The sequence below is a fragment of the Eucalyptus grandis genome, chromosome 8 (assembly GCF_016545825.1).
Source record: "Eucalyptus grandis isolate ANBG69807.140 chromosome 8, ASM1654582v1, whole genome shotgun sequence".
NCBI classification, from domain to species: Eukaryota; Viridiplantae; Streptophyta; class Magnoliopsida; order Myrtales; family Myrtaceae; genus Eucalyptus; species Eucalyptus grandis.
The window spans coordinates 24515839-24587220 of NC_052619.1; the positions used below are offsets into that span (position 1 = coordinate 24515839).

The window sequence follows — 71382 nt, forward strand, 5'->3', positions numbered from 1 at the left end:
TACATTCATTTTCACCTCTCGATTTTTCGGGGGTTCCAACGCACTGGTAAGATCTGATCTTGACTTTTGTTCTTCTAGTTTTTCATCTCCCGCGTCATAGTAATACTCTGGTTCTGTGCGAGCTCGATGATTTCTGGAGGCTATGGGTGTTTTCCTCTAAAGATCCATGAGTTCCTAGCCTTCCAGATCTGCCAAAGAACCAGCCCGATGAACACCCATACAGGTACCCCCATTTTTTCTTGAAAAACCTCCACCAGCCATTGATCTATTCGCTTTATGTTTCTTTGGAGATTTATGCCATGCAACCTCTGATCCTCCCAGATCTGTTTTGTCCATCGACAGAATAAGAAAATATGTTATGTGGTTTCGATCTGTGTGTGACAAATCTGGCATAAAGGATCTGGGATGACTTTTCTTTTGTATAGATTCTCCCTTGTTGGAATCGTGTTTTGATAGATACTCCAGAGGAAGGTTCTAATCTTCGGTAGTACTGTGAGACTCCAAATCTGCGTCCATAGGTTGCGTGGAGGCAGGTACGAACAAGAGGCCTGGTGTTGATTTTTCCTTGTAGCTGATAAATATGCCTTACTATATCCACTTTTTACAGAGAATGATCCTACTCTTTTTCTTATCCATAGTATGTGATCAGGTTTAGGGTTTGTGCTCAGGGGGATGGCTAAAATTTCGTTGGCTATATTTTCCTCAAACAACTGTTCTATCAGAGGCTGATTCCATTCTCGCATAGCATCGTTGATCAAATCAGCTACCATGGTAGGTTCTTGTTGTTCTGGTTGGCCCTCAATGATCCCTTGTAACCATTTATCCTGTCTGATTTTAATGGATTTCCCATCCCCAACTGCCCATCTTATATCATCTTTGATTGTGTCTCGACCCTTCAGGAGGCTCCGCCAGCCCCATGATGCTCTCTGGCCATTCTGAGCAGTCCAGACATCGCCATATGGGAAATAGATGCCCTTGAAGACTTTGGCCCACAAAGCGTTTGGGGAGTGGTGTAATTGCATCATTGTAAGTAATCAGGTCTTTAAAACCCAACCCTCCTTCATCCTTCCTTCTTTTTAGAGCATCCCAATTTTTCCAGTGCACCCCTCGTTTACTATCTCCTTTCTGCCACCAGAATGACGCTATTCTCCTTTCTGCCACCAGAATGACGCTATTCTCCTTTCAATTGCTCTGCATATGGACACTGGCAGTTTAAAAATCACCATTGCATAGGATGGGATGGCTTGCACTACACTCTTGATCAACACTTCCTTTCCTGCTTTAGTAAGTAGTTTTTCCTTCCATCCCTCCAATTTTGAATTTACTCGAGTTAATATCCATGCAAATATATCCTTTTTCAATTGCCCCCATTATGTAGGAATCCCTAAATATTTACCTGTCTTTTCGATAACAGGTACTCGCAGTTCTTGAGCCAAGTTCCTTCGTAAGGTTACAAGACAATGCTTGCTGAAAGACACCCTTGACTTATTTAAGTTTATAGCTTGCCCTGTTGCATGACAATATTGATTCAGTGTAAGTGTTAGGTTCTGACACTCCATTAGAGTACCTTCTAAGAAGAAGATAGCATCATCTGTGAATAACAGGTGAGATAGTCTGGGACATGTTCTAGTCAGCTGTATTCCTTGAAGGCTGCCATCTGCTACTGCTTTTTGCATCATCCATGATAACACATTTGAAATTAGTATGAACAGATAGGGTGACAGAGGATCACCTTGTCTCAGTCCTCTAGAAGGGGTGAAAAAAGGGGTAGGTACACCATTAAACTTCACACATAAATGTCACTCTTGTTATGCATTGCATTATAAGAGCAACCCATTTCCTTGAAAAACCCATTTTTAGCATACAATCTCTAACAAAATCCCATTTTACCCTGTCGTATGCCTTCTGCATATCTAGCTTTAAAACTACTTGATGTTTTCTCCTTCGCTTGGTGATGCGCATCTAATGTAAAACTTCTTGCACGATTAGGATATTATCTTGGATCTGTCTATCCTGTACAAATGCACTTTGCTTTGGTTCTATTATCTCTGGCAGCCACTTCTTCAATCCGTTTGCTAGTATTTTGGAAATAATTTTATAGCTGAAGTTACATAAACTGATTGGTCTAAGCTGACTGATGGATTCTGGATTTTTCACTTTAGGAATCAATGCTATATGAGTTCGATTAAGCATTGGGTCCATAATACCTGTGCTGAAGAAATTCTGCACTAGCTAGAACAGGTCAGATTTTAATACTTCCTATGAATTCTGGTAAAATAGGCCATTGAACCCGTTTGGGCCTAGGGCATTCAAAGCACCCAGCTGAAACACTGCTGCTTGCACCTCCTCCATCATGGGGTTTGCCTCCAGCTTTGCATTAATTCTTTCATTAATAGGAGAATGACATTGGTTTAGGACTGGCTGGTAATGTCTGTGTCCTTCTGTTTTGTATAGATTGCTATAGAAAGCTTGAATGTGAGTTTTGAGTACTTCTGGATCACGACACCATCTGTTGTCTTCCAGTTGCAGCATTGTTATATCACGGCACCATCTGGAGAATGACATTGGTTCAGGACTGGCTGGTAATGTCTGTGTCCTTCTGTTTTGTATAGATTGCTGTAGAAAGCTTGAATGTGAGTTTTGAGTACTTCTGGATCACGGCACCATCTGTTGTCTTCCAATTGCAGCATTGTTATATTATTTCTGCATCTCTTCTGGACTGTAGTCGCATGAAAGAAGCGAGTGTTTTTATCTCCCCATTGTAGCCACTTCACTAGAAGGTTAGATTAAGCAAAATTGTTAATATACTCAATACTTGCATGGCTTGTGAATTGCTTAGGCAAGATGGTTGAATGGAGTTGGTTGAGCCCAAAATTTAGCCTAAAACAAGCGTACTCTAGCTAGTCAATGACAAAGTTATTTCTTGAGACATTGCTAATAATAAAACAACCATTGACAAAAGCGCCTCTATTCTTGTGGTTGTAATAGTCACATGACATGTAGGTCAGGGAAGATTTGGCTAGCTAGCGAGTTTGAGTTAAGGGTGATTGGTTCCTGATTCGATTTGGGCTATTTTGCACACTTCTAGTTTGAGTCTATATTTGAGACTAATTTGGCGACTGTAGCCTTTTATTTGAGACAAATTCCACTTTAGGTCATATTTTGAGAAAATGGTCTTATTTCAAGCTCTTATTTGAAATTTTCCAAATAATAATTAGGTTTTTTAATTAAAAACAATCTATATTAGAATATGAAAAATTATAAAAGTTAATGAAAGATCAAAGTTCTCATTAAAAAAACATAATGATAATTGGGCATGTCCTTGTTATCTCTATCATCATGTTGATTAAGAAGAATCATTGTATTGTATAAGTGAAGTCCATGGTCTATGGGTTTGCCTCTTAGGTTTTAAAAAACACTAAAAAATAGGAGAACTATGAACAGGTGGACAACATAAGCATAGACGTAACGCTGGATCCATCATATCGATAATTATAATGGTGTCTATCTATAGAGATTGAGTCTGTAATAACTTTTTAGTGAAGGTAAAATTTTACGTCGACTCAATATATGTGCACCGACAACAATATTAATCACTAGATGTGGGGTTCCAACAGCGAGACTCAGGTTATTAATGACTATTCACAATTCAAATCTGTGCAATAATTTCTCCATGGCTCATCACACGTAGAGACCACGTGCCGTCCACTTTACTCTCCTGATTCCCACAAAACGGAACTCCAACAGGACCGCTGACTCCTGACCCACGCTCTCGGTCGGTCTCACCCTCGGACAGGCGTTTGTAAGAAATGCTGCAAAATGAGTTAGGGCGCGTTTGGTTGTGTTGTTGTTTAAAAATTGTTGAGAAGCAGAAATAGAAAAAAGTGTTTTGTTAGGGGAACAATTTTTGAACAAAACAACGCGTTTGGTAAACTTGTTCGGGAATAAAAAATAAACGAAACATGTTTGGTAAATTTGGATAATTTTTTTATTTCTTTTATTTTTTCTATTTTTTTCTTATTTTTCCTTTTTTTCTTTTTTTCTTTTTCATTTTTTTTTTCTTCTTTTGGCCGGCGAGGGTCGGCCTCGCCTTGATCCGCGAGGCCGAGCTCGCCGGCCCGGCGGCGAGGCGCGGCCTCGCCGGGCCACCGCCGGCGACGCCGACTTGCCCAGATCCCGGCGAGGCCGAGGCTCACCGGCCCCGGGCGAGCTCGGCCTCGCCGGATCCGGGCGAGATCGAGCTCACCGAGCCGGCGTGAGGTCGGCCTCGCCTTGATCCGGCGAGGCCGAGCTCGTCCGTGTGGCGGGCGAGGCGCGGCCTCGCCGGGCCACCGCCGGCGACGCCGACTCGCCCCGAGATCCGGCGCGAGGCCGACCCTCGCCCATCTACGGCGAGCCTCGGCCTCGGGGGACGGCGAGCCTCGGGCGGGCCGGCGAGTCGCCGTGGCCGGGCGAGGCCGCCGTCCCTCGTCGGCCGGTCGCCGACCATGGGCGAGGCGGCGACCGGCCAAAAAAGAAAAAAAGAACAAGAAAATAAGAGAAAAAAGAAAAAGAAAAATAAGTGTTTCTCAAAAGTGTTTTTGAAACAAAGAAACACAAAATTTGTGTTTCTTGTTTTATTTCTTTTTTTGTTCTGGGAACAAAAGAACAAAAAAGGAACAGAAACGCACCCAAACGCGTTTGTTCTTTTTTAAAAACAACAAAAAAACAGAAAAAGTGTTTAAAAACAAAAAAAAAAAAATGAACACAACCAAACGCAAAGCCTTAGCTGCTAGTAATAACGCATTATTAGGAGAATTAGAATATATGGCTAATTCACGTTGCATGCGGCAATGCGCTCAGAAAATTTTTAAATGGTTGACAAAAGAGAAAATATAAAGTCCAGACCCTAAACGAGTGCTGGACGAAGAGGATTGAAATGGCTATATGATCCAAAGGAAAAATTGTGAAAATTCCCCATATAAAGACTAGGATGATAAAAATGAATTGGAACCTGAAATTTCGTGATGGGTACTCTATAGAAATTATGTTGAAACATCTCACTGATGCTCAAATGCTGAGTACGCTCATCTTTTTTTATGGTAACAAGGATGAGCGCACGATGGGATTTGAAGAGGACGTAAGTAACCCAAAAGAGATTATAGCTCGAAGTAGATCGGACTAGACTACTTAAATTGCCTTTGAATCTCATAGAAATTACTCTTCTTTATTTGTTATGCTATTTTGTAAATTAAGATTTATTAGAATATATTAAAAAGCACGCCCAAATTATTCATAAATAAACATCCGAATCATAGACTCTCGTTGAAAATGAATATGCCAGTCACCTCAAATTTGAAAAAAGATAAGCTACTAGATATTTGAATGACAAAAATAATAAATGGTATTCGTGATTCAATTTGGTTTTGCAGCTTAGTTCATTTTATGATTTGAAAGTGCCTTTAAATCCTACTTCAAGTCTCGATTCAAGTCATGGTGAAAAGCTAACTTTAATGCACTAATTTGTGCATTGCGTCTAATTAGCCAACAATTAGTCGGATTAAGTTGATCAAAGACAGCATAGGTACTTAAAAGCTAATTTTAATGAACTAAAGTTATAAAGAAAGGAACAAAGAAAATCAACGTTATATTCAGTTAAATTTAAATTCAACCGTTAAAAGAACGCCCCTCTTTTTTTTTTTTTTTTTTTTCAGGTCGTCCCCGTAAAAATAGATCTTTAGACAAAATCTTAACCAAAATCGAAGTCAAAAGCAGCTGAAGAGCATCTCTGCTGCCCGCTAGGAAGGAACCGAGCAAGGTGGACGATTCGCTTTCGTTCCCCTGCTCCGGATCAAACGGACGATGGCGGCAGGTCAGGTCAAGACGGAAATGCAGGACGAAGGCCCCCAGGCCACGGCGCCGGCGCCGGCGCCGGAGGAGCTCAGGAACCTCAAGCTCCCCGCCGAAGGCGGCGTCACCCTGGCCCTGCTCTCCCCCACCTCCGCGTCGAGGGCCAAGGCCGACGCCGGATCTTCGTCCATGGTCCTCCCTCCGTCTCTCTCTGCCGAAATGAAAGGAGAAAATGAATGTTCTCTTTTCTGGGTCGTCGTTCTTGTTTCTTTCCCTGTTTTTAGCTTGTTGGGTTTTTGATTGAGCCAGGACTTGGGTTTTGGTGGAAATTTTTTTTGGGTTGCCAGGTCAGAGTGAGGAGGAGGAAAGGCACGATTCTCAAGATCAAGATGAAGGACTCGGGATCTCAGGTTGGTTTTGTGTTGCCTAGGAGAATGCTGGTTCTGTCTTGAAATTGTTGAGGCTCTTCGTTGCATTCGGTTGCTATTGAAGTGGTTGTTAGGTGCCAATTTAAGAATCCATTCTCTTTTTTAGTGTGTTTCTGGTCCGGCTTACAACATATGGCTTGAGGTTATTTACTTGGACTTTGAAATGATTGTCCTGTGATAATGAGATTTACTCATTGTTTGCTTTGTTGGAATGATTAATGTTTTGATTTGGATCCTCCGTGTGGTTCCAACATGTTGTTCAACTGAGCTAAAGCAATACTCATTGTTTTCCCTGCTAAGTAAACAGGAGCGAATTTTTGGTACTAAAGAGTGGAGAGATCGAGTTTATAGATTAGTTCCTGCAGTTTCTTTCTTTTGGGCTTGTGAGTGGAGTGCCTGTGTCTTGTTTAGGGATTGAATATCACCTAAATTGATCTAGCTACGCTTCCGGCTCGCATCTATCTGATCTAGGACAGGGTTTCTAAATGTCTGTAAGTCATCTGAAGAAGAATTGAGCATGTTAGGATTAATGTCTGGGCTACTGGTTCTTCAGCTCCCGACCTAAGTGTAAGAACTGTGCTCCATACAAAGTGGAATTTGAAATTTTTGCCTTTATCTATCTACAGCCTAACCTTCAGCACTTTTAGGCAGTTGCGCATTTCACTGTTACTTTGCCCTTTATGTTTTTAAGCCCCAGTTGCTTCTTTGCTTTTGGGTTGTCTGATGTTATTGACAACCTCCATTTTACTTCAAATATGTGATTGCAAGAATGTGTAATCATGCTCTTTATCATATAGTAGACTTCAAGTTGCTTGGATTGAGTCATGCTGTTTACGAGTTTGCTGTTCTTACTTATAGGTGGTGTCTGATCGTTCTCGCAAATCTCTAAGGTCAGTAAAGCATCTTAATTTTTTACAAAATTTCTCCTAATTTCTGGTTGTATCTTGTAAATTACCAAGTGACAAATGTGGACTCGGATTGATTTGAAGCTTTAAGAAAAGTAAGACTGCACTTGATGGGACGCTTGATCCTGGTGAAGTTAAGTCTGGTGCAATGGTTCGGGCGGAAGAAGTTCAGTCAAACTTAGAACCCACATATCCTAGCTTCATCAAAGCTTTGGTCCGATCCCATGTGGGCAGTTGCTTTTGGATGGTACTGTAAAAAATGCTGAAGATTTGACTTGCATTTAATTTTGTGAAACTAAAACTTGAAACACTGAAATTTCTTCTCTGTGGAAAAGGGGCTTCCTGGGGTATTCTGCAGGGCTCACTTGCCAAATAAAGACACTACCATCGTTCTTGAAGATGAATATGGGAAGCAGTACGAAATGAAGTACATTGCTCATAAGACCGGGCTGAGTGCTGGTTGGAGGCAGTTCTCTGTTGGACACAATTTGCTTGAGGGAGATGTTCTGGTTTTCCAGCTAGTTGAGCCTAACAAATTTAAGGTAATCACTTAATTGATCTCAACTGTTTTCTTGATCGTATTAATTGAATTTAATTAAATCCGTATAGGAGTAGTGCCAAACGGTGTTTCCTTAAGCAGCGATGCAGAGTGAACTTTGTTCATGCATCTGAGTTTATGCAGCATGTATCTTCTGTTGAAAGATCCATTAGCATGAGGATCAAAATAAGTTTACTCTTTAGGTGAGTTAAATATGAAATATTGTATCCTTGCATTGATGACATCGCATTGGGTTGTCACTTCCTTCTAAGTTCATTGAGGGTGAAGGATTAAGTAATTGGATAAAACTGCCTACCTGAGGATGCACCTTGGTACCCAAACTATGAATGGACGACTTAAGATTTTAGCATGATATCATTCTATCTGATATAATGCTTTCTCAAGTTTAGGCTGATTTTACCCGGACACAATTACCACTTGTCTCACATGATGTATTACGCGCACATAATAAGATTCACATGTGGTAAATAGGGGATTACATGAAGCTGAAGTGGAGTTGGATAGTAGCATTTTGTGGTACGGAATCAACATTAAAAGAAATTATGAGGATATCTAGATCCAACTAAACATAAACTAACGATCTGTAGTATAACATGGTTTATTGTGGAACTAGTCACAATTCATGTGAAATATGTTGGTGAAGCAAACATCAACTAAAAGCAGCATTTCTCTCTGTTTCTTGTTAGTCGCAGTTTTTGGCTTCTGAGTTCAAGGGAAATAGAAGTTGGTAGCTAAAACATTTTCTAGGGGCAAAATAGAAAGTTACACCACATAAAAAAAGTCATGTTTTTGAGTTTTCTAAACTTTTTCATGCAAAGATGAATAAACTAGTGGTAGCTTCAGTTGACTCATCATTCTGTTAGAGAGACCAAAGAGTATGCTGTCCCAAGATTACAAGTCCTAAAGAGGTAGTGTCTTGATGAAGCCTAGCAAAAAGCAGTTGATAGAAGAGCAGAAAATTGTACAATCAAACAGTGACTCTGTTAAAATGTGCAACCTAAAAGTATAAGCCAATAGGTGGAGGAAGTCAGCATAAATATAAGGCCCATATAGACCTTGTAGACAAGCAATGTGTGATACTTTAACACCTAAATAACTAGTGGTTCATTATGGCATTAAGATTTCCAAGGTTTAGCCAAGGCTTAGCTCAGGACCTCAGGTCAAAAGACATATTGTCTTAATGTCACCACCAAAATAAGAATGAGTGCTCTCACCTAGTCGAAAAAGGAGGGAAAAAAATGATGACAATATGTCTCGTTGATTAGACTGGCAATAATTTGGTGCTACCGAGTATTGTGTATGGCGGTAAAGGCTAAGAGTTTCTCCAGCTTGGTGTAAATTTGCCTGGAATTTAACTATGACTTGGTATGCATCTAGGTTGCTTATAACTAACTACTTGGAAGCAATTGACACAGAGGATAACTACTGAGTTGGAAATTATAAACTAGTCCTAATAAGAGAATGATGACTATAGGATTTGATGTACAAAAAGGTAATCAGTTTGTTGAAAGGAGTTTTGGTTAGATAACTGATGGAGACAGAAATTGTAGAGATTATAATCTGATCGTTGATGGCTAAATGATGGCAGTTTATGCTATGATTTGGTAAGTTTTGAACAAAGTCTCAGATCACAAGGAAAGGAGGAGATATTTTATAATTAGGCTGCACCTAGCACCTTAAAGTTTTAGACCATACTGTTGTTTGAAACTTGATTTATCGAACCTGGGCAAGTTCAACCTATAAACTGGTGGAAAGGCATAATTTAGGAGCAATCCCTGTATTATTGCAACTGGGAGAGTGGAATTCAATTCTTTAACCTTCCAGGTTAGCGCTGTTCTTGCACTCAAAAGGACAGAGCATACTCAAAGAGTGGTTTATCCATCTCTGATTCACTAGACTATAGTGCAGAATTGAGTTCCTAAAGGATAAGTTTATACTGCTGGAATCTGAATGAAGCTTCCTTTTTTCCCCTCTTCTTTCCCGGTGAATTTGAAAGGATTTTGGATAGACAAGGGTTGCTTATAATGACTTTAAGCATTAAATTAAGTAGAATTATGATTGAGTTGCAATTTTGTGCGAGGAATTTATGCTACACGCTATGTCAGTTCTTCATTTGTTGCTTTTTGTTTCTTAAATTTTCGAAAACATAATCTGAAAACTTCCAGCTATGCTAATCTTGTAAACATAATAGAAGATGGGATGGCAATAGCAGAAACTGACATTGGTCGGGAAGAGCAGTAGTTATCCAGTTCTGGAGGATACACTTCTTAAGAAAAGTTACACTTAGAATCTCAGAAAGGTTTTCTCTTGACACAACAGATAGATGGAATATATTGGAGAAAATAGTGACCAGATCACTTAAGGCTGCTTTTGTGGTAAAGACTACCATTTTGAAAGCTTACTGCATTTTGAAAGCTTGAGCCTGTAGATGGCTTCTACCTCAGTTGGGCAGGGTGAATTAACTGCCCCTAACTCATGCTGTCATCTAGTATACAATTATATAACATTGAAAGTAGTTATTGTCTTTGTTTGAATGATAAAATTGAGATCAATAGATGATGTTACGCTATCATTTATGATAAGCTTAGCATAATCTGCTTCTCCTATTGGATGAACTTATATAAACAAATTTGAGTGCTTGAATGGAAACTCATTTATCATCTGCGTATCTGTTTGCCACCCTAATTTCATTATGGTTCTGCAGGTTTACATAATAAAGGCAGGCAATCTTGCTGAAGTTGACGGCGCACTTGGCCTTCTAAATCTGGATGCTCCTTCCAAAAAGGCTGAAGCAGGCAAGCATTTTCCTCTATTTGTTCCTTCATCCGTCTGCGACTTTTGGAAGTCTTTGCTTATTTCTTTTGTTTCCTAAGCATACTTTGCTGTTGCTACTATGAATGTACAGAAGATGGCACCAACCATGAAGCATCAGCTAGACAACCAAGAAGGAGGCGCGGAAGTTCGCTGCCGTTAGCCATTGTGCAGAAAAGAAGAAAGAAGTCGGACCAGCAAAATTCAACTCCTAACCCAGAATGTTTAGTGGAGCAATCGGAAAATGATAGTGAAGGCGTTAATTCAGAAGTCTTAGAGGGTTTCAAGTTGTCTCTGCCAGATGTCCAGTTTAAGGATGTTGACAGTTTCTCCAACTTCCACATTGTGATAGACGGGATGGTTGTCAATTCAGAGCTCTCTGAAGACATCCTGAGGAAGTACTATGAGCTCTGCCGCAGTCAGAATGTGTTTCTCCACGAGAATCTCCTCAAGGGCATGAACTATAAACTTATTGTGGGCATTATATGCGAAACCGTCCATGTGGCTGATGCAGTGAGGGCTTGCAAGATCACTACCACTCGAGAAGAGTTCGAGACTTGGGACAAGACCTTGAAGGCCTTCAAAATCCTGGGCATGAATGTTGGGTTCGTGCGTGCTCGGCTGAAACAGCTTGTGGGGCTCGCTTTCGAGTCAGAGATGGCTATGGAGACGCAAAAGTACGTTGAATCCAAGAGAAATCGGGACTGTGCGGATGAAGAGATTAGCAATCTAGAGGCAAGGCTCCTGGAATTGAAGGAAGATAATCGAAGAGTCAGTGCAGAAATTGAGTGCCTGAAGCCAAAAGTCGAGAGCTATGAACTGAAATTCCAGGAAGAAGTGACTGCCCCATGGTAAGACTCCCATGTCTCGTCCTGTGTTTCTTGTTCTCTGTGGTTCTGTCTTATGTACCATGCTTGTACATCCACCGATTAAAAATGTAGGTGTAGGCCTTCATTATCAATCTAGGAAACATATTTGAGTGAATGTCTAGGGAACTCTTGTTAATTTAGTTTAGACTCTCTCTCTCTCTCTCTCTCTCTCTCTCTCTCTCTCTGAGGCTTTCTAAGCTGGATTAACAGAAAAATAGTAGCTAAAACGTGCTATCGACATGAATATGCTCCGTTCACTCAATCAACCAGCTCGGCTCTCATGCTGGCCCAAACATGATGTGGTCATTGTCGGCTAGGTAAAGACGACAAGCGTGGGAGGTCCGAGCGCTTGCAGAATCTGAACCTGACATGTCAATTTCAGAAAGCCTGGATAACTTTTAGAACTATCGAACCATGTTGCGGTGCAAACTCCTCAAAGCTGTCCATGTGACATGACCATTGACTTCAGCGGCTCATGTACCACTTGCAGAGGGATATCAATGTAAACCATCTACAAAGATTTCTTCAGGGCCGCGACGCATTGAATTCCAAGGTTGGCTCGTGAGGCGGTGGGCTGTCAAATGGACATGCTTGCGCATCTGCAATGCAAACAATCTGGGCTCGTCAAATACAACATTTAATCTTATACAATCATGGCCCTCTTACTAAGCAACTTTTATTGCGAAGAGGAGATTCTCGCACACGTTATCTTGTTAGTTCTTTTATGTGTGACGTGCATAATACACACTACTTACGCATGTAAAGTGCTCATCAAAATGCATGCATAAGATCAGCGTTCTTGAGTAAGACATGACTATCCTACATATTAGTGCTGGGAATGATCTGTTCCAAGGTGGGCCAGTTCTCATTCTAAAACCAGGAATTGGAGCAGGCCAGGTCGGTTCATGAATCATGGAATGGGAACCAATCCTATCTATTTAGGAATTGGACTAGACTTGGTTGGCTTGTGGCTCATGAAATTGGGAACCAATCCTATCCACTGGGGAATTGGGTCAGTTGGCTGTAATTTTTTCTTTTTTATTGTTTATTCTCTAATACATGCACAAATTTTTGTAACTCTGACCAGTCACACGTGACCATAAGTTACTAGAGGCCATCAAACAGAGCCCCTTTGTTGGTCAACAAAGCAAGCACTTATGCAGATAGCAGTCATCTATCCTTTAGTTAATTGTTAACTTGTGTAAACTGTATCTCTTGACTTTGACAATGTATTCAACTTGGGAAAAATTAGAATCCAACAAAAGAAGTATAGATAAATCTGAACCAGTGAGAAAGACTAAACCAAGGTTAATATTGTTCCATCGGTGCGGTTCTCACTGGTTTCAAATTTTGGAAACCGGGAACTGCCTAAAAGCGATCGGTCTGATTTGGTTTTTTATTGAACTGGGGTGTGCTCACCCCTAGTTGATGCATGCATAGATGCAGCTCGTTACAACATTTTGCTTTATTCAGTTTTTTATTTTTATTTTTTTAATATAACTTGCAAAAAATAACTAATATTTCTGCTTTTTGGTGCTTACTTCCTGGGTGGCATTAGGCGGATAAGGGTAATGGTTATTGCAAGGCCTAACCTAGCTCGGTGGACATATATTTTGGGTAAATGGGTTCAAACGTCATAGTAGATTCGTTAGCAACATCCCAATGCAGGCAACCCCCTTAACCTTTTCTAGTGGGCTAGATATTAACCCATGTCCTTATGACATGGCTACTTATCTGACTCGCATCATCTTCACATGTAATGAACTATCATAATTTGATTCATATACCGATATGTAGAAACACAATGATCACCATGTGGAAAAATCTCGTTCTATAGTCATTTCATGTAATATCTCAAGTTCCACATTGGATGGGAAATACCTGATTGTGTGATTCCAAGCAAACCCAAACCTAAATGGTGATTACCTTGTATGGCTATTGAAAGTGCTCATTTTAGGAGCTTGACCACTTGAAACATGTTGGAAATTGAATTGTTATATGTCCCCATCATCCATGACACACCGTATCGCGCTTGTAACTAATGTCGCCTTCAAATTTGCATCTAACATCAGGGCACACCGGCGTATTCGCTCCTGAAATCTTGGAGCATGAGAACGTTTTCGTTCCCGTCCTGCCTATCTGCACCGGAACACAACCAAGCTTGAACAAGCTCCCCCGAAACGTTTTTCCACGACAGCGCTTTTGATTATTAGTGATGGTACGATGTAAACATTAACTTTTATCACATTGGATACTTTTAGACCAATAAAAACGACGTGGCACCTCTTGCATCTTTGAATGCACTAAATCTACATCATGCCTTCATAATGGAAACAGTCTTTTTTAATATGCATTTCTCCCTCCATCCGTATTGAACTGTACTACACTCGAAGCATCCTAGTAGCAGCGACCCGCGACAATAAATGGCCGTTTCCCCCCCACATTTTAATATTGAGAACACTTGCATTTGACCATGCAAGCCTGGTCTCTCTGACCGCTCTGACCAACCCCACCCCAATTTTATGCTTAGCTGTCTTTATTGATTGTCTGGAAAATAGGGGAAAAAACACAAAGAAAGAAGAAGAAAATCAAGTCGAATCGAATTCTCTCGCGATATCTGATCTTCTCCTCCATCAATTCACCAATTTTTCCCATTCCAATGCTTCTTTTCTTCCTTGGTTTTATCTTTTCTTGAAATTTCATTGTAGGCAAAAATATGTAAAAAAGAAGAAGAAGAAAATTTTGGAAAGCCAGCTTGCAGTGAGCAGATTCTTACGTAAAAAGAGACGGCCACGAACCCGGACCTGAACCATCGAAGTCTTCTTGCAATTTTACGTAAAAAGTTCACTTTACGCTACTAAAAAAGAAAAGGTGAAAAGGGCGATTTCTTGGAAATGTGATCGAGGGCATGCAATAAATTATCTTCTTAGAGATGCTGGATGCTACTACACTTTCTGTAAAAAATATTATACCGAGGACAAGACGTGGACACTGTTCGGTTGCGCGTGCGCGTGGTTTGATTCTCTCTACTTCTTTATGGGTGGTCTGGTCTGCGAGCTGCTTGCTATTGAATATTTCATCCAACATTATGTCTGTGCTTTATACATATGTCTTTCGTTACTAATTTTCCCACAAGAATGTATCCGGGTCAAACATATAAAGACGGGTCAAGACCTCCAAACTATAAGATAATATTATACAAAGAACAGCCAGACCGAAGCAGAAATAAGAAAACAGCAAGATGCCAAGAAAAGGACAACATAATATCAAGATTCGACTAGAAGCAGCTGAAACGGAAACCAACCCCACTGAACACACAAGTCTGTTTGTCTCTAAATCTTGGATGTGACCACCCGTAATGTTCATCCGCCAAAAAAAAAAAAAAAAGAAAAAAAAAAGAAGGAAATATAAAAGAAAAAAATTTAGCAAGAATCCAATCCTCCCCTCGTTGCTCTACAAATTCAAGAAACTTCAAGCGAATTTCCCTACTTTAAGCTACATCTCCATCTCCTCGTCCATGCAACCATTCGACCCTCCCTCGCTCGTCATTTCCTGCAAGAGATCCATAAGGCAATGTCAAAAGGGGGAAAAGATGAAAAACGAAATGAACAGAACCAGTTTTTTGTCTACATTGAATGCTCGGTGAAAAACGTCATATCAATCTCAAGGTATCGATTTTATAAACCTAGCTTGGACTTCTTGATATCTTTACCTGTGAAGTCTTGCCGTGATAATGCATGCTATCAGGAACTACTCCGAAACCAGCAGTCCTCTTACTACCATCGCAAGAAGCCTCGCACGACTTATCAGCTTTCCTGGACCCGATGTGGCTCTTCCTCAAACCCAAGAACCCCTTCCATCTCCCTGACCCCTTTGGAGGCCTACGGGATGCGCTGCAGCCACTGTCGTCATCGCCCGCGAGGAGCTCTTCCCTCAGTGTGGTGGTGCCCTTCCCCGCGGTTGGTTTCTCCTTGAACGGCAGAAGCTTGCCCTTGCTGAAGAGCTCGTCGGCGCTCATCATCGAGTAGCTCGAGACGGAGAATTCGAAGTCGGACGAGGCCGGGGCCTCGCCAGCGGCGGCAGACCTCCGCTCCTGCCTCGCCGCGCACTGCGACTCAACGAAGTCATTGGAGAAGGAGATCCTAGGGCCTACTAGGTGGTGGTGGTGGTGGTGGTGGTGGTGGTTATTGTTGTGCGGATCGGAGTTGTGCATGACTCTTCGTGCATGCCAATGCCATATGATGTGGGGGGACAGCCTCAGTGGAACATGGGGTGGAATGCGAACGAGAGGATAATGATTGACAAAAACAACATATGGAATTGAAGGCAGACAGAGCACCCTCCCAAACACAATTACTTTCCAAGGGACCCTCTCGAACTGTTGCAACCTACCGAAGTAGATGTCTATATTTATATCGGAGGGAGAGTGTGGGGGAAGGAGAAGGTTTTGCTTTTGGAGTGGTGCTCGATGTAACCTTTTCCCCCCTTCATTCTTTATATTCTTTAACTTATATTTTCGATTTTTTTTTTTTGGGAGGTCTGGGGGAGGAACGGGCTTGTGTACGTGGGTTAGGGTACGATCGCATCGAGAACAGACGATTGTGTTTATTGGTCGTCACGGACTCAGGCTATGGTCCGAATAACGCGTGCCCAATGCGGTTAGTGAGATATTTATGTGCTCTGAGTTTATTCGGTTATTTAAATTGGACAAGATGGGGCATGCATCGCATGCAGGCATGTCATGCGAGATGTGATGTTTTGTCATGACATGGGTTTTTATGTTCAAAGGGTGGTCAATGGGCATTCAAACACTATCCCAAAAGAATCAACATTTTTGTTCTGTTGCTTTTGTGTTTGTATCCGGGCTACTTGGGAGTATCCGGCTGCCCTTTTGCACAGCAAGAAAGCATCTTCGTCGGAAGACCCTGGATTATATATATATATATATATTTCCATAGGTCATTTTCCTTTTTCAATTTCACAATGTACTGTACTCCTCTAAATATAAGGGATGAATTTACATATTGATTTTATCCCTTTAGATGATTGATACATCAAAAAAAAAAAAAAAAAAAACTAGCATTACGCTTTTCAATTTCAATTATGGTTGATGGACTCTTTATATTTAAGTTAAGCGTTCCGATAGGAATCTCAATTGCTTCATGTACATTTTCAACATCTAAAATTCTTATTGCATTTCCTTCCGCTTTTTGTACCACTAATTTCTCCATTTTATCGTACTAAACACTTTCTTTATAATCGAATTAAGATTCCTAGCATTTCCATTTCTATCTTAAGTTCTACAACTTGTCCAGTCAGAGATACATATGTTTTCTGTCTGTCCCGTATTAGGTCTCGTCTTTTGATGTAATAATTAATATAACTAAGATGCGGTTGAGGATCCGCCTGAGAAATTCGCTGTCTATCTTGAGTTTTGTGTTTGACATTTGAATACTACCTCTGGGTTGCTTTAGGTATTATATACACAAAGGTCATTATATGCATATATAAATACAGTTCACGTGAGATGGGATGGCGCATCTACAAAGTAAGTAGATATGCACGGCACCAGTTGATAGTGGCCTTTCACTTATTGCAACCAAAATGTCGAGGTTTGAACACGAGGTGTACTGCTTAGAAGTTGTTGTAATTGGAGAAAGAAGTTAACTCGTAACAGTACTGAGCTGCTTGTTCAAATGGTACTTTTGTACGTTGAGCCAACTCAAGGATTGAGTTTGAATCTCCATACAAGAGGAAATTTGCCGCACTAAGTCTTAAACCTTTTGTGTGGTTTAATTAAGTCCTTAATTTGTATAAAAATGCAATTAAGTAATGAATTACATAGAAAATGAAATTTGAGGACGACATTTAAGGACTTTTCAAGAGACATATCGGCAAATTTAGGTACTATTCATAAAAAGGATTTTATTGCACTTTTTTCAAAAAAGGTTTAGGGTTTTATTAAACGAATTGAAAAGTTTAGGACTTGATGGCATCTCACACACAAGACCTAGGACTTCCTGTACAATTCCCCCCTCTATCCTGACACAATCTTGAAAAGTCTCATACACTTAATTGTTAGGATGATAATTAATTCTTGAGACACATGCGTGCTTTTCGTAGAGTTGCATGGTTAAACTGCAAATCCAAACAAAGATTTGTCCTATTTATTACATTGTAGGGGAAAATGCTTCATGAGAATGTTCCAAGAAAAAAACTACTGGTTTCCAATAACATCAAAGAAATATGTGATGTAGATTTGCGATATTGACATTTATAGAAGGTAGAAAGGTTGGTGACAATGTATTGCTTACCCATGAAGTTGCTAAGGGTTATCACGTGAAAAATGTCACTGCTAGATGGTCTAGCAAGGTTGATATCACAAGGGCATTCGACTCTGTCAAATGGAAGCTCCTGCTTAATCTTCTTACGGCTATAAATATTCCTCCTCAGTTCTTGAAGTGGGTAGAGCAGCGTATTACTACTCCTTGATTCTCTGTAATATGAATGGGGAGCTTGCTGGTTATTTCAAGAGGCAAAGAGGTCTCAGACTAGTGGATCCTTTATCTGTCTTACCTATTTGTAATGACAATGGAGGTTCTTAATAGGTTTCTAAATGTGGCTGCAGATAAAGGTATCTAAAAAATCATCCAATGTGTAAGAGGATTTAGCTCCACATCTTTGTTTTGGGGACGATCTTACGATCTTTCTAAATGGTGATAGGCACTCCTTTGCAACAGTTCTCTCTATCTTCGAGCAGTTTTATTGTTTGCCGAGTTGAAGCTAAATCCACAAAAGACTGAACTCATTTCATTTGGGATTTGCGGTGACATCCATTTCAAGCTTGATTTTCTCCCAGTCAGGTACTTGGGGCTAACCTTGATCCCTGGTTGGCTTTAAAATGGTGATTCTAGGCCTTTATATGACTAAATTCTGCACAGGCTGGCATTGGACAACAAAGAAGCATTTATATGCGGGGAGATTGCACCTTATCAGTACCAGTGTCCTTAGCTTTGTTAACTACTGATGTTGTATCTACATATTGCCCAAGACAGTGATCAAACATATTGAGCAAAGGTATGCTGCAATTTTATGGAAGGGCTTTGTTGATGCTGCAAGAGGGCCAAATTCCTTGGAGTGAAGTTTGCTTCCCAAAGAAAGAGGGGGTGGGTTTCAGGAAAATTTTGGTATGGAATATTCTGTGACGTTGAGGAATAAATGGAATTTCTTAAAGCTGGTTTTTATGGGTTGCTTAGATTGACAAAAAAAAAACCCAAAGGAAGGAGTTTCTAGTCTCTCTCTCTCTCTAACTGGAGACTCTTCCTATTGCTGGAAGAGTTTCTGAGAATGAGGGAGAGTGATAGAAACGTTCACAATTGTACAAGATTCTCTGGATGTTGAGTACTGTCTCTGGCTATATTATTAACGATATGAGATTGAGTTTCAGTGGTGGCAAAGCTGTCAAGGCAAAGATCCAGCTCTGTTATAGGCAGCTGTGTGATACCTGGGGCTCAGTTTTGTAGTGTTTTTCCTGCTGAATTGCTGTGCTGGGTCAGAAGTTATAAGTTGGTACCTCATGGTCTAGCATGAGGACATGCCATCTACTTCTCCTAACAAGAGGGTTGGCTACTACTCTTTTATTAGAATGCTTCCTCATTCACACAAACTCATATTTATTAAATGAAGAAAGTTGATGGCTGAATGTAATAAGTCAAGACGTTTATTTATTTTGATTTGTTTGTGTTAGGAGGTCGGACGCAATAAATGGAGATTTTATAGGACTGCATGCTCAGGGCAAATTGTAGTAGATTCCCACCCTGGAAACAAAAACCCTACTTAGCTTCGAAGAAAATGTAAAGGACTTTCATTGTGCATGCATTGCATGTAACATTCTCATTTACACAAACTCTTTGAATTATTGCAGAGTATGTACTTGATTCTAAAGAAATTGATTCCTATCCTATAATAACCTTTAAAAAAATCCACGGAATTCATTCAGACTCAACGTGTACAAAATAAAACGATAGTCATAGCCGAGAGAGACTTGAAAATCTACTCTCCATCGTTTTCTTTTGGTTCTTTTGCAAAACGGGGTGGCACAATCTGCCCAGAAACAAGGAAAGAAAGTTCACAACTCTTTGTTTTTTCCCCTTCGGCGAGACACAAGTGCTTTGTTTTCTAGCTGTAATTTTCCAGAGAGAGAGAGAGAGAGAGAGAGAGGAAGAGTGGCAGAATCCAGAGAGGATGGGGCATGCATTAGAGTTTCGTTGACCGGGAAAAAAGTTTGACTTGTAAGTAATTGGCAGAGAAGTGAGCTGGCGATGCAGGGCCATAAAGTCACGTGATCACGCAGGAGATTACTGCAGTTGTAAGAAATGAGAATTTCCAAATTACTGCAACCGCACGCTTCCGCTACTGATGAATTGCTACCCTCCCTGTAATAATAAAACGTTCACGTTTGTTAAAACACACCTAAACATTAGTGTTGCCTCAGTCAGATCTCCATGATCATCTGCAAACTATAGCAATAACTTTCATGACTGCTCGCATTGCCTCCCTCCCTTATTAAGTTCCTAAGTAGCTCTTGACGTCTTTGATCAATCCGACAATGTTTCACTCCTCGATCAACCCCGTGATGTTCACCATGCAAATTCATCAACGTTCTACTACATTTTTCTTCTTCCTTGCAGCGCCATATTTGGGCTGTGCTTGGCTGGCCATCATGAAGGCTCTAGAGAAGAACCCCCCGGCCAAAAGACTAAGTTATTACTAGCTACTAGCTAGCGCTTTCCTTGTCTTCCCTATAATGGTCAAAATTCATATAAACATATATGTATTCACACATACACACACACATATAATTATCTGTTTTAGGGTCAGAAAGGCAGGATAAGAGATTGCAAGATCCAAATTCTTGCCTCTTCCTAAAATGGGAACTTGTATTAATTGTCTTTGTCGGGTGGAAAGTACCTCATATAAAATACTCATTTGTATTCGTTACCTGTATTTCATTTTAGTGCCTTACTAGCCTAAGAGCATCTAAGCTGTCAAGAAAATAAAAAATAAAAAAAGTGAAATTTAATACTTGATAATAATTTATTTGCAGACTTAAATTGTACGTTTTAGGAAATGAATTTAGATATATGTAGTAGGATGAAAGAGTTATTATTTTTAATTTTAAATATGAGGAATTTTTGCAATACCATGAAGTTTATATTGGCGATTTTAAAGTTTGTCTGTTGCATAAGAAGAAAGTACTATTGAGAAAGCGATAGAGATATGGCGTTCGATGGAAAATCTCTGAAGCCATGTGAAGCATGCTGACACTGCTCACATGGTCAAAACTTTTTTTTCTATTGGTCAACCAAATGGGGACGCGAAACGTGGTAACGCCTCGTAATTTGGCCGTATATCATGGACGTGGACCGGTCGAAAGGACTGAGCTTTTCCTTTCTTAATACATTTCTTCTATATATTGATTTTTTTTCTTTTAATTAATAAGCTCGTGCGGTTATCAATAGAGCCATAAAACACTCCGCAGTCTCCATGGATCAATTATATTAAGCTCTCTGACATATTTAAATTGTTAGATATAATTAAGATAATTCTCTAAAATATTTTCCTATATTAGAGTTAATAACAATACTTCTATCTTTGTATTTTTCAAGATTGCATGTATATATTCTTTTGATTGTACATATATTGATTGATGTATGTTAGTTTAGATAATCATCTCTTTTTTCTTTTTCTTTTTTTGGTAAAAGGTAAGAGGTACATAGAGAAAGCACAAAAAGCTATACAGTTGTACAGCAAGGGGGCCCTGGCACCAGCTTACACTCAGAAAGACAGGAAATCCAAACGAGTGGAAGGGGGCCGAGGGGGAGAAAAGGGGAGGGGAGAGTTGCGAGAGAGATAAAAAGCAAATAAAAAAAAAACAGCAAAAGAAGGCCAAAACAGCGGCCAACAAAAGAGATGAGGGCGAAGAGCACACAACATTGTGCCCCACACAAGGAAAAGATTAAAAGAGGACAAGAGCAGGAGGTACACCAAGATGAAAACACAAGCCACAACTTCAAGAAAGATGCGGGAGAGTTCCATCAGAAGCATCAACCATAAACAACGAGGTGGGCAACAAAGAAGCAAAGGAGGCAGTTTCACCAACCATTAGGCCGAGGAATATAAACAACAGTAGACAAAATCAATCAAAGATGGAGGGGTGGATGCCCCAGCTATGTTGGAGTCTTTTATTACGGGGGTTGTTCGAGACCTTGAGAAAGGTTAAAGCCTTATCATTGACGGCTTTACGAAGGTGGTCCTTTAAAGCCGGGAGGTAAAATCTTTCATTGCGAAAGATAATATTATTCCTCACTTTCCAAATGAGATAACATAAGGCACCAAAGGCAAAGCGAGCCAAAGATTGGTGGAAGGTTGCATCAGAAAGGTGTTCAATAACCCACAAAAGATTGTCCTTCCAAGCATGATTCCTCCAAGGTAGATTACACTTAGCCGCCCAAAAGGATGCAAGGTGATTAGTGATAGAACATCCAAAGAATAGGTGATCAACCAAGTCAGGCATAGAAGAGTAGAAAGCATAAGAAACATCAGGGATTCTCTCATAAGCAAGCAATAATACCTGGGTTGGCAGTCGATTGCGGGAGATTAACCATAAATGGGTCTGATATCGAGGAGGTAAGGAGGGGTTCCATATAAATCTCGACCATGGGACCACGGCACCTCTCGGTCTTAGAAGGCTCTAAGCTAAGGAAGTAGAAAACACCCCCCGAGGAATGACCAAGCCATAGAAGACAGTCACTAGCCTCATTGAGGTTTGAAAGGGGATCATCCCAACACACTATGGAGGTCGCAACAACATAAGGGAGGGTTAAGGCATATAAGGCAGAAGCTATCGAAGCGAGCCTTGGTATACCAGAGTAGTAGATTTCACAGTCAGAGAACAGCTTGTAGAGCAGACCACGTGGGTGCTAGTGACCAAATCAGAAAGAGACAGATAGCTCATTACCAACACGTCACTTAAAATGATGTTGGATCAAATCACAGAGGCCAAGCAACTTCTTCCAAGCCCAAGAGCAATAGGTAGGTCTCGAGACAATCCAGAAGTTTTTGTGATTTAAGAAGATGGAATGAATCCATTTAGACCAAAATGACTCCTTATCGATGAAAAGGAGCCATAGGTGTTTGATCACGACAGCAATATTGTTCATTCGAAGGGACCTGATACCCAAACCACATTCCTCCTTAGATAAACAGACATCCACCCATGCAACCTTTGCACCCCTAGGCCCTAAGGTCGGGCCTCTCAAAGAAATTGCCTAAAAATCTGTTCAATTCGGTTAGTGACTGAGGCGGGAAGGATAAACACACTAGACCAATAAACCTGAATAGAATGAATGACCGATTTGATTAGCTGCAATATGCTTGTTAAAGAAAGAAACCGGTTAGTCCAAGATTGAACTCGAGAAGTAATTGTATTCACCAGGGAAACACAAGCCTCCTTACCTAATCTTGAGGAAATAATAGGCACATCGAGGTACTTAAAATTAAGAGAGCCCAGTTGAAATTTGAAGGTACTTACTAGAGCATTCCTTAGAGAATCAAAGCCACCTGAAAGGAAGATTTCACTTTTGTTGAGGTTAGTATTGAGCCCGGACCAACTTGCAAAGGAATGAATTCCATCCAAGAGAAGACGCAAAGATGTCATATTAGCTTCCGAGAAGACGCGGATGTCATATTTGCAAAGAAGAGGTGGGAGAGTCTGGATGCTTTACACCTCCAAAAGAAATCAAAACCTAGCTTGTTAGTTTGGGTGTTGAGAATCCTAGTAAAAACTTCCATAACGAGAGTGAATAAATATGGGGACATAGGGTCACCCTGTCAAATCCCCCATCTGCTCGAAAAGAAGCCGTGTAGCACCATTAAGGGAGATAGAAAACTTAGGGGACCGAATGCAAGCCATCATTCAATGGACAAAATCAAGAGAAAACTCGAAGGCTAATAAGGTTAATTCAATAATATTCCAGTCTACTGAATCAAAGGCTTTGCATAAGTCAACTTTAATGATGCATTTAGGCCGGTAAGGTTCATGATGGAAATCAACAAACAATTCCTGGGCTAACATAATGTTATCGCTAATGTGTCTACCTTTAACAAAAGCATTCTGAGGTAAAATGATGATAGCAAGCAACACAATGGCTAACCTATTAGCCATAATCTTGGTAATGCACTTGTAGATTGTGTTACAACAAGCTATAGGTCGGAAGTTGTTAACAGACGAAGCATTGGGGATCTTTGGGACTAAGGTTAGGATGGTTGCATTAATCTCTTTAAGAAGCTGACCAGAAGCGAAGAAGTCCCAAACCTCCAATATGACTGAAGGGCCAACAATCTGCCAAGACTGCTTGAAGAAGTCCACATTAAAACCATCCGGGCCTGGTGCTTTACCATTCCCAAGAGAGAAGAGGGTATCTTGGATTTCTTTATTAGAGATAGGCTAAGAGAGATTCAAATTTGATCATCATCAAGTGTATGATTTAGTTTTGACCGGATCTCCTTAATTGTAGGCACATAGGAAGGGGGGGAAGCCGCTAAGAGGGCTTGAAAATGAGAGACAAAGAGCTATTGAACCTCAGCAGGACTAGAAACCAGATTGTCCCCATTATAGATTAAAAGGATTATGTTTCAGAGGTGGCTTCTCTTGACTGAGTGATGAAAAAACTTAGTATTTAGATATCCTTCTTTAAGCCAACAAACCTTGGATTTATGCCTAAAAAAGGATTCCTCTTGAAGGCGCAACTCAGAGAAAACCTGTATGTGTTCCTGTTCCGCATCCGCCAGCTCCTGATTGTGTGGGTCTAGTTGAATGGCATCTTGAGCCAGCGAGAGCAATCTCCTAGCATCAACTATCTTAGCTAAAATATCCACATAAGCCTCCTTATTCAAGAGTTTAAGCCTATATTTAAGAGCCCGCAACTTATAACAGAGAATGTACATCGGCAAGCCAAAGAAAGGGGAGTCTCACGCCTGAGCCACAAGATCAAAAAAGGAAGGATGCGTCATCCAAAAATTGAAGAATTTAAAGGGCTTACGGGTGTTGGGGATAGGCAAGATCCTAACAACCATAGGAGAATAATCCGAGACTCCAGGAAGAAGAAACGAAGCCTCATAAAAGGAGCATATAGAGTTTCAGGTCGCGTTAGTCAACACCCTGTCAATTCTTCTTTGTTTGCGAGAAGGACCCAAGGATGCTGCCCATGTAAATTTGTTCCCCACATATCTGAGATCATCGAGGCCAACTTGATTAAGACAATCACCAAAGTCGTTAAATGCCGAGACCCGATAGTTGGATCTATAAGCTCTATTGGAAGTAGACTGAATGGCATTGAAATCCCCTACAATAATCTAGGGTGAGCCTACAACTTCGAGACTAGACTGATTAAATTAACCCAAATGGGTCTTCTTAAGACAAAAGAGTGCTCTGCGTACACTACAGTGAGGATAAAAGAAATACCGCTGTTCAGACAGACCAAACGGCCATGGATAGCTTGAGACAAGCAAGAAGATAAAGCAAAAGAGGCTGTCTCGGGGTTCCAACTCACCCAAATTCTTCCTCTAGGTGAGTGGACATTATTAATGCTCCAACACCAACCCGGAATGAGAGCACCCGAGACCGAGGGGAACACTGCAGGGGAAATCTTAGTCTCCAAAATACCAACACAGCTCAGGTGATTAGTTCTAACAAAATTTCTAATCTTGGCTTGCTTGAGGGGGGCATCGAGGCCTCTAATATTCCAAACTCCAAAAAACATAATGGGAAGGAAGAAAGGCATTACCGTTTCTTGCCACCTCGTTTCTTACCGAGGAAGTCACCGGCTTTGGGCTCGGAAGGTATATACGCATTAGCAGAAACAGAGTGAAGATTAGCTTTCCTGCGGCCAGGAATAGCCATTATAGGTTCAAGAGGGAGTTGGGGAGAGAGTGACTCCTCTAGGATGGAAGAAGCAACCACAAGGGGGGTGTCAAAATCACTTCCACCAGAATTGATGTCATCCACAACTTCATCCTCCGAGGACGATGATAACTCTGGCATTGAGATTTCAGGCACTTGAAAATGACCGGGATGAGAGGGAGCCAATGAGGTACTAGGAATGAGTTCAGGTGGAGGGGGGAGGCCTTCTTCCCTGACTTTTATTAGAGGAATCGCATTAGGCATCACCATCTAAGGAGCAGATAGATGAACTTCAAGTCTACAGGGTGAGGGTGTAGTAGTACGGGAGGGGGTGGAGCTACAACAGAAGCAGGGGTTCTGTTATTTAGCTTTCCACACACTTCACGCCATTCATTGGAGGGATGAGCTGAAGGGGCCTTAGTAGTTGAAGAACCAGCTTTAGGGGGGGCCAGGTGCTTTAGGGTCAGCACATTTATGGCCAAATGAACAACAACTTGGACACAGAGTTGGCAACCATTCATAATAGACATCCATTGAACGAGGCTCACCATTCAACATGAATTCAATGAGTTCGAAGCATCAATCTCAATGCAGATACGGGCAAAAGCAACCATGGCCATCTGTTCGGTGCGGTTATCAACAAAGAGAGGCCTATCGATTGCACTTGTGAGGGCACTAATGCCCGAAGCAGACCACAAGTTGACGAGAATATTCCTTATGCGAACCCAAATAGGAACTGATTTGTGGCAATCCTTCTTGAGCTCCATCATTGGGTACCATTGTTGGAGGATAAGGGGTATTTTGGCAACTGTGATTGGCCCCCCTTCTAGCACTTTCCTTCTAAAATCTTTATCAGGAATGTGGAAATAGTAAAAGCCCAAGTTAGCCGTAATAACTTGAACCAGGTGATTACCCCAGGCATGCTTGAGCACATCCTTAGTCAATTGAAAAGGGAGTCTCTTCCCAATATAATAGCTAACTAAGCAATCATCCCATTTAAGGTGGGCAGCTTACAAGATCTCTTTTGAGGTTTGAACAACAACTTTGTTGTCAACTATAGAAGGCGAAATGAAGGAGAGGCTATAACCCTTAGTAGCCAAGCGAGTAACAGCAGCCCACAACCGAGCAGGGGGCTGAGCATCAACGGAGGAAGGGACCTTCTGGGTCAAAGATGACTTACCCGCCATAGATGGGGGCACAAAATGCCCTGTCTCACGTTGAGCAAGAGTCATATGAGAGGGGACAGCAGGGAAATCACTACTAGCAATTCCTTTATCCTTAAAAAAACGAACCGAAGATGAAATAGAGCCATCAATAGCTGAAGGAGGGGGAGGAACAGCACCCAAGAGAGCGCGAGCCCTTCAAGCTCTGTTGTGTCCTCTGCTTCGAGAACGACCTCGGGTATCCCAAGCAACTAAAGAGTAATGAGCAGGGGGGACGAGAGGGGGGTAGAACAGCACCATCTTTAGGCTCCTCTTGAGGGCCTTTGCCCAATATGCCAACCGGCGTAGAAGAGGAAGATGCCATTCAAAACAGAGGCGACTCGTAGAGCCCAAACCCTAAAATTATAGATCGTGATTCCCAACAACATGAGACATATCGGGAAAAATCAGTCAGAGGAAGCGTAGATCGAGTCGGGATGGAGGTTAACTTCGAAGAAGAGTCCCAACAGACAGCAGGAGTGGCTGGAACCAGCAACAGCCACTCCCGATGAACAGTAAACGTAAGAATAGCCTTGGGAGCACTAGGGTGAACAATAAACCGAGAGGGTGAAAAGCGCTTTTATCGATAATCATCTCTTTTTCTTTTTCTTTTGTATTTTTTTAAATGAACAAGGGAATGTTATAAATATTTCTCGATTCTCCAATCTTGCTTCTTGTCATTTTTTTTCCCAATAAATCATAATATACTCTAATCAATGTTAGATTGTACTGTTGTGCATAGTTTGCAGAGCCCTGTCATCTAGAGAAGCGCCATCGAGTTACTATTTCATCAATAAAGCCAGCCGCATTAGCCGCTTGATGTTTCCCTCTGATTCTTAGCTTGGTTAATACAACACTAGCTGCATAAGCGGGGTCATTAGTAATTGTTTTGAAAGCAAAGCCAACCATATCGACTATTTACTATTAGGATGACAAATGCATTAGTTGTGTACATCCACTTACTGTTTTAGTCAACAATGCCAACCACTATTTTTCCTCTGATTCATGACTTCCGTTGCTCATATCGAAGAATAGACAAACTTGTTGCCCACAGATGAGCCAAATCTTGAAATTTGTAGTCTAGACATTTTCCCAGATCTCATTTTATCCAAAATTAGGCTAATTAAATTACATTAAATTTGAGAGAGGATGTTAGAGATAATTAGAATATTTCTAGAATATTTTCCCATATTATAAATTATTTGAATATTTCTATTGAGTTCCTATATCTCTCAAAATAGGTAATTTTGACCTTTGTACATTACTGACAGAGAAAATCTTTTGTAATACAATCAAGGCTTTCGTATTTATATAGAGCAAATGATTGAAAAGATGCATAACAAAGGATTGGAAATAAAATTTGGGGTAGAGGGGTTAGGAGGCGGAGAAGGCTTAATAAGGGTTCTCTTTTTTCTTTTTTCTTTTTTATTATTTTTTCCTTGACCCGATTAATGATAAAATTTTAAATATGGACTCAAAGTACCATCATTTTCTCAAATAAGAATTTGAAGTAGAACGTATTCTAAATATAGGCTTAAAGTACCATAATTTTCTTAAATAAGAGCTTGAAGTAAATATTATTTTAAATAAAGATTTGAAGTGGCCATGTCAATCTCAAGGAATGGTTTGACTTGAATCAAAGGCATTTTAGTCCTTTACTCTTTTTTTCCTTTCATTTTCTGCTTTTTCTTTACAAAAACTCAAAAAAAAAAAAAGACTAAAATTTAAAAAGAAAAAAAAATCCAAATGGGAGGGATGGCAACCCTTCCTTGCTTGTGGCTGCCACCCCATCGTTGGTGGGGCGTTGGCCATGATCAGCAAGTTTGCCACCATGACCCCTCCCTCGGTTTAGGTGAGGGTCGTTGACCCTTGCCAGAATCGAGAGAGGGCTGATGACCCTTGCCCAAATCAAGGAGAGGGTTGTGGCCCTCGCCTCTGGTTGGTGACCTACCATACTGATAGGGCGGTGGCCATATGTAGGAGTATTGGCTTTTTTTTTTTTTTTTTTTAGAAAAATATATTGAAAGTCCTAAAATTTATTATAAAAGTATAGTCAAGTTTTAAAACTTTCAAAAAGTTCAATGAAGTCATAAAATTTGTGACAAAGTATAATTGAGTCCTAAAACTTTAAAAAAATATAACGAAATCTTAAAACTTGTCAATTTGGTTCAATCAAGTATTTTTGTTGATTGCACATTTTGAAAGTTTTAGGAGTTTATTATAATGACAAGTTTAATAATTTGATTAAAATTTTTGAAATTTTTAAGACTTATTTTACTTTTGTGACAAGTTTGATTTAATTATTATTTTTCAAAGTTTTAGGACTTAATTGTATTTTGTAACAAGTTTTAGGACTTGTCACAAAAGTAAAATAAGTCCTAAAACGCACATTTTGAAAGTTTTAGGAGTTTATTATACTTTCATGACAAGTTTAATAATTTGATTAAAATTTTTGAAATTTTTAAGACTTATTTTACTTTTGTGACAAGTTTCCGATTTAATTATTATTTTTCAAAGTTTTAGGACTTAATTGTATTTTGTAACAAGTTTTAGGACTTTTGATGCACTTATCCCTTTTATATTTTTGTATGTGTGTTTTATTTATTTATTTATTTTAGTCTTTTTCTTAGTTTATCATTTTCATTAAAAAAACAAAAAAAGGAAAAATAAAGAAAAATAAAATAAAATAAAGAAAAATAGAGGATGAAAATGCCATTGACCAACTAGCGAGGTCAAGCTCTTTTTGGGACAAACATAACCACTTCAGGCCCTTATTCAAAATAAAATCCACTTTAGGTCTTTATTTGAAAAAATAATGACACTCTAAGCCCTTATGTGAAAGAAAGTTTATTTCAAGCCCTTATTTGAGAAATTGATGACATTTTAGATTCTTATTTAGAATTTTACGCTAGATTAATTGTGGGGTTGAGATAGATTGTGACACAGTGAAAAAAATCAAAATTAGAAAAAGCTTTAATTTAAGAAATTGCTATAGAGTATTCGCCACGATGCAACCACTCTTATTACAAATAATTTCAACAACTTTAGGAGAAAAAGAGGCATTTATCTATTATAGATTTAATTGTTTTTTAAGGGCGTGCATGGTTATGTTATTTTTTTCTATTTATGAACAAAAATTCTGTTTTTTTTGTTCCCAGGAACAAAAAAAGAACATAAACGTATTTATTTGCGTTTTTGTTCAAATCTATTTTTTTGTTCCCGGAATAAAATTGGAACAGAAATAAGAAACAAAAAAAAGTTGTTTTTTTGTTTCAGAAACACTTTTTGAAAGCCCAAAAAGAACAAAAACACAAAAAACTTGTTTCTTTTTTGTTTCTTGCTTTCGTGCCCTCTGTTGTTCACCTGCGCTCTCTCTGTCTCAAGTCCCTCCCTTTTCCGACGTCTCTCACAGGTTCTCTATTGTCATCCTCTCCGGCGCCTCCCAACTCGTCATTCTCTCCGGCGCCGATAGCTGCTACTCCTTCACCGGCTGAAGCTTCTGATTCGAGGTAAGTTTCATCCTTCACCGGCTGTTGCTCCTCCTTCACCGTTTGACGAGGGCTTCGGCAAGAGCCACCCCTCGCAAATCTGGGCGACGATTGCTCGGGGCTTGAGCGTGACGGCTCGCTCGAGCCAGCGCTTGCCCAGATCTGCGAGACGCTTGCTCAAGCGAGCCCTCGCGCTCGAGCCCCAAGTGAGCGTCTCGCAAACGCTCGCCCAGATCTGCGGCAACGTCTGCTCGCTTGAGTGAGTGTCGCTACTTTGCTCGCTCGAGCGAGCATTGCGAGCAGATCAGCGACGCTTATAATCGATTACCTGGTTACAATGTAAGAACTTGTGCTTGGCTAGCGAGCATGGCAAGCAAAGCAGCGACGGTTATAATCGATTACCTGGTTACAATGTAAGAACTTGTGCTTGGCTGGGATATTACATAGGAATTTTTGGTTTTATATCGAAGGTGGAACTTTGTGGGATGATACATGTTTTGGCATTCAACTACCGTAGTTTAATTAAGCATCATCTATGCTTTCCGTAACATAAGTTTCAGACACTGTTGTTTTCATTATTTATCAATTTATTTCTTCAGTATTTGCGTCTTCTTACATTCTGTAGTGACAATGCTCACCCCATAACCTCGTTGACCTTGCCATGCTCTGTTTCCATGAGTTCATGAAACTTTATTTCTGTAAATATATTTATAGGGTGTCAAGGATGAAGTAGAAAGGCGAAAGATGCATTGTCCGCATAGTATGGTCCAAATTACACAAGATTTACTTCTGTTTTTAAGCTCAAGGCAACACAAAAAACACTATACTCATATTTTAGTGAAATGACACAGGTGGTCCATCTATTTTTGCCATAAATTCTAAGCCTTCTCTTTACTTCTTTGTTTTTTGTTTTTTGTTTTTTATACCAAAATCTTTCATTTAGTTTATTGTAAGTGTCATACTTGATTGCTGGAATGCCGAGTTCAAGCAGAGCGTCGCTGCTGTGCTTGCTCGAGCGAGCCTCGCGAGCAGAGCAGCGACACTTGGCTCGCTTGAGCGAGTGTCGCTGCTCTGCTTTGCTCGCTCGAGCGAGCGTCGGTGCTGTGCTCACTTGAGCGAGCATCGCGAGCAGAGCAGTAACGCTCGGCTCGAGCATCGCTGCTCTGCTTTGCTCACTCGAGCGAGCAGAGCTGCTGTGATTGCGTCGCTGCTATGCTCATCCTCCATCACTGATGATATCAATATTGATCGACTAATCTGTGCCCACTCTTGAATAATGACCCAAAAATATTTCCAGGCGATAATTTATTCATGCATATTTCGGGCACAAGCGAAAAAGTTTCAGAGCTTCAAAAGGCCATCTTAGATTTCTGTTCAAACATGATTCTTGATTTTTATGCTAAATGTTTAATTCCATGATTTGTTTGATGTGAACAACAAAAGTAGTTGTTTCATATTTGAGCTAGTTCTTCATTTGGTGAAGATAATGATGCTCTGGAAATAAAGAGGATTCAATTTTTCTGTATCTTTTGTTTATCTTGCTTGCTCAAATGTCTTGTTACTATTTTGTGGAATCAATTTGCTTTCTACCTCCTCAAATTTTACTAAAATTGGTGGCGCTCTACTCACTTGAGCGAGCGATTCGGCGGTAAATTTCTTTGGACTATGCTGAAGAATTATGAGCTCATCCAAAATCACCATGAGAGCTATCTCTTTTTACAGAGAGGGACTATAGTTGAGAAACTTAGAAAGGAAACACTAAAGGACTGGAGCCACTTTCAAGAACTTTTTTTTCTGTGTGTGAAGGTAAGAAGCAATCTTGGAATTGCTATACTTGTGGTAAGACCTGCCATAAAAAAATTGTCTTGAATATGTTCGAGAACCGCATAACTTGCTGAGCGCAGGAAAACCGCGGTACCAAACTCAATCTGATTTGAGCTGCAACTTACCTATGTTGTCCTCAAGTGGTTCATAAAGCAAGCAACCACTTTATCAGCCTCAAGACATCCCGCAGGAAGATATTAGATGAGCAAAGAATAATGATTCTATAGTATATAATTCAAACAAGTGAGGTTTTCGTTGCAATTGATGGTTGTTTGGTCATACTTTTTTTTTTTTTGGCATATGCAGGTACATCTGTTTGATCAGATGGATGAAAGGACACTCGATGTGATTTGTGAAAGGCTCAAACCTGCCTTGTGCACTGAAGGAACGTTCTTAGTTCGTGAAGGTGACCCGGTCAATGAGATGCTCTTCATCATCCGAGGCCACCTCGACTCTTACACTATCAATGGGGGCCGCATCGGGTTCTTCAACTCGTGCCGCATCGGTCTGGGAGATTTCTCTGGTAAAGAACTACTTACATGGGCCCTGGACCCAAGCCCCAGCATTATCTTACCATCATCGATCTGCTCGGTCAAAACCCTCTTCGAAGTGGAGGCTTTTGCGCTAAGGGCAGATGACTTGAAATTTGTGGCGTCGCTCGGTCAAACATGTCGATGTGATGAAGTTGAACAACAATGAACTATATTACTTCATTATTGTGATCTATAAAGATACTCTTCTTTTTGCTAGCTCTTATTATACAAACTTTACTTACAAAATTTTCTTCCAAGTATGCACATATGACCATGTTCAGAATGTTTGTCTTCACTCACCATGAACAAAATTAAATTGATGAGCATTTCATGAGAATGAGAATTCAATACCAAGTTTACACTGTATTAAAAAAAAAAAAACACTTTTTGATAAATTTGGAATATAAATTTTTTACAGTTACCAAACGTGTTTCTGTTCTTTTTCTATTCCAGGAACAGAAATTTTGTACAGTTACCAAACGAGTTCTTTTGTTCAAAAACTATTCCCCAGAACAGAAATAATTTTTTATATTTCTATTCCCTGGAACAATTTTGAACAGAAACACAAACAAACGCACTCTAAGTATCTTACCTATTTTATTTACCGCTTTTCTTTCGGTCTTAGAATGAAGACACACGATTGGAGATACAGCATAGGATTATCCCGTTTTTCTTTGATAAGAATCAATATAATCCTTTTCTGCTACTTAGTATCAACAATAGGTCTTTACAAGTTGATTTTTTTTTTTTGGCCGATACAAATAGAGTAGTTATAAATAGACTCGCAATACGTTTATTTGTGTCAAGGGTCCTTAGCGAGCTCTACCATAGAGTTAATAGCTCGTCACATAGCTAAGCCATCTTGGACTTGAATGAAAGATCTCACTAGGAAAAAAATGGTTATTGGAAAAAAAAAACACATACACACACCCGCGCGCGCGTTTTCTTAAGGTGAAGTTTGTAGATAAAAACAATTCTATTCTATATTCCCGAGTGATGCAGCCTTGAATGTTTCGATTGTCAATTTTAGCATGGAGCAGAAATTTACACCTACGAGTATGGATTGAGGATCAATCCTAGTCCATTAGCACCAATAGTCGTATAGGTGAAAGGTGGAGAAGTAATAAGCTAGAAATCAATAATCCGAAAACTTTGTCATCTTATTTATCATACTCCTTTTTTGTCGAGACTGGAAATAAGAAAGGGTCGGAGACATCCATTTTGTATTTCGGACACATGTATCACCATCGAAGACCATCGAAGCGACAGGTTTCTTGGAAATCAAGGGGCGTGGGAGAGAAGAAACTATTATTTCGTCCTTGGAGTACAATGCCAGTGATATAACCATCTTCAAGCTCACCCCGATTTTCTATACTAAGTAAATTGAGTTTTGCACGATCACAACTTCATATTGAAAAGATTTGCCAATCTGATGTTTACAAAGAAGCTCAGAATGCCCCCCCAAAAAAAAAAAAAAAAACAACAAAGGAAGCATCAAATCACCAATTACTTTGGCTGATCTTCATGTGCAGACGCTGTTGCACGTAGGTCACCACCCTCTTGAACTCATCTGCATTGTCGATGCGGCTGCTGTGACTCAGATCGGCCTCCTTCATTCCCTGGTGGGCCTTCCACCACGCAAGCCACACCCTCAGGCTCTGCACCGCCTCCTGGAGCTCCTCACGGCTGATGGTCCCATTGCGGTCCACATCGAACGGGCGGATCCGGTCCTTGATTTCCTCCACTGTCATGTCCTAGTCCGGATGCACTCGAATACAACATAAGAAGGCCATAGTGTACAGTTCTCCTTGATTGATGATTGAATGTTAATCGCTTGGTCTTGAAGCAGAAGATGAACTTGAGATTGGCTGATGAGTTGCTGTGCACAGTTGCTCCTGGATCGATTCCATTTATTGAAGTGTGCGAGAGAATCTATCGACAGTGTCTCGTACACTGTCTTAGATATCTTCGGTGGCCATCTTGTACTCGTTTCTGATTTCTTGGGCATCTTTCTCTCTAATAGTACTGCATTAAAAATTATATAACACCCAGAATTCTATGAGTTTTCAATAGACGCGTCAGCTGAATTTGGTCTGGTGCCACAGTAGCGTATTGATTGGAATCCGCACGTTTTGAATTTTCACCATGAAGCTCTTTTGCTGGGATACCAAAAGCATGGGAAACTCATGATTCCTTTGCCACGGTTCCTCTCGTTCGCCATCCCTGAAGATGCTGCAATAGGCCTGCGTCTACAAGGGCATCATTGCCGCTGCTCGTCCCTCCTCTCCCATCAGTCCGAGCCTCATGCATCTCTCTCTCTCTCTCTCTCTCTCTCTCTCTCTCTCTCTCTCTCTCTCTCCCCCACCTAATTTCATAAGTCAAGCAAGACACCAGGTTGATTCGACTAATACTTGAAAAAATGAAATCGATTGCAGCTGATAAGATGGAGAACCTAAAGTTTGCCAGGTATGTGATCTACACAAGTTTCATCCCTTAACCATTCATCCGAGATCAGTGACCGACACCACGAACTTTCTTCTCGCTAAATAACCTGGATAAGACCAAAGATTGCATAACAGTGTTTGGACATAAGACCGTTAGCTTAAAACAAGAGTTCAAGTTAACATATGAACGGAAAATTCAAGTTGCTTCTCGCTTATTCTGTCTGTCGCAGCTTACTTCTTTCTAAATAAAAAAACGCTGCCCCCCCTTCCCCTCAAATCTATAACTACATTTGACTAAGTTTTAGTAAATCTCAAGAGATCCGCAACACGCCAATTTCCATTCGCGTGGACATAGATTAAGCTCATAAGCCAAAACGGATATGGGGTTTAGATAACTTCAACAAGACGATTACAATTCAATATGAACTGGCCAAACGGAAAAATTACGCATGTTCTCTATTTTATGTTTTGAACAGTTCTTCGCTGTTCATTTCACCATCAACGAAGTATAATTGGGCCGATATTTTTATATTTATTTCGACGGTATATTTTATTTATTTATTTATTTGCAAGGCCGTAACTTAAGCAGCAAGGCCATGAACTACGAAAAATATATTATTATGTACATTAGCTAAGCCCATTAAGTAACTGACATGTGCGGATCTCTTAACTTCTAGGTCAAAAGTTTCTGGCATGGAACCTATAAATTCTTTTCCTTTTTCCCTATTTCGAGGTAAAATGAATCCCGCGTCTTATTACGTAGGTGGCCCGCAAAATTTACTCTCTTTTTTTCCCCTTAAGTAACAAGTGTGTTTCCTAAGGCAAGTGGAAAGCAGGGGGCATGATCAGCTACAAACCTAAGCATTTATGGAGATTCAATCAAGTTTAATCTCCCGCATTGATGAACTTGTAATGGCTGTGCTTCGGCAATTAAACGAAGTTCCATATTTTAGCCTTTATACAAACCCTTTACAGGTAGCTCTGTCAGGTTGAAGAGGGTTTAGGGATCACCACTCAGAGTCAACATTAATTCTTCTAGGAAACGCATCAAGAAGAATGCCTAGAGGATGCAATGGAGATCATACCACAGCATTGTCTTTAACCCATTATTTCTCAAAGCATAATGGATACTCCATTCTATCCACACCGCAAAATTTACTGCATGTATCTAAACAACTTACTACATATATCTATGCAATATCATTACAGTCCATAGGAGTCAAAGCAGGACAAGCACAGTAGTATTTTCACCATTTTTCATGCATTTGTTTGTTGGTCTTAAACGTCGAATCCCCCCTTCATTAGAGGATTCCTAGAGGAAGAGCCTGGAGTTGTCCCTTGATTAAGCATTAAGCATACTTTTGTCATTTCCAAGACAAGATAAAAAGAGGCGGTGTTCCTAGAAATCTTCAAAACGAAGGGTCCAATGAAGGCACCAGTAGCACCGGCCTAGAACAAGCTTCCCAATATATTATTTTTTGGGAAGGTCGGAACTGCTGTATTGGTATTTTCAAATAATTCACCAACAAATAAGAGTTTTCATACGGAAAAATTAAGGAATTTGAGATGATACCTTGAAGTAATAAATCAAAAAGAAGTTCACACACGTACACATGTTCTGTTCACATCTGAGTCTAAAAAACAAATCCATGAAAACTAGTACATTTTCGTTGTGGCATGTACTAGGCAGGACACATCTTCATTAATTACCATCTTAATCCTCTCACGAGCCAATACACAGATCTCGCACAGACGATGTATCCTTCAACTTATGATGGTGGTGCAAAATATGCCAGCCATGGGTTTCCAGGTCCAATGAACATCTCCTCCTGCCCACCTCCGTACGGCACAACTGCCGCTCGTGGGACGGCCGCGCAGTGGTCGACAGGCCTTTGCCACTGCTGCGATGACCCTGCTAATTGCCTGATTACCGCCTTCTGCCCTTGCGTGACGTTCGGACAAATTGCCGAGATTGTGAGCAGGGGTTCCGTTTGTAAGTTTCCTTAAGCATGTACGATCGTTTGTGATCATGACAGTTTGTTTTCCAAGTTAGTTTTGCCTGTTAAAGGGCATTGGATGTCATCTGTGGATTGTTTTTGGGTCTTATGTGTGTGGTCATGATTGTTCATTTATCTGGATCTGGAGGAATAACTATGTTCCATAAGCATCAGGTTATTTTTGCCTACCTTATGTTTATGATGATTAAAAATGGTTTGATTATTTTGCTCTTCGGGGCACAGCTTGTGCAGCGAGTGGGTTCGCGTACGCAGTGTTGGCTCTGACGGGCTTGCCGTGCCTGTATTCATGCTTTTACCGGTCAAGAATGAGAGGGCAGTATGTCTTGGAGGAGGCACCCGTCGCCGATTGCTTGGTTCACTTCTGCTGTGAGCCCTGTTCGCTTTGCCAAGAGTATCGAGAGCTCAAGAATCGTGGTTTCGACATGGGCATCGGTAATTCAAAGATCTTCATCTTCTTCAACTTTTTCATCTTGAGATGTTTTTTCCAATGATCTTTTGCATTTGCTTTCTCGATCACTTTCTAGACCAATTTGTTATTTTGATTCCCAGATATAGCATGTGTCTTCCCTATTATTTCCTTGCCCTATCCATTGTGATGTATTATCTATCCTGATTGATGCGCTGCTTTATTTGATTTTGAATGTGAAGGTTGGGAAGCAAACATGGACCGGCAGCAAAGGGGGATGGTAAATGCTCCCACTGTTATCGTAGGCATGGATCGGTGAAGCTGAGAACCAAGAAGGAGGTGCACAGGGAAAACGACTCTGGCGTTTTGCCACTTCTTCCTCTTGCCTTTTCTTTCAGATTATCCGTGTATTGATGTCTATTTCTGAAACCAATATCAGTACCATGTTCCATCTAGATATGTGTTAAGCTATTTCGTCAATGAAATTATCTATGTTTTAGTTATTTTTTTATGGATTGAGATTCTCTCAAGAAAAGATAAATTGACAGCTTTTATTTTATTTTATTTTTGGTCAGAAATTGACAGCTTTCATTTAATTTCTTTAAAATAGTCACACATAAACACATTCAATCAAAATTTATATGTGCCTTACCAATTTTTCCCCTCGTTTCCATTTTCTTTTCTCTTATTCCTTATTCAACCTTTTACCACAAAATGTATCTGACCCGCACTACTTAGAGTTAAACCACTAGCAACCGCACCCTTTAAACATCGCCACTGACGACCATTTACCAGAGGCCTCGCCGCCACCTCCCTCCCACCCCCATTTTCCATGCATCCATCAAGCGGAGGAATTGTGGCTCATTACGGTCATTGACGAGGTTCTTCAATAGCTACTTGTGAGATCTTTGATGGATGATGCAATAGATGTGTAAGACCTCAAATCCTAGGTCAAGTATCTCCACTGTTACGGACTGTTGGAGATAGGGAGGAGGTTCGTGTTGGTGGCAAAAGATGGGGGACAAAGCTGGCGTGGTGGTCGCTAGAGGCGGGCGGCAACTTCGACGAGGTGCTTGGGCCGTGACCATAAAGTAGGAAAGGGATTAGTTGATTTGGGTTAGGATATTTTGGGACGAAAACTTCAAATTAAAGATGAATTATTATGGAATTATGGTAAATAAGATAGAAAGCATAGAGCTAGAGTACCAAGCCAAACTCCTTGACGTGAGATTTGTCTGCTTGTTGCATTTGTATCCCACATTTGAGTGTACCTACAGCATACTTGGACATTTTACAAGCTTATGATCATGGCTGAAAATTGTAGATTTGGTTCAATAGATCATGTCGTTGTAGCCAAAGCCCAAAAGCAAATGAAAAGGGCGGAGAATACCCAATGCGTTGACCTTGGACTATTTGTAGCACCATCTCTCTAATCTGTGTAGGCATGCAATCTTTCCATCCAACGTTACTTCTCAATTTGTAAAGTCGATATTCTTTAACATGAAACTTTTCAAAGAACAAACCCTCAGATGTTTGTGCAATATTATCCTCAAGTAAGTCCATTTGAATTATGTCTCCTTAAAGAGAAGGAAAATTGCGTAACCGAAGAAGGAATTTTAGGGCGTGTATGATAACCATTTTATTTTCTCAATGTTTCTACATTTCTATTTGCGGACATAGGTTTGGAATATAATTCCGTTTGGTAATACAATTTTATTTTTCTACTTTTGGAACAAATCTTTTTGTTCAAAAATAGGTTTTGAACAGACATAAGAAGTAAAAAATTTCTACTTTTCTATTTTTAAAATAAAAATGAGAAATAAAAACTATTATGTCACTCGCTCTTGCTACTAGTTGACCGCCCACTCACCATTGCTTGTCAGCCACCACCATCGCTTGTCGTCTGTTGATCACTGTTGCTCGCTGTCGTTGGTAGCCTAGGAAGGGGAAATTTTGTGATATTATCAATTGAAATTTTGTATTGTTATCAAACACATATTTTTGCTCAGAAACTTATTTAGGGAATACAAACAGATTTTCTAGCTAAATATAATATTTTTGAAATAGAATGATTATTATTCACACCCTTAGTTTCCTACATTAACACTGAGGCTGCATTTGGTATGGGTTCCTAGTTAGGATAAGAGTAGATAAGATAAAATATAAAATCCAAAGATTTTGTTATATTTTATCTACTATTTGGTGAACGCAATAACAAAGCCGTATATTTTCTTATCATATGCTGTCCATTATTTTGTATGAAAGATATATCGGTGTAAATGAATCTAAAAATGAAAAATGAAAATTGTGAGGATCTCACATGATTTGTTGGGAAAAATTGCTTTGGATTGGGTAGAATATAATCAAACTTTGAGGCCTGATAACACGCTTTTTAGGGAATTATTTGCCCCACAATATTATTATTATTTACTAATAGAATTCCTTCAAGATACAATAAAATCTCAATTGAGAAAAACAACTAATAGTTCAGGTATTTCTCCAAAATCTTTTAAGGGAAACAATTGAAAATGACGGCTGTAATTTTTTAAAAAGAAAAATTCGACAAGACTTTTGCATTCATTTCAAAATTGACATGCTTAGCTCGGTCTTAATGAATAGAGGCAACTTTTTTTGGAAAATGTTGCAAAGTGAATAGATATGTTCTCAAAAGTTACCTTGAATAGACATATTAAAAATTTGGAATAAAAGTAGTAAAAAATGATAATTTTATATTATAAAATTTCAAATTTCATAACTTTTGAAAATAACGATTTAACAAATACAACCTTTCAAAGGTTGTGACACAACTGAAAAAAGATTAGCACAATAATGATATGAAACAAAAAATAAAAAATAAACAAAGGATTAGTGTTAATTATTATCAGCGAGCGTGCAAATTGCTAGTCTAATAATCATGCCAAAATTGCGTACCCGCATATAGGTATTATGAGGTCTAACCCACAGCCCATTATCTTTATTTGACCAAGTCAGAAGACACCCACATTTATGAGTGGCTGCATCCTTCCAACTGTCATATGTGGGACAAGGAAAAGCACCATTTTATTTATTTTACAAATAAACAATGAACACAATTCACTGCTAAACAAACCACAAATGCATAACTGAGGATAACCTTCATCAATCAATTCATGATTATTGTACAATTTAAATCCTAAACAACAAATGAGCTCTTTGCAATAAATCCTAAATGGGAGAAGAACATTAGGAAAGCCAGAAATTTTTGTTTTTTTTCATTCACTTAAATATCACAAATTTGAAAAATTCTTACTTGAGTGCCAATTCCGATTTGCCTTGTTGGAAGATCTAACGTGCATAACAATCGTCCAACGTGGCTTCACTAGCGTGACATGGACAATTTTTTAATATTATTGGTTTTTTTATTTTTTTGGCTTTTTTCTTTAGGGTTTGTGAGGGTAGCCAAGAGAGTTATTGGCGATCTTCACTGGCCGTGAAACCCTCACCCTAGGCCGCAAAGGCTTTGGGCAAGGCCATGAAGGTTCTTGCTAGCTTTAGGCAGCTATAGGTGATGCCGACTTGCCTAGGGGTGGTGAAATTGTAATGCCCTTACTTATGGTTTTCATGACTAGACCTAGACGAGGCGGCCCTCGCTTCACTGCGAAGGCCTTGGGTGATGGCATCATGGCCTCATTAGCCACAAGCGACATTGCCCAAATTTCGCGAGGGCATCGCAACTTCATTAGCTATAGGTGAGGGTCCTTGGGGCCTCACCCAATGCCTTTGCAGCTGAAGGCGTAACCCTCGCTTGCTATAAAGAAAAAAAGCAAAAATAAAAATAAAAACAAAAAAAAAAATTCCATATAGGATGTTTGATCGGAGGCATGTTGTCTTCTTCTTCCTCGAAGACCCGCACCACCACCACCAGCGGCACACCGGCGGCACCTTTGACCCCTCTTCTTCCTCCTCCTCCGTCCTCGTAGCGCTCCAGTGGTACCTTCGACCCCTCTTCTTCCTCCTCCTCCTCCTCCTCCGCCCTCACCTCCTATTCTTCCTACCACTTTTTGCTTGAGCAACAATCTCAGTCTCTCCTCGCTCACCTGGTCGAGCAATTACAATGGTGGATGAGCGACGGTGGCCGAGCAGTGAAAACCCTAATTTCAATCCCCATATGAGACGGCGTCGTTTCTGTGAGGATGTCCACGTATAATGGCAAAACGGTGTTGTTTCTTGAGGAGGATAGAAAACAACATCATTTTAAAACCACCGCAACTTTTTTTTTAAAATATAAAAGCCATGTAATTAATGCTAGAATCTTTCGCCTGTGGCACCAAAATAATCGTTTTTTCTTCGATTTGACATTTAAGTAATCCAACGGAAACTTTTGGTACCAAAGTGAGCGTCGTACATAAGTTTTGACATTGATAGTGTACTTACCCCCCATTATATCTGACTTTATCTTATCTTGAGCATGCATCAAACACAGGATATGATAAATTTTATCATATTTGATCTTATTTTGAATTTTATCTTGATTGTTAAACACAATTCTAATGTTTTTCTCCCAATCCTAAACAACATCGATGTGACCCAACCCCTTTTTCCTCCCTCCCCCCACCTTGATTGGACCAACCCCTTTTCCTCTTTCCTCGGCCCACCTTCCTTCCTAGACTCGACCTCTCCTTTTCCTTTCCTTGGTTGTCATGGTGCATTGTCCGTTGATGCTTATTCGAGCTTTGAATAGCTTGGATTTCCCTTCTCATTCAACGAATGCTAGGTGTTTGAAAAATGTCTATGTTAGATTCATTGCCATTTTCTTTGTTTGTGGCTGAATCCCTGCCCCCATTTAGTGTTTACCTTGATTTTTGGTTTTGAGTTGGCTTTTACCGGAGTTTTGGGGCCATTCGCAGTGTCGTTTTGCCTCGACCTCCCTTTTTGTTGTTTTGGGTGTCTGGCTGAGGGATGTGGCTCCCGATTGGAGGGGTTGATGATAGTTAGGAATCGGCCACCTAGTCATATGATGAAGCGATTGTGGCATTTGGGTTGCCTAGGTGTGGACCGATCACTAGGCCATGCCATCTTTTTAGGTGGGAGCACAGCTAAGTCGCATCTTGGACAAGTGTGAGGTGAGTGAGCCAATTGTAGCTAGCCAAGCGGTAGCCAAGCTCTCGGATTGGGGAAGGCCAAGCTGAGGGTGGTCGGTTAGACGATTAACTAGGTGGAGGCCTAAATCTTAGCTGGGGCTGTGGTGTCACCATGTTTGCCTAGCTGCAAGGGGCACAATCGGGTCAGCCAAGTCGAAATCGGGTTGGGCTCGGTTTGTGGGTTTGGTGGAATGGGTTGGTCATGTTTGGGCTTGAGAAGGATAGTGAGCTGGCTTACCTTAGTTTCTAGGCTTTAGCTTAGTTCATTTAGGGCTTTTACTGGGGCTTGATTTTGAGCCAAACTTGGCCCACTCGTTAAGCCTAGTTTGGCCAAGGGCCTATGCAACCCGAGCTGTATCTAGAGATCTAACCCGAGTTCCTATTTTTGGATTAAAAATTAGATTAAAAATTTTGAAAATATTTTTTTATATATATTTAGGAAAAAGCTTTGAAATTAGATTTTGAGTAGATTGTGCAAAAATCTTTGATGAAAAAAATTATACTTCAAAATTGAACAAGCTCTTAAAGATTTATAATAGGGTTTTTAATGTTCTTAAAGACAAATGTTAGATCATTGTTTGAGCATTTCCATTTTGATTATTACTTGTTTGCACACTTTTAATATAGTGTTTCTTTTAGCTTGGTTAGGAATAGAACTTTAAAACTCACAATTAGTAAGAAGGTAGCATGAATAGTTTAGTTGGTGAATGAACAAGTTTAAGTACTAAAAGACACTAGTTGGATAACTAAAATAATGAAGTCTAGGACCTTAGATCTCTGGTTGTGTAGGAAGTGAGATATACTTGCATGTCTTACTTGATTTCTAGTTGACTCTAATAAGTTAATTGTTGTAATTAAAAAGGTACGTCCATGATGGAGTACGAGACATTATTGAAAGGGTATGGAGTGAGAGGTATAAAAACCTCTTAGAAGACAACCGTTGGTTGTTGTTGTTGGCATAAAGTACGTTTAGAAAGAACGTACGCTCCTTTCTCTCCCCTTTTCATCAAAGGCATTCCATTTCACTTTTATGAAAACGATTTGCATTTACGCTGTGGAAATCGGGTGCTTTCCTTGTGATTGCATCTAGACTAACGTGAGGAAGTGCCGTTCATGTTTTATCGGTAATTCAACGTTTGTTCCGGGGCCATTTTCTGTTTGCGCATCGGAATCAGGTAAGTCGTCTTCCGCCGACATGAATTCCAACATTGATATCAGAGCTTGGTCATGATTTCTGCCTTGTTTTTCATAGAGTTTTCTCATTTACCATTTGATATTGAGATCAAGAGATTGTATTCTACACTATTTGGATCTCTGATGGTCGGAATTGTCATATGAAAAACTCGAAATTGAACTAGAGCAAAGAACGGGTTCAGGGTCGCGTGCATCCATGAGGTTTTGGCCGTTTTTCGAAATAATTTTTTGGTCAAAATTAATTTTTGAATATACATGGTGAAAAAGCTCATCGAGACAAGTCTGGCGATGGGCCGAGTGCCGCCGGGCGACGCCAAATGCGCCCACACGCGTGCGCCACACGCGCCGGTCGGCGAACCAGCACGTGCATGACGTGCGCCAGCTAGTGAACCGGCACGCGTCGGTCGGCGAACCGGCACGTGATGACGTCACCCAAACGGTCGATAACCGATGGGATGACGTCATCGATGACATCAGCGCCGGCGATAGTTGGCCGGCTGGTCACCGGTCGACAACCTAACCCAACCGGCTACCCGACCCGACCCTTGACCGGTCAACGGTCGGACCGGTCACCGGTTGGACTGGTCGGACTGGCCAGGAGCCATTTAGCTCGCTGGTGCGTGCGTTGCACGCGCCGAACACTCAGGCGGCGCTTGGGGGCGCGTGCGAGCTCCGATTGGAGTGTGGTCGATGGCGTTTGGTTCGTATGAGTGTCATCTACACAGTGGTATAATTATTTTATATTTTTAAATTTTATAAATGCATGAAAATGCGTACGAAATCCTATGTACGCTTATTTTTTTAGGTTTAATGCAGCTTATTCATTTGTGGCTTGTATTTTCTTGTGATTCAGGAAATACAGTAGCTAGCTTGTGTGCTAATGATGTTATATATGCTGTGTAGAGCTTGGTTCAATGATATGATATATATATATATATATATATATATATATATATTATTAATATACTTGCAATTTTCTAGTTGCTAGAAAATTAGAACAATGGTAGGAAATCCATTACATGTTGAATTGCAATTTTAATTATAGTTGAAGCATGATTGTTGTTTATACGTTGGTTATTATCATGCTATGTTTTTGTGTTAAGGAAAAATGTAGAAATTACATAAGGTCATGTAATTATTTTTCCTAGTGGGAGTTCGTAGGTTGGTAGAATTGAAAGGAGTTCTCACCTAGAACTTAAAATTTGCACAAATTAAATTAATTAATGATAATAGAACAATTGTACATAAAAGTTGATTGAGAACATAGTGAACTTTTGCTTTTGTGTCTTTTGTTGAATTATCATTAATTTAGTTTGTCTTTGTTGCAAATAAATATGTGTGTTACTATGTATAGTGTGCTAGTATTGATTTTGCGTTTATTATGTCAATGTGTTATAACAATTAATTATGGCTTCGGCATCCAAGACCATTGTGGCTAACCTCAATAACGGTGAGAAGTTGAACGGTGACAATTATGATATTTAACACTGAAAGGTTCAGTACATCCTTGAGGAGCAAGAGGTTTTGGAAACCCTCAACCATACCATGGATGAACCTGAGTATGGAACTTTAGCTCAACACAGGAGAGATCTAGAATCTTATCAAGCTTGAAAAAAGAAAAATAGCATTGCTCGCATCACGTTGCTGAGTTGTATGCAAGATGATCTCATGTGTGAGTTTGAGAGTTATGACAAAGCTCAAGCTATGTGAGTTGCCCTGAAAGATAAGTTTGGGGTACATCTGCCACTAAGCTGAGGAGACTCATCATCAAGTTTGACACATTCGAAAGAGCTCAAATGTAACGATGAGGCAGCATATTCGAGGGATGTCAAACATGATCCGTGAGCTGAAGTCAGTAGGTTACTCCATTACTAATGAATAGCAAGTTCATGCTGTTATAAGGTATCTTCCTTGTTGACACCTAATTTAGGATTAATTTTTTTAGAAAATAAAATGGAGGATAATAAATAAAATAAAACATTTGGGTTTGTGGAGGGAGATTTCAAAAAAAAAAAATTGAATAATGAAACGTTTTTCTTATTGAACACATATCTTCATTTCAAAATTTAAAAAAATCGATTGTGTGATTTTGGAGCGTTTTTACTGTTTGATGATTGAGTGAATATTTGCAAATCTTCAACAACTTTTAGTGCTTTCACTATAAAATGCAAGGCTTCAAAACCGAGCAAAAGGGGGGGCTTCTCTTCGTCTTTCGTCGAAAGAAAACAAGAAAAGGAAAAGTCAAGAGAAGAAAACAAGAAAAGAAAAAGTCAAGAGAAGTTTTGCTTCTGCAGAGAGAGAGATAGAGATAGGGAAGAAAAAAAAAAAAAGAAAAAGCAAAAAACAGCAAAAAGCAGAAAAAAGAAAAGGGGGCAGAGGAGAAAAGTACAAGCGGCAGAGGGACGACTATTCATCGTCTCCCTCACCGCTCGCCTCCCTCTGCAGCTTCCATCCGCGAAGACCCCCGCGCCCACCGTTGCTCCGCTAGCATCCCGATCGGCCACTAACGTTGCTGTCAGAAAAGGAGGATGAAGATGACGAAGGCTGAGGAAGAACGAAGAAGCAAACTGTTTTCTTCTTCCTTGATTGTAATTCTGTACATCTTTCGTGTATTTAATTACAAGGAATAAAATAATAAAGGAAAAGGAATATTTGCCTATCTTTTTCTATCCTAAAATACATTTATATTCCTATCAATACAAATTACAAAATCATATCTTCCAACACTCCCCCTCAAGCTGGTGGTCTGTATATGTCCAAGACGCCTAGCTTGTTTAGAAGATATGTATGTTGTCTTTGACAAAGAGGTTTAGTAAATATATCAGCAGGCTGTTCTGAAGTCTTGATTCCTCTTGTCTCAACAATTCCTTCTTGAATCTTTTCTCGAGTAAAGTGACAATCAACTTCTATATGCTTTGTCCTCTCATGTAGCACTGGATTTGCTGCAAGCTTGAGTGCTGAATCATTGTCACAGAAGAGTAAAGTTGGTCCTTTAACCGGAGCTCCGAGATCCAAAAGTAAACCCCTTAACCAGACTATTTCACAAACAGTCTTAGCCATAGATCGATATTCAGCTTCAGCCGATGATAAAGATACGGTAGATTGTTTCTTTGTCTTCCATGAAAGAAGTGATTCCCCAAATTTGATGCAGAAACCAGTAATAGACCTTCTACTCATAGGGCATGTGGCATAATCTGCATCGCAATAGGCCGTCATCTCCATGTTACACTTTCGAGAAAGGAGTATTCCCAAACCTGGACAAGTCTTTAAGTATCTCACAATCTTCAAGGCTGCGTTCATGTGAGACTGCTTTGGACTGTGCATAAACTGACTAAGAGTCTGAACAGCATAGCAAATATCTAGCCTAGTCATAGTGAGATATATCAGTTTACCCACGAGTCTCTGGTATCCTGAGGGATCTTGTAACAATGGATCATCCGAAGAGGAGGATATACCAGTGTCATAGCCAACAGAAGTCAATTTAGCATTTTGCTCAATAAGAATGACTGACGGTCTACAACCTGATAATCCTGCTTCTGATATTATTTCCATCACAAATTTCCGTTGGCTCAATGATATGCCCTGATCTGAGCGAGCTATCTCAATTCCAAGAAAATACTTAGGTGATCCTAAGTCTTTGATATGAAAAGTCAAATGCAGATGCTCTTTAAGTTTCTTTACAGCAGAATCATCATTTCCCATGATGAGAATGTCATCAACATAGATCATCAAACAAATAAATGACATACCTTTTGTCCAAGTGAATAAGGCATAGTCATACTTGGATTGATTGAATCCAGCAGCCAAGAGTGCACTGGTAAACTTAGCATACCATTGTCTGGAAGCTTGTTTCAATCCATAAAGAGATTTGCGGAGACGACATACCTTTGACTCCCCCTGTCTCCGTAATCCGGGTGGAAGCTCCATATATATTTCTTCATCCAGATCCCCATGCAAGAAGGCATTATGGACATCCATTTGATGCAATGGCCAGTCACGAAAAACAGCAATAGACAGAAAAGTACGAATCGTGACATCTTTTGCTACAGGAGAAAAAGTTTCATGATAGTCGAAACCTTCTCGCTGGGTGAAGCCTTTTGCCACCAACCGGGCTTTGTATCTTTCCACAGAACCATCTGCCCTATATTTTATCTTATATACCCACTTACATCCAATGGGTTTGCGATGATCGTGCATTGAAACAACATCCAGGTATGATTGTCTATCAATGCATGTAATTCTGATTCCATGGCCTTTCGCCAACGAGGATCATCTTTGGCTTCATTATAACTAGTAGGTTCTTGATCTTCAGAAATACGACTTATGCAACATAGATGTTCTGGTGTCAATCTATCAAAAGACACATAAGAGGAGATAGGGTAACAAGTACCTGATGATCTTGAAGAGCCACATATATAATCTTTCGTCCAAGTTGGTGGTCGAGAGATTCGATGAGAACGCCGCTATGGCGCTTGTGGTGTGGTGGATAATTCTTCAGCAGTAGTGGCTTCTGAAGTATCCTCCAACTGTACTGGTTCGTCATGCAACGATCTATCTTCATGAGGATGCGCAATAGAATCTTCAGCCGTATTTATAAGAAATGTTGGAGGTAAGATATCAGTTGTTTGTGGAAGAGTAGGAATAATGAGTGCTTCTCCACATGATGAATCTTCTTCCAACAAGAATTGCTGATTTGTCTTTCCTTCTTCAGATAAAGTCGTTAGGGAAAAAGGAAAAATATCTTCATGAAACACAACATCCCTACTGACAAAGAAATTCCCTGTAGACGGTGCATAAAGCCGATATCCTTTTTGCAAAGTTGAATAGCCCATAAAAATGCATTGAGAAGCTCGTGGCGCCATCTTATCTCTATGGCCCATTGTAGTGACATAGCACAGACATCCAAAGACTTTAAGATGGCTCAAATTTGGTTTTTTTTTCCATACAATAACTCAAAAGGTGCCTTTCCCTTTAAAAATGCGTGATGGCATGCGGTTGATCAAATATGCTGCAGTAATCACACAATCTCCCCAAAAATTTTCAGGACAAAAGCTTGGAATTTAAGCGCACGGGCCACTTCTAAAAGATGGCGATGTTTTCTCTCAACGATGCCATTTTGCTGAGGTGTATAGGTACAAGAACTCTCATGCAATATCCCATTTACAGTGAACAAGGAAGCACATTCAGCATTAAAAAATTCTTTTCCATTATCAGTACGTATCCTACGAATGGATTTCTGAAATTGAGTTTTAGACAGGGAAATGAATGTCTTTAAATGAGAAAAGACCTGACTTTTGGTCTGCAGCAGAAAAATCCATGTGGCACGAGAGTAGTCGTCCACAATTGTAAGAAAGAACCTAGACCCATCGTGATTTAAAGTATGATAGGGCCCCCAAACATCAGCATGAATAAGAGAAAAGATATCATCTGCTCGAGAAGTGCTATTCTGGAAAGGAGCACGAGTCTGCTTAGCCATGGGACAAATAGGACATTTAGGACAAGGAAAAGATGCACTGTGGCCCAATCGTTTATGATTAAGAAAATTGATGTCATTGACAGTAGCATTACAAAGAGATTTATTGAATGCAACGGGAGATAATTTAGATAGATGCGGAGAATCCAACCAAAAATATAGACCCCGGTTGACTCTACCCAAGCCCATCGGTTTCCCGGTCGAAAGGGCTCGAAAGAAACATTTATCAGAATGGAAAAGGATGTGACATGAATTTTCTTCACGAGACTCGTTAACCGAGATTAAATTGAAATGGAAGTTGGGTACGTAAAGCACGTCTTTAAGAGTAACAAGAGAACTAAGCTTTACAGTCCCTGCCATTATAACTTTGGTGTTATTTCCATTTGGAAGTTGTACTGATATAGGAAAAGATAATTTTGTAATGTCTGAAAGTAAATTCCTATCACAGACTATGTGATCACTTGCACCAGAATCAATAATCCATGCATCCTTGGAAATTGAGTTCATCAAACAATAGGATGTACCTGTGAAGCTGCCTCCTTTATCAGAATGATCCAATTTCTTCAAAGTGTCCATCGGCTCGTGATATTGTTCATGGGTAATTGATTTTCCCATTTGCTGACCCGAGACCTGAAAAACTGAGGAAAATTTCCCCTTTTCTTTTTCTCCTGGCTTTCCATGCAGTTTCCAGCAATTCTTAATAGTGTGATGTGGGCGTTTACAATAATCACAGTACAATTTACCTTTTCCCCGTGGCCCATTAATTTTTGTATTTGAATTGGGCCTCGAAAGCTCGTGCTGAAATCGCCCATATGAGCCGTCGGACCCTCCCGAAATGGGCCTCGCGAGCCTTCCAGCCCACTCACGTTGATTGATCGCGGGCCGTCCGATCCAATCAAGTAGCTTCCTCGTGAGCCGTCGGATGGATTGAAAAAAAACGGCACAGGAGCCGTCGGATGCATTAGAGAGGACGCCGCGCGAACCGTCCGATCCCATCGCCCCCTGGTGTGGCCGCGAACCGTCCGATTGAGGGTGGGAGTAATCTCCACCGTCCATGCTTCTCCTTAAAAGCGATTTAGGGTTTTCGTTGTCAAAGAACAACCCTAGATCGGCCTCTCTCCTCCCCGAGTTTCTCTGTGATGGTCGAAAATGGGTCTTCGCTGCGAGAGCGATGCCGTCTCCTCCCTTGCCGTGGTCCGCCGATCTTTGTTGGCTCTCCTCCCGGACGGCGAGTTGATAGATACAGCCGAGACTCGGCAGCGGCTCCATGGTGAGAATGTGAGATCGGAACGACAGGTATGCCTCGTTGAGAATGAGGAGGAACCTCATCGCCTTTTCCCTCTCTCGCATTTGCTTGTATTGCTATTGGATATTGTCAGGCCAGTCGAATTTTTCTTCGGCTGCCTCCAACTCATTCCATAGACCGGAAAGCTTGTTGTATATTGTCGCAATGCTCATGTTCCCCTGTTTCAGATCGGAAATTTGTTGTGTGAGATAAAAAATTCTAACTTGGTCGAGTTTTCCGTACATCTCTCTTATGTTTTCCCACATCTTCTTCGGATCCTCCATCGGGGAAGTCCGGCCGCGACCTCGGGCGCGATGCCCAGTCCGTGTTCTCACCGCTCGCATCTCCTCCGAGCCGTGCCCTTCTCTCGTCGGACGGAATCGGGAAAGATCCGTCGATGAAAACCTCTTTATCTTTCGTTATAAGGGCCCGCCGGAATTCGCGTGACCAGCTTGAATAATTTTCTGCACCTGTCAATTGCTGACTTATGATTTTCAATTCTGGTCCGTCGCTGTTTGTTGTATACAACGGGTCCCCGGTTCCGGCCGCCCACTTTGTTAGCGAGAATCGATATGGGAAGAAACCTGGTACAGAGTCGGGTAGGGATTCGTTCCCTGACCCGAACCGCCAAAGCCGAATCCGTAATCCGCATTCTAAAACCCTGAATGGGAATTGGTTCTCTGACCCGATATATTTGATCCGCCCGTCTGCTCCGGGTCGATGCTAGGGTTTGCCCCATCACTGGTTGGTGGACCATCTTCGACCCGCGCGCTGCTGTGGTAGCCAAGCGATGATGAGTTGGGGATAGGTCCAGGATACCATGGATACGGCATCCATTGGTAGGGGTGACCGGTGAATGGTTGTCCTGCAATTCCCTGAGCCTGTTGTTGCCACTGCACGTGTGGATGTTGGCCCTGGATTTGTCTGTGCTGTTCTGGTGCAAGGACTACGACGGACGAATCTTGATCTCCCAAGGCTTGTATCGAAGCTTCTGTAACGGATTGATCAACGGGAGGAGAGGTAAGATCTTGTGGTGTTGACATTGTGAATAAGAAGTTGATTCCTCTGTTAACCTCTTTTGCAGATAAGGTTCCTTTAGGCAATCAAGAATTTTGATTCCTTTGGCAACACTCTTCTGGGATTTCAAGGTAGGTTTATGAGGCAATCGAAGCGGAAGCAAAAATCAGAACCGGATTGGCTCTGATACCATGTCAGAAAAAGAGGATGAAGATGACGAAGGCTGAGGAAGAACGAAGAAGCAAATTGTTTTCTTCTTCCTTGATTGTAATTCTGTACATCTTTTGTGTATTTAATTACAAGGAATAAAATAATAAAGGAAAAGGAATATTTGCCTATCTTTTTCTATCCTAAAATACATTTATATTCCTATCAATACAAATTACAAAATCATATCTTCCAACTAACGTTGCTCACCGGACGCCTGCCGTCTTGCCACTCCGACGCCGCTTGGAAGTCGAGGCCATCCCACAGCCACCTCGCTCGAAGCCCCGCCGCACCCGCCCGAGCTCTCCCGTTTGTGTCGCATCGACCCACGATTTCGGTGACCCGTTGCTGCCCAACGCCTCCCCGTGCCGCGCCAACCCAAGGTCCTGTTGTTCGTTGCCGCCGGAGACCGTCTTCGCTGCCGCTGCGATCTAAAGCCCATTGCAGCCAAGCTCGACGCCCCCGCTCACCCGAGTCAGTCCCGCACCAGCAACCGAACGCTGCTCCCGGCCTTGCTCGAATCACGACACTGTTGCTCGGAGCCAAAGACCCGTGATCCACCTACTATTTGGAGCCGAAGACCCATGCGTCGCCCGTCACCCAGCCTCCAAAGTCCGAGCCCTCGCCTTGCCCCGATTGATCCCGAGCTCACTCGACACCTCTGTTGTCCATACCGACGCATACACACTCATGCAGCCGTCTGGGTTCTACTCGCCGGTCCGAGATCTGCCGATCGATCACCTCTTCGCCCTCCGAGTGACCACCCGAACCGAATCTGGAGCCCTACGCCCGCGACGCACGCCTTGGAGTTCTCTGCCGTTCCTGTAGCTAGACCCGCCTTCGCAATCACTGTGATTTTCAGATCTCGCGCCCCTTTTACTTGTGTCTGAGCATTGGTCGCTTCACCCGTGCTTCGCCGTTGTCCCTGCTGAAGTTTTAGCACCGATCAGTAACTGTTGTTACGCCTATACCCATCGTGCTGCCTTCCTCCCTTTGGTTCTCTACCTTAGGCAATTTTATTTATTTATTTATTTTATCAAATTTACTTGTTACTAAGTAATTTAGAGGATTGGGTGTTATTTTATGGATATTGTAGGCATTATCGGTAGTAGTTATACCTAAAATTATTGTAATTATTAATTTGACCCGTAAGATGTCGGGTCATTTTTTTTAATTATATTAATTTTTGGGTTTGTTGATAGTATCTTAATTGTTGAATCAATATAATTATTAATTTGATCCGTAAGACTTCGGATCAGATTTTTAATTATTTTGAACTTCTTGTCGTGATATTCAGGGTTAGAGTAATTGTTAATTTGACTTGTGAGACAACATGTTATTTTTTCGATTATTTTAATCCTTTATTTGATTGGATGCCTTGATTAGTTTAAATACAATGTTTATTTGATAATTGCTTGTTTTGGAAAACCACTGAAAAAATCCAAAAAATATTTGAATTAGGATTCAGTTTGTTTTGAAATATTTCTTGTTATCATGCATATCTAGAATAGGGATTTTATTTCGAATTTAGAAAAAAAAAATATAAAATAAAAAATGCATTCATTTAGGATGTTAGTTTTTGTTTAATCTAAGTTGCATGTTTAATTACGTGGCAATTTTAAATTTCGAATTTTATAAATAAAAAAAACATAAAAAACATCAGGCATATGTCATGTAGAATTAGGGCATTCTTTGTATGTCATGGCATGTTAGGATTGCATATTATAGGTTTAGATAATTTCTCCCAAATAGATTTGCACGCTTTTGTTAGGAATGATCATGTGCACATCATATAGAATTAGGTTCATGAAATGCATGTCATTTAGTGATTACTAGATTCATTTAATTAAAACTTCCTCGTCATTAGACTAGGTCATTTAATAAATGTCGCGTGACATATAGCTCGCATATTAAGTTGCGTGTTGCATGTCATTTTAGTTGAAATAATTTTGTATGTCATTGCATTGCATTGCATGTCATTAGAATTAGGTCATTAGATTGCATTTAATTATTGCATTTATTCATGTCATATAGTTTAGGTCGTGCTGCCATGTCATATTAGATTATTAGCATGCATCGCATGATTTTCATTAAATAAAGCAAAAACAAAAATTGAAATTGCGTGTTAATTAGAAATCATATCTAGGGTTGTTAATGTGAATTTTAATTTAACACTGCAAATGATTTCGTTGCTTTGAGGTAAGTTCTGCATTATTTAATTGCTTTCTTAGGTATTAAATTGGTGATTTGCACACCCGCATGATTGCTTTGCATGATAGTAATTTAGGTTAAAATAAATCAGCTGCCTACAAAAAAAAAAACATATTTTGAAAATAAAAAGAATGGTACCGAAAGGGCATTAGAGAAATCTAATGTAACCAATTCCCCATACCCTTAGTCTCTAGTTCATAAGAGTAAAATAATTCTCACATTATTTTACTTAGGTGTCTAATCGACCTACCATAAACCGATTAGTGGTGACTCCTAGTTATTAATCATTCGCATGTTAGATAATTGAACCTTAAGTCGCGATTTGGTATGTGCTTGGGAGAGCCCGAGCTAAGCTTAAAGACTTAGCAATCCATTAGTCAAACCTTAGGTGGTTCACACCCGAAAAGTTGGTCGCGACATTCCTGATAATTGGGAGCATATGAAGATCAATATGATGCATAATGAGAACATTGTCACTTTTGATGATATTGCACGTCATTTGGAATTAGAGGATGAGCGTTTAGAGGCTGCGAGATCCTCTACCCATGCTTATGTTGCTTAATCGAGTTCGCGCAAAGCATCGGGCTTCAAGCGCAAGAGGAATCTTCAGTTCAACAACAAAGGGAAGATGACTGATCATGGACCCAAGAGGGCTAAGACCTTCCAACGCAAGAAGCATGGTGGGAAGAAGGACAAGGCCAAGATGGAGTGCCACAATTGTGGTAGGATGGGTCACTTTGCTCGTGAATGCACTGAGCCGAAAAAGGTACCCTATTTCTCCATTACTTTGAGTATACTTTTGTTTCTCGTACTGTAATGCTTGCTGAATCTCATCCAATGTGGATTGTAGACTCAGGAGCAACAGACCATATAGCTAGAGACCGAGAAGCATTTGTGGAGTATTGTCGGATACCGCATGGAAGAAGATGGATATATGTTGGGAATAACTCAAGAGTTGAAGTGAAGGGTATTGGCACATATAAATTAATCTTACGTGGTGGTCAAAACCTATTCCTACATGATGTCCTTTATGCTCCAAATATTCGACAAAACTTGATCTCTGTAGTTGTTCTTCTTAGCTTACGTTATGTATTGAATTTCCATGGTGATTGTGTTGACATTTTGTATGGAACAATTTATTATGGTTCAAGTCATGTATCGAATGGTTTTATAGTGTTAGATATTGACTATGATCAGTACAATATTAATGTTGATGGTTGTTTTTCTTTAATTGCACCTTCTAATAACGTTGAGATTGATGCAAGTACTTGGCATGTTATATTAGGTCACATTGGATTGCAAAGAATGCAAAGATTAGCTAGAGAGAGCCTTTTAGGGTCACTCACTAATGTTAGTCTATCTGTATGTGAACATTGTCTGGCGGGAAAAACAACTAGAAAACCATTCGGTAAAGGGACTAGAGCTGAATTTCCATTGCATCTCATACATTCTGATATTTGTGGTCCTTTGAATGTGAGGGCGAGGCATGGAGCCTTATATTTCATCACTTTCATAGATGACTTCACACGTTTCAATTATGTCTTTCAGATCTCCCATAAGTCAGAAGCATTAGATTGCTTTAGACGATATATAGCGATGGTAGATAATCAATTGAACAAAATAATAAAAGCATTGAGAATTGATCGAGGACGTGAGTATCTATCGGAGGAATTCAAGGCTCTTTGTGATGAAAATGGAATTATACGACAATTGACTATTCCCGGTACTCCACAACGAAATGGGGTAGTTGAGAGAAGGAATAGAACCCTATTGGAAATGGTTAGGTCTATGATGGTGTAAGCAAATTTACCTATCTCCTATTGGGGAGATGCGTTATTGACTACTGCCTATATACTTAACCGTGTGCCCTCAAAATCGGTCACTTCCACCCCTTATGAATTATGGACTGGTAGGAAACCAGACTTGAGTAGTCTACGTCCATGGGGATGTGCAGCTTATGTTCATGATTATTCCCATAAATATGGCAAATTAGGTCATAGAGGGAAGAAATGTATCTTTATAAGATATTTCGAACACTCTAAAGGATGTGTTCATAGGTGAACAAGCTGATAGAAGTGTGGCTGAAATGAAGTCACGAGATGTCACGTTCTTGGAGAACGATTTTCCTAGTAGAAGTGAGATTGATAAGGACTTCCAATTATATGAGATGGAATATCCTGATAACACACCCACTGATGTTGTAGAGGAAAATGAAGATTTACCTCAACACACAAGAGCTAGTGGGAGTGTTGCATCGCCTGATGAATTGAATTCAAGAGAAATTCAATTACGTAAAAGTAATCGTAAAAGTATTCTCCGTTGTCGTTTTAAGATTGAAGGGGAAGCATTTATAATTGCTCAAAATGATGATGCTGAGCCTAAGACTATTCAAGAGGCTTTCTCATCCTCTGATAAGGAAGAATGGAGAAAAGCTTTGGAAGACGAGATGAAGTCAATGAGGGCAAACCATGTCTGAGACTTGGTTGATCTACCACCCAATCGTAATGCCATTGGAAACAAATGGGCATTTAAGATTAAGCGAAGGGTGGATGGATCCATTGAAAAGTATAAGGCTTGCCTTGTGGCAAAAGGTTATACTCAACAAGAGGGTATAGACTATGAGGAAACTTTTTCACCAGTTGTAAGATTTGCCTCAATACGCCTTATTCTAGCCATCGTTGCACATTTGGACCTTGAATTACATCAAATGGATGTAAAGACGGCATTTCTCAATGGAAAATTAGATGAGGAAATCTATATGAAATAACCAATAGATTTCATAGTTAAAGGTCAAGAGCATAAAGTTTGTAAGTTTCATTGCTCAAATATGGCCTTAAGCAATCATCTAGACAATGGTATCTTCGTTTTCATCGAGCAATAATAACTTTTGGTTTCACGATGATCGAAGAAGATCACTGTGTATATGTCAAGCAGTCCAAAGATAAATTTGTGATTTTATCACTTTATGTGCACGATATTATGTTGACTGTAAATGACAAGATTTTGGTTATCACCATTAAAGAATGCTTGTCCTCCAATTTTGAGATGAAGGACATGGGAGAAGCTGCTTATATATTAGGAGTTAAGATCGAAAGAGATCAATCGAGGAAACTCCTTACTTTACCATAATAGTATTATATTATGAAGATTCTTGAGCGTTTCAATATGCAGCATTGTAATCCCATTGATACCCCTGTCATGCAAGGTGAAGGTTTAAGTACTGAGATGTGTCCTAAGACTCCAGAAGAAATCAAAGTGATGGAAACTGTTCCTTACGCTAGTGCAGTCGGAAGTTTGATGTATACTATGATGTGTACTCGACCTGACATATGTTATGCCGTGGGATTGGTGAACCGATATCAATCAAATCCTGGTCAAGTACACTGGAAAGCAATGAAGAGGATCCTAAGATACTTGAAGGGCACCATGGACTATCGACTTTGTTACCAAGGGAATGATTTACACCTATTGGGTTATTCAAATGCCAATTGGGGTGGAGACTTGGATGAGCATAAATCAACTTTTGGATATGCGTTCTTGCTCAATGGAGGTGCGATTTCTTGAAATAGCAAGAAACAGACATGCACGGCCTTGTCTACGATGGAGGCAGAATTTATTGCATGTTCTGCCGCAGTGCAAGAAGCAGTATTTCTTAGAAAATTTAGCCACTATCACTAAAGTTCCAAGACCGGTGACAGTTTATTGCGATAGTCAAGCAGCCATTGCCTATGTGAAAGATCTCAAGTATCATAGAAGGACAAAGCACATTGACATAATCAATAACTTCATTAGAGATATTATAGCGCAGAAAGAAGTGATCCTGCAATACATTTCAACCAATAGAATGGTTGCTGATCCATTTACGAAGGCTATTCCTAGGGACATATTCTTGACTCATAGGATGTCACTAGGATTGCGTAGAATGTGATATCTGTCATTGTAGATGATCATTGGTTTATGTATTTGTGGACAGATGTATTGTACTTGTTTGTTTATTAGTGATTTGATGTTTTAATCAACAAGTACAAATCAACTATGAGACTAGCACAAACACACATATATTATTAAAAAGTATGTCAGCATGCAATGATTGGCTCACTCACACGAGCAATCGTCTCAAGTGCTTTAGATAGCACGTTGGGATGAGACGTTACGTACAAATAAATGCTAAAGAGCAAGTTTGGTACATAAAATATGTCGCTTTGATTGGAGTCAAGATTAGGCCTGTGATTTATTTATAATAAGACCGAACATGATAGTCTCATAATCATGTATGCCTGTAAGATGCTGGATGCGAGTACTTAATTGGGCGCTATAGAAAGCGAGCTGATATAGCATTCGGGCTAAACATGAGTACGTGAGAAGCACGTGACTATGTTTAGGCTAAGATCCGTATAGTGGATATATTTAATAAATGACATACGCTCTTATAGAAAGAGTAATCTAGTATAGCATGTAATTCATACTTCATGTGCATTATACGACCAATAAGGGAAGATGAGTAAAATTATCCCTATTTACTCATTGTGTGAGACCTTGAGGTAATTTGTATTTTACCTCAATTTTGTGCACTATGTTACTTCTGACTATGTTCTTGAAGTGAAAGATCAATGTTGCTACTTTAACATGTTACGGGCGATCATGAATGGATATGGCCTATGGGATGTGTCTAGGAAAGCAGTTGTTCTGAAATTGAGAGAGACATGAGTGCGAAGGAAGATTATTGTTGTTTTACATTTATCACGTGTATTTACTGGTCGACTAATTATATCGCCTTATGTGGTTGCGGATGTAATTGTAAATACATGGTGCTTTTTGAGAATAATCGAGTCTAGCCTTTAAGGGATAGGTATACTTGGATTGATGTAACAAAATATGTCTGGGGCACTATGAGACATCGATTGTTTATTTCTTTTCGGGGTTGTAGCCATTATGTTATCCTTAACAGGTGCATAATTTGAGCTCCCAATTGCAGGTTACTCACTGGTCGCACGGCTTATTTGCCAGTATGAATTGTTTTGTAAAGTTGATGAATGTTGAATGCCTTATATTCTTGATAGAGAGCTATCAAGCCCATCATGTCCAAGTGAGAGATGTTGTAATTAAAAAGGTACGTCCATGATGGGGTGTGAGACATTATTAAAAGGGTATGAAGTGAGAGGTATAAAAACCTCTTAGAAGACAACCGTTGGTTGTTGTTGTTGGCAGAAAATACGTTTAGAAAGAACGTACACTCCTTTCTCTCCCCTTTTCATCGAAGGCATTCCATTTCACTTTTATGAAAATGATTTGCATTTACGCCATGGAAATCGGGTGCTTTCCTTGTGATTGCATCCAAACTAACGTGAGGAAGTGTCGTTCGTGTTTCATCGACAATTCAACGTTCGTTCCGGGGCCATTTGCTATTTGCACATCGAAATTAGGTAAGTCGTCTTCCGCCGACATGAATTCCAACACTAATGGTGATTCCTCATACAAAATACTCATATGGTCAAGTGAAACTAAAAATTGAGTATTCTAACTCAGGCGAAGTATAGCTTTGGAAGAGCTTGTGCCTAATTTAAGGTTGTAGGCTCGTCTCTTACGCATATGCCCACTTCCCTGCTAGATGGAAAAGGTAAGTTGTGATACTAATCTAGGTATGCATTTTGATGATGTGAAATTGCTCCTTGTTTATTTGTTGGGGACGACAATCGTTACATTGAGTTCCAGAGGATGTAATTTAGGTATTGTCGTATTAACTCAAGAGACTTGAATATTAATCGATCTCTGAGCTGTTTAGCTTCCACTTTTGTGGGTCACATTGTGAGTAGGAAAATACCATCGCAAGACATGGTGGCTTGACTGACGAGTAAGGCTGGGTACATATCGAGAGCGGAATAAGAGGAAATGGCAATGTGGACAACTTGATTAGTGATGTTGGTTCAAGGAGAATTGAGTTTAGTGGTGACCGACTGTTTTGCATAAGAGATAACAAGTCAAAAATAGACGAGCAAATTGAGGTTGTTCCTCTTGAGGAAGTCCAAGTGCAGTTTGGAATATCAAATAGGAACGGCTGTTGCACAAAATATACTTCAAAGTAATTGCCCCGCGACCACACTCAAAGGTAGGGCATAAGAGATAACAAGCCATGAGAGGACGTGCAAATTGAGTTTGTTCCTTGAGGAAGTCCAAGTGCAGCTTGGGCAGCTTGGGCTATCGAATAAGAAGGGTTGTTGCACAAAATGTACTTCAAAGTAATTGCCTCACGACCACACTCAAAGGTAAGGCATTTCCCAAATGGAGCAGCGAATCAAGGCTATGACTTCTGCTGGCACGAGCTAAGGTGGAGATTGTTGGGTATGTTTCGAGTTTTGACCAACAAATCAAGTGTAGTTAGAAGTGCGGAGAATTAGATAGGTTCGAAATGAGTTTGGTGGCGTTTGTGGAAATAGAAGACCAGTTACCTTATAGTCATATGGTGAGCGCCCAACCCTCTCCGGGTAGGCAATCGATGAGAACGAGGCTCGCGATTTGAGGCATGGCTTCGACCTATTTTAAGTATACATAAAGAGCCTACACATGGTAGCCTCTTGAGGGTATTTTAGAATTTTACTTTGAGAGATTTTTGGAGGAAAACAATTGAACGTTATGTAAAGATTTGATTAGGTGTCATCCGGGGTTTGGGTGTGAGAAAACCTTTGATCTAAGCTTGTATCTCTATTGTTCATAGTGGATCCATCACCGTCGCCTTCCTTCCGGAGTAACTATTGACACCTGAACTGAACAATGTAAAATTCCAATGTTTTGTTTTCTCCATTTTTAGCCTATTTCTTTGTTTGTCTCGCTATCATGATCGGTTGCACGGCCGCAACATTAATAAAATGATTAATGATGTTATGTTAATCTCATTGTAAAGGATGTTAGTTGCAAAGTCTTATTATTGACTGACTGAAATTGAAGTTTTAAGTGAGAGCTGCTTTTATACTCTAGAAATGAGATACCGTTAGATTAAGAAGAATCCAATCGATTTAGATAAATGCCAAACCAGTCAACAAATCAACTTGTTTCTAACTTTTGGAACAACTGTTCGGATCATTTACTCAAGTACTGGTCAATGCCAAATCTCCAGGTTCTCGACTGCTTCAGCTCTTAAAGTTTTTGAAAAGTTCAATTGCATCGAAATTCAAAACTGCAATTGTGCCTAATTTGTGGTGGTGCAAGGTGTAATTTTCTATTTCATATCAATATGGACACATCTACGGTATAAATATGTTTTTAGTTCATAATGTTGTCTCTCGTTAATTCTGAGATTAAAATTTTGTCCAAGTTCAATCGCATTTTTAATTTTCTGCGAAATAATTATAGGATCCTTCGTGATTATAATTAAGAAGTCTCTTTCCAACGTCAGTTATAATTTAATGGAAATTGAAAGCTACCTAAAAGAAAAGGCCCTATTTGAAAAAAGATTTGTACACTAGGATAAATCATTATTTATCGCATTTTATTATAATTTCACTATCACTAGCTACGCCAATGTGCACCTTTGCTATTTTGGACGTTGGTCGGAATTCTCTCCGTCGTCGTCTGGCTCCTCGCGGTTGGCCGTCAGCTCTCGGGCCTTCCTTGCTTCCTCAGCCCAGTCCGTTCTCATCAACATGACCACCATCACGACGGCGCAGACTCCCTGCGCCGCAAGGAGGCCCATCCAGAGGCCCAAGAGGCCCATACCGATCTTGAAGCACATGATGCCCGCCACCGGCAGCCCAACGAAGTAGAAGGCCACCAAGTTGATGTTGGCCCCTAGAGTGGGCCGCGCGCTGCCCCTCAATGCCCCACACACGGTGGTCTGAGGGCAGTTCCCTAGCTCGCACAACCCCACCACCGGCAATGCTGCGGCGGTCAACACCAGAATAGCTCCGTCCTTGGTGAAGAACCGGCCCCACACGGTCCTCATGATGATCGTGCACAGCATCACGATGAGGCCAGTGGCAACGGCGCAGGCCAGGGCCACTAGGGAGGTGGCCCTGGCGTGCTCGGGCCGGGCCGCCCCGAGCTCGTTCCCAACCCGGGCCGACAACGCGAGCCCGAGCGACGAGGGGAAGATGTAGATCAACGCGGTCGCCTGGATCAAAACCCCCATGGCGCTCACTGCATCGGCTGCGTTCGGGAGGACCCCGGCGAGGACGATCATGAGCTCGTACCACCACCACTCCAGGCACACCGAGATGCAACTCGGGATGGCCAACCAGAGAATGGTACTCCACTCCTTGAAGCACTTGAGGGACCAAGCTTGCCACGACTCTCTACAAGTCCTAGAGAAGTAGATGCACAAAACAAGTACGGCCAGAATGATTAAGTCGGTTATGGACACAGCAATTGCTATGCCCTTGACACCAAGTTTGTAGTGATGAACGAGAAGATAATTGACTGGGACATGGAGGATAAGCCCAAACCCTGCGCTGAGCATGAGAGGGACTGTGATGTTTTGTGATCTAAGGTAGATTCTGAGTGGATTGATGAGAGATTGGAAGAAAAGATCCGGGATCACGTATGTGAGATAGACCGTGGCGACTGTGACTATTTTCGGGTCCTGGCCGCACAGGAGGAGAATCGGCTTGACATAGAGCCAAAGGAAGGAGATGGGTACGGAGGCGAGGGTCAGGATCGTGATGGTGCGTTGTAGGGTTTGGACCATGAGCGGCCACCGCCTCGCCCCGCAGGCCTGAGAGGTGATGGCCTCCATGCCGAGGGCGAGGCCCGCGATGATGGAGTACCCAGTGATGTTAGCAATACCCATCGCGAGCGTGCCTCCGGCCAGTGCTTCTTTCCCGATCTGGCCCAGGAACAACACCGATAACGCAGATTTCCCGTACATGACTAAGGCAGAAACGATGAGAGGTAGCGCTATGGCATATAGCTTTTTTAACTCTTCAAACACCTAAAATGGGCAGAGAAAAGGCAATAAAGAAAAAAAAATGGTCAGGCCAAAAACTAAATCTTGAGATGTGTCATATTAATTGGCTTTAGCCAATACATTTAACGAGCACAAAGCCAAATTGGAAACAAATTCTTCTTCCCTATTCGCAAATTCCTACACTAACCTCAAAACTCGATTGCCTCGTTGGCTGATCTTCTTCATTTGATAGACCCACTAAAGTTTCTAAAAGGGGTGATGTATCAGAGCTATGATCGTGACCCAGAAGAGGCGCAGAAAATGTCTCTCTGTCATTGTGACCTTGCATCTTGATCTGGAGTTGTTGTCTGAGAGGCTTGAGACTTTATCACTCAGCACTAAGCACTTGAGGACTCAGATCTTCTTCTTCTTCTTCGTCTTCTTCTTCACACAAGCGAAGGTCCTAGCGAACGCACGTCAGCAAGAGATAACAAAACTGAATGAATGCAAAACCAGCCAGACAGGGAAAGTTAAAGAAGAAGAAGTAGGGAAGAGAGAGAAACTTACAGCTACCTTTACCTCTAAACAACATTTAACTTTTTCACTCCCTGCACGATCTTACTGGCGTTTTCTTTTTTCTGCATTTATATACAAGTCTTTCTCTGGGGATGTGCAGGATTTATGCGGACAAATGCAGAGGGTTGGTTAGGGTTTCCATGGTGAGCAATGGACGAGTGTTTGGAGAGGTGGCCATGCGAGTGGGGGATTTTTTTTTTTTTTTTTTTTTTGGGGGGGGTATTTGGGGTGGGGGGGGGAGGTGGGTTGTTCGTCGTTTTCTGCATATATATGGCAAATAAAGCCACTCCTTTTTTATAAATTTCACTTTCCTTCTGGAAAAGACCCCATAACGTGCTTCTCTTGGTGTCTCGATCAATCTCGACCGTCAATTCACATCTCATTTGTATCCATCGATGGTCATAATTGATTGAAACACTGAAAAGAACATCTTGGGAGGTGGAGGATTTACTGTTCTTAATCAGACTCACGAGTTTTATATAAAAGGTTGCTTAGGACCGGTCAACATATTGTTTAAAACTCATTCTACTAAAATGCATGTTCTAATTGCGTTAGAAAAGCCTCACGTCAAACAATTGACATGATGTGAAGTATTTGGTGATCTTAATTGACTTGTAATTCACTGACTTTTTAAATTGAGATCTATTAATTTATGTCAAATAATTGACATGATGTAAAGTAGTTGGTAATCCTAATTGACTCATAATTAATTGATTTCTTAACTAGAGATTTGCTATTTTGTTTAGATAACTTTGACAAATAAGATATTTGTCCAGATTTGATTCATCTATAAACAAATCAGGGTCAGACTCACCATTTAATGAGGGGTATCGCCCCATCTGGACTATTATAATAATGGTGGCTCGGTTCCCCGATTCTGCAACTTCTGTTATGCACGTGTGGCAGGGGACTGCTCCAGGTGCCTGCTATGGAATTTGCATGGTCTCAGCATGTTTCTTCGTGGGTGGTATGAGTGTCTGCTGCACTGACAGACAGGAGAAGCTTTGACTTTTCCACAAAATAGAACGTTGAGCTTGGACGCAGGAGGCCGGTCGAATCGCCTGTGAGGAAACCTGCAGTAGTTACCTCGGTTAAAATGCTCATTTCGACATGGGGCATTTGATAAGAAGGAAGAAAGTTTTAACCTGGACTCTGCTTGAAGTTTTTCATTCTACCTTATTTCAGGTGAATAAGATATTAGCATTCTTGCAATTTTGTAAAGGCCACAAACTCTGTGGGGTCATGATTTTTATTTGTGTTACTGCTAGTGATATATTGTAAAATTTTGATGATTGGTGAATTGACTATCATGAAACCTTTTTTCAGTTATTACTGGTCGTCAAATATTTCCAGCGAAAATGATCAAAATGACTTTAGGATTAAATTAGTAAAATTGAAAAGCTAAGGACTAAATTAGCATATGTACAATAGATTTGGAACTGATTAGACATTTTACTCATCATTTTAGGACCACCTAACTCTAACTAGATTAATTCATTTGTTGCAATCTTCCCAATGGTGAACCATTCTGGAGAAAATTAATGGATTATTAAGTTTACACTTCACTTGGGCTCTCCTGAGCCGCCCATACCAACCACAACTTTCGGATTTACTTTAATATGCAAATTGATTTATCTAATAGTTGTCATTAATCAATTAGGGTCAATTTGTAACTCAAGTAAAGTGTGGGAGCATACTTTACTTATTTAAACCATAAATTCAAAGAATTCTGAGATTTGATTACACTAAATTAGTCTAAGGTCCTTTTAGTATCCTTTCTATTTTATTTTTAAAGTATTTTCATGCAACTTGAATTAATTTTAAGCCTAGCCACTAACATGTGAGAGGTGATCATGTAGTTACGCAACGATTAAATAACACTCAATAATCAAAGCAATAAATTAATTAACTACTAGAAAGGACAAGAATTCAAACACCTTAAGCTCATTAATTAAAACTGAAAATGCTATACCTAGCCTGCCATGATTATTTTTCTAATTATGCAATTCTAATTAACTCTTGTCGTTTTTTTTTTTAAAATAAAATAAAATACATGCAATGCGTGTAATGCAAACTTACTCTAAATTATATCTATATGCTACTAATTTAACATGACATGAATAATGCTATTTATATGACTATAATGACAAATAACATGAACAATTCTAACGTGACAGGTAATTTTAACTAAGTAAACTTTACATGCAATCACTAAATGACAAGGAAAATATGACATGAAATTGGTGTGGCAAACATGATGACATGTCATGATGATGTGGCATAGATGCCATGGAAAATATGATGATGTGGAAAGATGACATGGTGTATAAGGATTACGGGGTAAGATAATAAGGGTACATGATTACATGGCAAACAATGAAGCAACTAAATCTACATGATATGCAAGTGCTATTTTTTTCCTTCTTGATTCAAAATATGAAAGACTGTCTAAAGATTTTCCAGTTCAAATAGGAAATAATTTGGATTAAATCCTATTCTAACTTGGAATATTAGCCTAAATTACTAGATATTATCTAAATATGAATATCTATTTAGGAAAACTAATTTAATCTATCATGCAATGCAATTATTATGTTTTGCAAACAAGAAAGTAAGTGAAGCAATTGGGTAAGTTAAAAATCACCAAATAAAGATTGAAGAGAAATAATTGGGTGCCCATCTTTATCTAAAGTGAGCATAACAGTTTATTATAGAAAAAAAAAACCAAATAACAATTAATTATAAATTGTTGTAAGACCCAAACCAAATAACAGTTAATTATAAATTGTTATAAGACCCACCACTTTATAAATTTTGGCTTATAGCAAATTATTATTCTCACAATAGCCAAAGACTGTTATGCTAGAAAATCCAAGATTGAATTGGTGATTTCATGCAATCCAATAGTAAAGCAATAGGAGAAGCTCAAAATGACCAAATATATCCATTCCATTCAAAATTGGAAACAAACATATTGACAACCCATCTTAATGCCCAATGATTGAATTAGCGATTTCAAGCAATCCATAAATTAATCTTAATGCCTAAAGACCGAATTATCGATTTCACATGTTGTATACTTTCCTAACTTGCATGTGCATAAAAATCTCAAAATAATCAAGTTAGATGAAGAGAATACTAAATTTGGAAATGATATATAGAAATCAAATTCGATTAAGGAAAATTACCTAATTCAAAGATTTGCTTCCCAAAATGGTGACCAGCTGCAGACGACTCGTGGTGGCCGGTGACGGTGATGCTAGTATCAGCGATAAGGGACTTCTGGTTTCCATTGGCGAGGAGGAATTGTTGATGCTGCTCGGCTCGGTGAGGGCAGGTCACGGCAAGGACCGAGTGTTCTCGGTGGAAGGCAGCAAGGACCACAGGGATCGGGGAAGTTTGTGGCTGGGCTCGTCGGTGGCAGTAGGCACGGTGGCTTGCCGGGATCGTAGCTGGCCGAGAACAGCAGTGTCGTGGAATTGTCGCAGTGCAGTGAGTGAAGCAGCGATCAGTGAAGCGGATCGGTGTAGCAGCTTCTTGGCCGAGGGCTCATGGTTGGCCGAAGGCGTCGGCGACGGTGCAGGGAAGCAGCGTCAGGTCGCCAAGGACTCACGGTTGGCCGAAGCTGGTCGTAGCGAGGGTGCAAGCGCGCGGTTGAGTCTCAGCGACGGTGTAGGGAAGCATCAGCGACAGAAGCAGCTATTGGCAGAGAAGATCGCAGTGAATGGCACCGCAATACACGTGGTTGGTAAGACAAAAGGTTTATCGCCTTCTTCATCCATGCTACAGTAAAATCACACCGTCCCTGTTCGAATTAATATGCATTTTCAAGCACGATAGATTTTGGGCAGCACTATTTCTACCTCCTATATGACTAAATCTATCCAATTTCTACCAAAAAGGCAAAATTACCGTGTATCATTCAATTGCAATGTAAATTGATGGTACCAAATTTATTTACTTTCCCTTTTTTAAGTTTTTCTATATCTACGTAGGATCTACTTACTATAATTAAGCATTTAATATGTTTATTATTATTTTTTTATTATAGATTTTTTATACACGTTAAAGTTGCTATGTCTTTTTAATTGTTAGATATTACTTTCATCAAAATTTGTTTTGTTGAAAAGAGAAATTTTCCAGAAATCTAGTTCTTATTCATGTTGTCAATTATATTTATGGATAAGTCGTTGAGTAGATAAAATTTAATTAAATCAAAATATTGCATAAAGTAAGATTTTTTTTTTTTAAAATGCCAGTGAAATATCATTATTTTGAATGATAAAAATTAATATAAATAATGAATTATTCACAAAAAAAAATATCAAGATACCTCATCATATATAATTTTTTTAGTTTATTCCTATATATTGCTCTAACATCTTACACACTTTGTATAAAATTATCTTGCTATAATAAGGAAAAAAAAATAAGTTCTTTGATATTATAAATAAATAGATATGATATGAATTAGTAGAGTAATGAAATTAATAAAAAAAGTTCAACAATAAAGTGAGTTTTTGAGATGAGATGATAAAAAAAATAGATAAGTTGTTATAAGATCAATGATGAAGAATCGACTTGTCAGTTTTATACTATGCAATTTTCTTTAAAACGCTAAAAAAAATGCAAAATGCTGAATTATGGAACTATCATGCATAGAAAAAAAAATTAGAAGGGAAAAAAAAGAGAGCAGGGCCATCACTTTAAGCTGCAATTGAAAAATTAAGGACAATTTTATCTTTTTAGAATAAATGGGGATAGATGTAGTTATTTAGGGGTGGAAATAGCGCCACCCTAATTTATTTTGTTGATAACTATTATATTATAGTAATTGGATAAACTTTATACATTTAATAGAGAAGTATATCGTGGCCAAAAAAAAAAAAAAAAGATAGTAGTACATCAAAAAGTATAATAAGAAATATATTATAAGACAAGGTGATCTGCACTCATATTATGAATATGGACCAGAAAACGCGTGAGCCTAAACCGTAAGCTCATCTGCTGAGCTAGAGTGGAAATTTTGTTTAGAGAAGCGATGATACATCTGTTTAATTATTTAGATTGATTTGGTCAAATGCAAATATAGATATTATAATCTTATTAACTCTTTTTATACGTAATATATCTATTCAGTAACACTCTATGCAAAATAAATCAAGAAAAGTCCTTGCATGTAATACCATTTTCGTTAGTGAGGTATATCATAATTTTGGACTATTGTATTAACGTTCAATTTGAAAAAAAAAAAATGGAAGAGGTTCTATAAGCGAGCTAAAGGAAATGTGTCACTATCTTTTTTCTTTTTTTTTAACAAGTGAAACAAAGTGCTTAGTAGGCAAAAGAAAGTGCTGCTAATGGAGTGTGGTTGGCTTGAAATGCCACACTTGTTAGGGAGAGTAAAAGTAGCTAGAAATTCGCGAATAGCTTTAATCAGGGACCAAGCAATGGAGTGAAGTGGCTTGTTTTATTGGACAGGTGTTTGCTATTCATGTAAGTCCTGTGGGAGTGGCGGTGATGGTTGAAGAACATAAGGAAGGAACATAGTAGCCCGCTAGAAGGGTGTTGCTGGAATTAGGTAGGTAACTATGCCCAATTTCTGATATCTTTTATACCCATGGGGGTAGTGGGTGCTTTGTGGCGTTAGGGTGAAGTGCAAGAGATGCAAAAGTTGATTAACTGGTTTATCGAAGTGGCATTAGAGTATTTCTGCTAGGAATCCAGGAATGTGATTATTATCATTTTAGAGGATTTCTAAAGGTGATGTTGGCCTCCTATGTATAAACCGATCGATTTATAAGTGTGAAGCAAAACTGATATTGCTAGTATGAGTACCTAGAGGGGGGTGAATAGGTGCCTAAACAATTTATCGATATACGGAAGCGATTCTTAGCAAATGATAGAAAGTAAATTCTCTCTTAAGTAACAAAATGAAATACGATCGAGGTAGAGAGAATGAGGAAGAGAAAATTAAACACAGGATTTATAGTGGTTCGGCTTATTCCAAGCCTACGTCCACTCTTCCGCACCGACACCCCCGGCTGGATTTCACTATGATCAAAAGAGAAGTTACAGCACAGCTTTGCCTTGATTCCACAGTGTAGATGTTCTACCACACCTCCTCAAGGTCTCTCACAAATATAGACTCTCTTTTGTATACAAGTATTCGCTCAAAGGATTTATCTAAACAAATAGGAGCTTCAAACTTTGGAATTCTTCTATCGCGCACACCTTGAACAACTAAGACAGTCTTCCTTATATACTCTTTTATGCCATCATACCCGTTGGCACTTACCAAAGGAATTCCTCCAATCTACCCGTTGGACGGAATCAATTAGGAAGATTGTTCAAGCTATAAAAGGAACGTGTTGAAGCTATAAAAGGAACGTGTTGATAGCCCATCAATTATGTTCGCCCATACAATCAGGATCTCGATTTCCATAAGCAGAACCTTCCAATAATATTTAGGCAATCACTGGATCTTCAATTATCGAGTCAATCTTCGATCAATCAAAGGACTCCGTTATGTCTTCTCCAACCACGAGATCTTCTCCAGTTGATAAGGTCAAATCCTCAACGAAACATACAGATTCGGATAACCTTTCTTCAACGGATTAGAGACTGTCAATGAGGATAGACTTTGAGTCTTGAGTCCGGCTGTCCGGGAGGTCTTCAGACTTTAAATAGCAGAGTCTGCAAGCCTTCAGACTAGACTGATAGAAACGTTTTGTCAACTTTAAAACACTTCAAGAAGATTTCTCCAACAATCTCCCCCTTTTTGATGGTGACAAAACTTTCCTGCAGATTTGGATATCTTTGACCTGCAAAACATTTCTCAAACACATATGCATATCTTATAGAGATAAATGGCTAACAGAATAACACTAGAATCTGCAACAACAGAAAATAGGTTAGTCCAGTATATAATGAAGCCATTCATAAGATATCAATATTGGTTAATAGAAGTAGTCAAGTCCAAGTCTAGTTCAATTCTCATCCAGACACAAAACAAAGTCAAACAGATTCAAACCACAAAACAATCCAACAAACAAAAAGTTTAATGAAAGTTTTTTTAATCAAAATCAAATCTTGCATCTCTCCCCCTTTTTGTCATCATTAAAAAGGATGAGATGAAGTTAAGATTGCTTGGGAATGCGGACAAGCTGGAAATCTTCCATAGACTGAACGATGCCTTCCAGCCTCTTAAAGTCTTCCTTTAGTTGTGCAATCTCCTCACTCTTGGCATTGGACTGATTCTGAATAGAGAGGGCTTGCATTTTATCATTTAATGAACAGGAAGAAGCTTGACCTTCATTCTTCAAGCTTTGAACTTCGCATCCCAAGGCATAAATCTGACCTCGCATCTCCAAGAGAATGTCCATGATTCTGCGAAAATCTGCTCCATTATCGCTCCGAGTACTTGCTTCGGCTCGATCGATGGAGTAAATGCAGACGATGGTAGATCAGCATAATCTTGCAGATTTGGCGATGACACTTCATGACCTTCTTCGGGAAACTGAGATGCATAAACATCCTCTGGGTCTGCTGGTGAGCGACTGACTCCTTCACTTGCATCAAGACATGAAGACTTCACTCATTTCTCCTGATCTCTCCTTGTTTTCATGCCTACGGTGGAGAAGAGTGTTCCTCATGTTCTCCTTCTTCTCTTCTTTCTTCTTTTGGTCTTTCCTCCTCTGTTTCTTTTTCAGCTTCTAATTCTTCTTCTTCCTTCTCCTCTGCTTCTTTTGTCATTTGTTCCGAGTCTTGCTGTGGAACAGGACGACTTAAATTCTTTAAGGCCAATGCAGAGAGGGTGATGTCTTCCTCATCATCTTCATCCTCTACGAGGAGAGCTCTTCTTTTCTTGGATGGAGCAACCATGGGCTCCTTCCTTTTTCTTTTAGCTGCAGAAGATATTCGATGAGATTTTGCAGAAGTCTTCTCCTTGAATTTCTCCAACTCCTTGCTCAATTCTTTCAGACGCATTTTGGTAACCATTTTCAGACCTACCACCATATGATCGCATGGTCGAACACAAAGGATTTGTGGAGGCTGAATATTCAGATGTCTGAATAACTTCGTAACAAGGCTTGGATAAGGGAGTTGACCTCTGTCCTTCATCATTGCTCTATACATGTGAAA

At 40.0% G+C, this 71382-nt stretch overlaps 5 protein-coding genes across 5 annotated transcripts; 3 read left to right on the forward strand and 2 right to left on the reverse strand.

Annotated features, from left to right (window-relative positions):
• The first annotated feature begins 5731 nt into the window (after positions 1-5731).
• Positions 5732-11561, forward strand: LOC104457276 (B3 domain-containing protein Os01g0234100). The gene is made up of 7 exons (XM_010072214.3): positions 5732-6021; positions 6177-6239; positions 7116-7147; positions 7247-7409; positions 7498-7704; positions 10426-10516; positions 10627-11561. Exons 1-7 carry the CDS (start codon positions 5842-5844, stop codon positions 11385-11387), a joined length of 1497 nt encoding a protein of 498 aa, XP_010070516.2. The 5' UTR covers positions 5732-5841; the 3' UTR covers positions 11388-11561.
• A 2997-nt stretch (positions 11562-14558) lies between these two features.
• On the reverse strand, positions 14559-15840 carry LOC104457097 (probable serine/threonine-protein kinase DDB_G0272282). The gene is made up of 2 exons (XM_010072038.3): positions 15114-15840; positions 14559-14953 (listed from the first exon to the last, which is right to left on the reverse strand). The coding sequence occupies exons 1-2, from the start codon at positions 15612-15614 to the stop codon at positions 14897-14899; spliced, it is 558 nt and encodes a 185-aa protein (XP_010070340.1). The 5' UTR covers positions 15615-15840; the 3' UTR covers positions 14559-14896.
• Positions 15841-29922: 14082 nt separating this feature from the next.
• LOC104441188 (putative cyclic nucleotide-gated ion channel 15) lies at positions 29923-32627 on the forward strand. Its single transcript, XM_039299328.1, has 2 exons — positions 29923-31860; positions 32185-32627. The coding sequence occupies exons 1-2, from the start codon at positions 31720-31722 to the stop codon at positions 32575-32577; spliced, it is 534 nt and encodes a 177-aa protein (XP_039155262.1). The 5' UTR covers positions 29923-31719; the 3' UTR covers positions 32578-32627.
• A 3926-nt stretch (positions 32628-36553) lies between these two features.
• On the forward strand, positions 36554-37764 carry LOC104457098 (cell number regulator 2). The gene is made up of 3 exons (XM_010072039.2): positions 36554-36848; positions 37096-37305; positions 37522-37764. The coding sequence occupies exons 1-3, from the start codon at positions 36611-36613 to the stop codon at positions 37596-37598; spliced, it is 525 nt and encodes a 174-aa protein (XP_010070341.1). The 5' UTR covers positions 36554-36610; the 3' UTR covers positions 37599-37764.
• Positions 37765-61314: 23550 nt separating this feature from the next.
• LOC104416632 (protein DETOXIFICATION 49) lies at positions 61315-63010 on the reverse strand. Its single transcript, XM_039299754.1, has 2 exons — positions 62870-63010; positions 61315-62706 (listed from the first exon to the last, which is right to left on the reverse strand). Exons 1-2 carry the CDS (start codon positions 63008-63010, stop codon positions 61315-61317), a joined length of 1533 nt encoding a protein of 510 aa, XP_039155688.1.
• Between the last annotated feature and the right edge of the window lie 8372 nt (positions 63011-71382).

Excerpts from the sequence above, each read along its gene's own strand:
- LOC104457098 (XM_010072039.2), top strand. The coding sequence starts at position 36,611 with ATGTATCCTTCAACTTATGATGGTGGTGCAAAATATGCCAGCCATGGG. Across the intron at positions 36,849-37,095 it reads TGTGAGCAGGGGTTCCGTTT|CTTGTGCAGCGAGTGGGTTC; the intron begins GTAAGTTTCCTT and ends TTCGGGGCACAG. Across the intron at positions 37,306-37,521 it reads TGGTTTCGACATGGGCATCG|GTTGGGAAGCAAACATGGAC; the intron begins GTAATTCAAAGA and ends TTGAATGTGAAG.
- LOC104416632 (XM_039299754.1), bottom strand. The coding sequence starts at position 63,010 with ATGCAAGGTCACAATGACAGAGAGACATTTTCTGCGCCTCTTCTGGGT. Across the intron at positions 62,707-62,869 it reads CGAGGCAATCGAGTTTTGAG|GTGTTTGAAGAGTTAAAAAA; the intron begins GTTAGTGTAGGA and ends TGCCCATTTTAG.
- LOC104441188 (XM_039299328.1), top strand. The coding sequence starts at position 31,720 with ATGCTGAAGAATTATGAGCTCATCCAAAATCACCATGAGAGCTATCTC. Across the intron at positions 31,861-32,184 it reads TTTTTTTTCTGTGTGTGAAG|GTACATCTGTTTGATCAGAT; the intron begins GTAAGAAGCAAT and ends TGGCATATGCAG.
- LOC104457276 (XM_010072214.3), top strand. The coding sequence starts at position 5,842 with ATGGCGGCAGGTCAGGTCAAGACGGAAATGCAGGACGAAGGCCCCCAG. Across the intron at positions 6,240-7,115 it reads TGAAGGACTCGGGATCTCAG|GTGGTGTCTGATCGTTCTCG; the intron begins GTTGGTTTTGTG and ends TCTTACTTATAG. Across the intron at positions 7,148-7,246 it reads CGTTCTCGCAAATCTCTAAG|CTTTAAGAAAAGTAAGACTG; the intron begins GTCAGTAAAGCA and ends ATTGATTTGAAG.
- LOC104457097 (XM_010072038.3), bottom strand. The coding sequence starts at position 15,614 with ATGCACAACTCCGATCCGCACAACAATAACCACCACCACCACCACCAC. Across the intron at positions 14,954-15,113 it reads ATCACGGCAAGACTTCACAG|GAAATGACGAGCGAGGGAGG; the intron begins GTAAAGATATCA and ends GATCTCTTGCAG.